This window comes from Quercus robur, chromosome 1, assembly GCF_932294415.1.
Source record: "Quercus robur chromosome 1, dhQueRobu3.1, whole genome shotgun sequence".
Classification (NCBI taxonomy): domain Eukaryota; kingdom Viridiplantae; phylum Streptophyta; class Magnoliopsida; order Fagales; family Fagaceae; genus Quercus; species Quercus robur.
The window spans coordinates 7,666,428-7,738,516 of record NC_065534.1 but is presented as its reverse complement, the minus strand read 5'-3'; the positions used below and the strand labels follow the sequence as shown (position 1 = coordinate 7,738,516).

Sequence of the window (72,089 nt, the reverse complement as noted above, 5' to 3'; positions counted from 1 at the left end):
ATTTTAGAAAAAAAAGAAGTTATGTTTGAGAGTTTTAATTAGAAATCGTGGGTTTTGGAAAGTGAAGGATTCGTCATTTATTTATTTGATTGAGTTAATGGATAAGAAAAATGGTCTACGTCCACCAAGGACGAATTCGGTGGTCAAATTTAGCCATGGAAAAGTGTGAGACACGCACGTCTGGTATGTTTACCAATCTTAACAAAGTAAGGGATATTTTTGATATTCAATTAATTAATCAATGGACACAATATAATTAACCAAATTCATTACATCAATTCAAACAAATAGTAAATTTTATGATAAGGTGACCTAAAGCTAAATCATGTGGCAAAATAAGTGATAATAATAAAATTAGCATGATAATGATAGAAACAAGGTAATAACAATGAAATTAACAACAAGATCAAGCAACTGAAATAACAATTATATTATATAAACCAAGTCTAAACTTAACTCCTATGTTCAATTTTTATTGGGGAATAGAAAATTTAAATTTATTTTCGCCTTGGAATTTATTCTAGAGAAAATATACTTTAAAAGAGATCGAACTTGTTTGTTAAAAAACGGATCAGCCCATGAACTAGTTTCGTTTTTCATTTTCTTTGCAATGCACGTGCTCTTTTGTTTTACCTAAACTCTTACTTCAATCGTGGCCTAAACTACGAGACTAGCTTTAAAAAAACCCAACCCGTTGACAAGTCTATAATTAAGAATATTGAAGACACCGAACTCTCCCTGCTTTTTCTACTCTTAGGACTTTCTTTAAAATTTGTTCAATGGAGCCTAATGATCAGAGATTCTCTTGAGACTCTCTCCCTTAAAGATTTTCCTCTTCAAAACTGGAGAGCCTCCCCAGTCCCCTTACTAGCATCACTCATTTTTGTATTATTGTCTTTTTATTTTTCTTTCATTTTTAAACACAAGAATCAAATGTTGGACAAAAGAGTGAAAAAATGATTTGTGATTAAACTTTGAAATAAAACAAAGTTAGTTTAAATTAAAAAAAAAGTTGGATTTTCTTTATCAGAAATAAAATTTGAACATTTCTATATTTTGAAATTGAGAATTTGATAAAATGGAGGTCAAGAATTATATTTATATGAGTAAAAGTAAAATTAAGGGCAAAGTTAACACAACAAGTGAGAGCGTTGTGATAGAAGAGTGCAATGGGATCTCCATCGGTCTAGAGGTGTGTATGACATACATAATATTGATATGAATCCTAAAATGGTAACAAAAGTTTGATGCAATTTTTTTTTTTTCAGTTTTGTTTTTTTCTTGCCCGTCTACCTTGGTATTTTAATCTTCACATAACTTAAAGATCAAATATATATATATATATATATATATATATATATTTGAGATCTTGTCGCTCGTTGTCAAATTCTCCTCATGACTGTAAGCATCATGTACTTGAATGCCCTGGAGGGGAAAAAGTATATACAAAAACTGGGCTTACTTAAATAAGTGCTACTTTGTCTTTCTGTTTTTTTGTTTATTTCTTTGTTTTTTGTTAAATGAAGACAATAGATGAGTGGATGATAGATTATACCTTTTAATCCCATTTTTATCTTAATAGTGATGAAGAGAGAACTAATTATAAAAATTGATATTTTAATCAAATAGAGTTTAAAATAGATAATTTGATTTTGTTGTTTTGAAAACGTGGTTAAATAAAATAGAAAAAAAAAAGGGTTTATATGATAAAATATATCGATTTTTTCAAGAGCTGATGTAAATGGTCAAAGTTTATAACCTAGAGGATATTTATAATTCTACATGGTACATACAATGTCAAAAATCAGTTGAAGGACAGCTAGGATGACTAAAATATTGCTTGTCCTTTTCTATGGTTTTTTTTTTATTATTATTATCTTTCATCTCTATTTTAATATTTTCTAAATAAGTAAGATTATGTAGTACTCCTTTTTAAAAAACCGGCAGATTCTATCTAGTGCTACACAAATAAACCCAAAATCAATATGACATTTCAAGGCTATCCAGGCTTAGGCCTCCTAGTTCTTCTTGGCTTATTGACTAATGTCATTGCTGTTTCAGCAAGCCATGACACTGCTTCATTCAACCGTACCAGTTTTCCCAAAGGCTTTATTTTTGGGACAGCATCAGCGTCTTATCAGGTAACTAAGTCACAATTATCTCTATGTTAATTTGTATCATAGTTTTTTTTTTTTTCACATGTCTTGGGGATGTCAAGCATATGTCAATATTTTATGTGCGAGTGTTATTTCAAATTTCTATTATGAAGGTGCAGCAAAAGAAGATGGCAAAGGACCAAGTATATGGGACACTTACACTCATGAACATCCAGGTCACTTTCTCTCTCTCTCTCTCTCTCTCTCCAGCAATATGAAACCTGAAAGTATGAATTTCCAATGAAATAGTATGCATTATTAAGATGAAATTTAATTCTGGAAAATTTTATTTCAAGGCCTCTCAATTTCGTTCATTTCATGATTAATTTTTTTTTTTAGAGATTTATTAATGTATAGAAGAATTTCGTTTTATTTAAACTTTTGTGTAACATGATAGTCTATGACTTCATACACTTTTGAGTAACATGAATCGATAAAATTAAAGGAATACAAAATAAGGAGATTATTAAGCTATGAACACAATAATTTCACAATAATGTGAGAGACCGCGCCCCTAGCCCTTTTTTTTATAGGACGTTGGGCCAAACCTATGTGAATGAGTGGAGTCGTGTTATTGTCTCTCAAAATGGAGGTTCGACTAGTTATATTTTCTTCTTTAAATTAAGGGTTTTACAATGGAGCCACCACTTATTTAATTATTGGAATAAATAAAAAAACCAAAATTGAAAAAATTCCTCATTTTATTTATTTGAAATTGAATTTACATTGATCATAGGAAATTACATGGCTTTGGTCCTAGATACAATCTAAGATAAAATACGTTGCTTTGTTTCCTAGTTACAATCTGAAAATTGAAAAGTACATAGATAAGCATTTGATCTACTAACCCTTAATCTAAGCTTGGAGGCTATGTTACAAGGAGGGAAGGTGTTAGGCACCCACCTTGCCCGGTGAAACCGATCTAGCTTCTAGACTATGGTGGCCAACATTCATATTACATCATCCAATATGTTATCAATCAATTTGCATGTTGAATTTAAAGTGTGCGCATATGATAAACTCTAATTCAATTTATTAAGCATTCCATTTGAATTGAAAAATAAATTCTAATAAATGTGTGTGGATGGTGATATCCTAGATTCAAGAATTTAAAATAATTATTAAACAAACATCTTTTTCATATTTTTGATGTGGATTTAAGATCAAAACTAGTGTTATGCATGAATATGTGATGAACAACCAAGAACATATGAAGAACACATAAGAACATTTAAGAACATTCAAACATATTCAAGAAAAATTAAATAGTTAATATCATGCTTTAATCTTAAATTCTCATCATGACAACACAAAAAGTAAGTTAGGGAAAGGGATTACCTTCATGCAAGATCCATATGGTGGAGGAGGAGACTCTTGATAGAGGTCCTAAGGTTGGAGGAAAAGAAGAACTAGGAGAGGGAAAGTGAGTCTCACTCAATGCCTTGAGTTTCAAGAAAACCAAGATATGACAAGATTACTCAACTTTACTAGAACTCAAGAGAAGAGAAGAGAGGGGTTTTTTTTTTTATGTGTCTTGGAATAAAGGAGAAGGGGTTTATATAGTAGTGGTGAAGGAAATATGAATGGAAGACCATTTAATGAGGGTTGACAAAGAATCATGAATCTAGACCTCATTTTAGCCTTTGGGGAAATATGGTGCATTAAATGTGGAGATTGATGAGAGTGAGGAGCAAGCAAAGTTTGGTTTTCCAGTAGCTGCTGTAATAGCCTATAAAGTCAATTTCGAAAAATCATATCTAACTCAATTCTGATCGGAATTGTCTCATTCTTATACTCAAATTGAAGCCCCAGATGTCTAGTTTCTGGAAAAACTAACCTCATTCATAGATTCAAAATATTCTGAGAGATATCGATGAAATGGTGAGCAGAGGTCATTTGTTAAAAAATGGTTTCAGCACAATTAACATTAATAGGTCCCAAATTAGCTCCCAATTAACATTAAATGGCTCCAATCACTCCCATTTTAGACTTAATTGGTTCCAAATTTACTCTAATTAAAAGATAATTGCACAAATTACTCATTGAATAATTAATATTTAATTGTCTAATTAATTAGATGTATGCAACCTCACCATAAAATGTAGTCCTAACCAATCAAATTATGACACATCATTGATTTCAAATTGATTACACTTATAACCACATATAGTTTGACTCAATTTGTGATAGTGCATCTCAGCCATTAAAATTTGATTTGATGATAACTTTCAATTTGGTGGTCCGACTAGGGCTTATAACAAGTCGATTTGATCGTTACAACATCAAGATCATTTTGATGAAATGAGATTAAGGATCTAATGACCAGAATCAAGATGCATATTTTCAAGGTGAAATTACCCTTTTACCCTCCACGTGAGGTTAAATGCGGGTTGCAAAATAGGGTGTCAACAAAATGCCCCTCTCATTGGCAGAGCTTGAAAAGCGAATGTCAATGTATGAAAGAGACACCTAACTTTGCAATCAATATTTAACCATGGTGAATGTATGATGCATGCAGATAAAAATGTAGAGGGTCATATTCTGGATCAAAATGTGGACCGAATCTCGAGGGAGATTGCTTACATACCTCTTAGTGGGAGGATCAGGTCTAAACGTAGTTCATGGATGCAACCTTTTTTTTTTTTTTTTTTGGAAAAAAAATTAGTACAAGACATGCTTACTAGTGGTCTGATGGATTTGAAGTTTTGGATGTGCTTCCCAGAGGTTCATGGATTTGAAATTTGGATGTGCTTCCCAGAGGTCCAATGGTTTGATTTTGGACTTGCTTCCTAGAGGTTCGATGGATTTGAAATTTGGACGTGCTTCCCAGAGGTCCGATGGTTTGATTTTGGACGTGCTTCCCAGAGGTCCATTGAAATTGAATTTGGACGTGCTTCCCAAAGGTCCATTGAAATTGAATTTTGGACGTGCTTCCCAGAGGTCCGATGGTTTGAAGTTTGGACGTGCTTCCCAGAGGTCTGATGAATTGAAGTTTGGATGTGCTTCCCAAAGATCCGATGGATTGAAGTTGGACATACTTCCCAGAGGTCCAATGGATTGAAGTTTGGACGTGCTTCCCAGATTTCCGATGGAATTGAATTTGGATGTGCTTCCTAGAGGTCCAATGGATTGAAGTTTGGACGTGCTTCCTAGAGGTCCAAGGATTTGAATTTTGGACATGCTTCCCAGAGATCCATGGATTTGAATTTGGATGTGCTTCCCAGAGGTCCATGGATTTGAATTTAGACGTGCTTCCCAGAGGTCTGATGGATTTAAGAGGCATTATTCATGCCGATGTTGGTGGGCCTTTTACCCTAGTACCTGCAAAATAAATATTTTCAATTAGTAACGGAGTTATTCATTGAAAAGACTATACCTGGCGAATGCCCCTAGTTTGGGACATCTTACATGTTTTGATGAATGTTGAGTGTGGATAGCAAACTTGCTGTTGCGACCATTGGAGAATATGGAAGGAGATCGCAATTTGCCATTTGTTTTGGAGATCTTTCATTTGGAGCTATGCTTAAGAGATTTATCCTTTAAAGCTTTGACTTTGGAGATTTTTCCATTGAAGTTTTCAAAATTTTTAATGAAGATTTGTTCATTGGAGATTTTTCCTATGAAGATTTATTCATTGGAGATTTTTCCTTGAAAAATTGAGATTTTTTTTTTTTTTTTGAAGAGTTATCTTGAAGATTTATCCTTTAAACATTTGAAATTAAAAAAAAAAAAAATATTTGTGGAGGTTTTTCCTTCGAAATATGGAGATTTTTCCATTGCAATTTTGAAAAACTTTAATGAAGATTTGTTCATAGGAGATTTTTCCTTGAAAAATAGTTTTGGAGATTTTTCCTTTGATGATTTGAAAATTTTTAATGAAGATTTACTCATTGGAGATTTTTCCTTTTGAAGATTTGTTCTTGGAGACTTTTTCCTGAAGATTTATTTTGGAGATTTTTCCATTGGATTTTTGAAAATTTTTTAAGAAGATTTGTTCATGGAGATTTTTCCTTTGGAATACGGTTTTGGAGATTTTTTCTTTGAAAAATGGAGATTTTTCCTTTTGAAGATTTGTTCGTGGAGATTTTTCCTTGAAGATATATTCTGGAGATTGAACTTTTGAAAAAATTTTAATGAAGATTTGTTCATGGAGATTTTTCCTTTGGAATATGGTTTTGGAGATTTTTCCATTGAAAAATGGAGATTTTTCCTTGAAGATTTATTCTAGAGATTGAACTTTTGAAAAAAATTTAATGAAGATTTGTTCATGGAGATTTTTCCTTTGAATATGGTTTTGGAGATTTTTCCTTTGAAAAATGGAGATTTTTCCTTTTGAAGATTTGTTTGTGGAGATTTTTTCTTGAAGATTAAAAGCTTGCTTGACACCTCCTCGACACCTGGCTATCTGTCAAGCTTCCAAGCTTTTTTCTTATCGCAATCTCGACATCTCCTCGACACCTGGTGGATCAATCGAGAAAGTTCCTGTCTCCTTGATAGCTTCTCGACGGCTAGGTCGATCGATCGAGCTTCTGTTCTTGATATGGTGGTTTGTTCCTTGACATATGCTCGACACCTACATCTGTCGACGGCCTTTTTCTCGACACCTACCTCAATAGATTTCTCGATACCTCTCGACACCTTCATCTATCGAGATTTACTGTTGGCCTATGTATTCTCCTCATGCGATCTGCAGCTCATTTCTGTCGATCTCTCTCTCGATATCTCTATCTTTTTGTTTCCCAATCTTCTCTCACTCACTCCAATCTTCTTTCTCAAGGTTTCTTCAAGTTTTTTCAAGTTTTTCTTCACTTGGTAAGCTTCTAATCTCTCATATTCATGCATGTCATGTTTTGAAACCTAGGATTTTGGGTTTTTGAAAAATTTTGGGGTTTTCCAAATTGTTGAGTTTTTGTTGAAAATTTGGGATGGTTTTTGAAGATTTGATCTTAAAAACTTCATGCATTGCATCACATTTGCATTATAACAGTATTATCATGCATTTTAGATGTGTGTAATTGATTGTATCTTGGTAGGATTGGATTGGGCTGAGCCCATGATGCAATTTCTTTTGCATGCCACATGTTCATGCATTTCTTTTGTTTTGGAGCTTTTCTGATTGTTTCTTTCTTCCCCCTCTTTATTCTGTTTACGTTAGTTGTGTCTATGGCACCTAAGCATAAGTCAACTCTGGCCCGGAACCCTCTTCATTCTGGTGCCTCTTCATCTTCTGATTTTTCTCCTCTCTTTCTTTGGTTTCGTGATGATGATGCCCATAAGGCATTCTCAGAGAACTTTTCTAGATGCGGCATTCATTCTGAACGCCAAGTCATTCTAGCGGACTTCGCCGATACCGATCTTCCCACTGTCATTCACAGTCGGGGATGGGATTCATTGTGTGACGTCCTGGTCACATGTCCTCTCGTGATTATCCAGGAGTTTTACTCCAACATGCATGGGATTGATCATTTAGTACCTCTTTTCTTTACTTGCATTCGAGGTACGCACATTATTGTCACACCACAGCTTGTTGCGGATGTGCTTAGGGTTCCTAGGGTAGAGTTTCCTGACTATCCTAGTTGTGAGCGACTACGGACTATGTCCAAGGATGAGCTCAAATAAGCTTTTTGTGAGCATCCTTCCAAGTGGGGTGAGTGCCAGTTCACTTACTGTTCGACCTTTGCAAAAGGCTCGCGGTTTTTGAACATGGTGATGACCTTTGTACTCCATCCTCTCTCTCATTATTACTCTATCACCGAGCCTTGTGCTTGATTTCTGTTGTCCCTTCTTGAGCATCTTACGATTGATTTCCCTTCTCATTTTATTCTTTCCATCATAAATGTTCATCTAGATTCGGCGTCTTGTGATAAGCTCATCTTTCCTTTTGCTATCGCGAGGATCTTACACCATTTTTCCATCCCTCTTCCAGCGTTCAACCCTTTCACCTTCATGTGTGTCATAGATTACGCTATCATTAAATGTAATGAGGCTCAGTTTAGGTCGCAACAGAAGGATTCAGCACCTTCCACCCGTCCGACTCCATCTCGATTTGCTCATTCCACATCCGCTCCCACCACTTTTATGAGCGATGCGTCACTAGGAGATATCATGGTGTAGCTTCAGCGCATGGATGCTCACCTTGATACTCTCTCTACGGAGTTGTATCAGGTGAACGTTCGTGTCGGTCGTATTGCACGGCAACAGGTGTCCATGGGTGGTTATGCTTTGAGGCTTCTCCTCCACCACCTCCTTTCGTGGCTTTCGATTTTGAGGATGAGGATGATGATGATGGTGATGACGATGATGCTTCGGATGAGGATGATGGAAATGCTAGCTATACCAATGAGATATCTACTTGACACTCTTAACCTTTGCCACTCATGACAAAAAGGGGGAGTAATTTTGATATGAGAGTAGTTATACTTAAGGGGAGAGTTAGTAGAGGACATTTTGTTAGTGGGAGTGTTGATATGAGGGATGTAGTGAGGATTTTATGTATCTTTTCTTTTCTTTCTTTTATAGATACATTGTTCTTGTACTTTAGGTCTTGTGACCATTTTTTTGACATACATTGTACTTATCTTCTTTATATATGTTGATATATGTTTTTCTTTCATCTACCCCTTACATGTGTTGTTTTTTTTCTCTCTTTACACACATGCTTCGTATTACGTGTATGCAATCTATTATTTCTGTTTCACACAAAGATGCCTTGATGAGTTTTGTTTAAAGTGTTTTAGAAATACAGGTTGTTAAAGTCTACTTGCAATAAACTCTCTTCTTGCAAAATTTTTCAAGAGTTTGTGTTAGGATAGATTTTATTGTATTCAACAAGTGAATATGAGTTGAGTGATTTATGACTTCTCTCATATATTCATTTGTTTGTTGTGGTTTTGTCACGGATTGCTAAAGGAGGAGATTGTTAGGACATATGTGATTCACTTGTTAGGAACATATGTCACTATTTTATGTAATTGACTTATCATTTGACAAAATGCACTTTACTTGTATTTGGGTAGATTTAGGATGTGTTTAAATACTTTAAGAAACCATGTTTCAAGATCAAGTTTTGAAGCCTTTAAGTCCGTCCAAGAAAACAAGCTGAAAGTGCAGAGTTACTAAAACTCGACAGCTAGCATGTGTCGAGGTTTAAGAAGCTATTTTAGCCCCGTGGCTCGACAGCTAGCTCGACAGCTTCTATCTGTCGAGGTTTACAAAAATAGAATTTTTGATCTGTTTTTCTTGGGATCCGTAGATGTGTCTTTGAGCCTTCTTTTCTCCTAACCCTAGACATATAAAAGTATTATTTTAAGGGTCGTCAAATAGTTCACAAGTTGTACAAGCATTGAGCAAACTCTGTTCAAGCAAATTGTGACCGGAGACGAAGTTCTTGCCCTAGTTCATCTCTTTCTCTTGAAGAAGTTGTTGTATATGTGCACTGTAGGGTTTTGTGACCAAACATCTTCTTGATCTTCATTGTGTGGATGAACTAAAGAACTTTGCAGCCAACAACCTTCTTAGTTAATGATTGAAGTCGCGTACTGGGATTCGTGCAATTGGTTAGTCACGTACTTGGGAGCCGTGCATTGAAAGGAGGAACTATCACTACAAAACAAGTCCAATTGGATATTGGGGTAAGGGTTCAACTGTAGGTTGGTAAGGTACTTTGGATTCCTTTACTTGTAACCGCTAGTTGTGATAATAGTGGAGTTTTGGGAGTGGTGACCTGAAAATCACCCGGTGGGGTTTTTGTCGTTAGGTTTTCCCCATTTGTAAACAAATCACCGTGTTATTTATTTTCTGCTGCATAATTAGTTTGTTGGTGATTTGTTTGTGCTATCACTCATTTGCATGTTAATTTGATTAATTAATAAACTTGGCTAATTAATCAATTAATTCATCACAAGGGGTCAATACGTTTTTGGCCTATCAAAAAAGAAAAGATAAAGATAAATCACTTCACAGTCCACATTCTATACATTAAAAACTAATTACTATCTTAAATATTTATAATCCACTTAATAATATAAAATTTACAAAAGAAAAAAAAGTGATTTTTTTAACCTTGTACTTGATTTCTTGAAAGTAAAGTACCATACAAAAAGAAAAAGAAAAAGAAAAAAAATGATAAATCACTCCACAGTCTAAACTCTAAATACTAATAACTATCTTAAATATTTATTATCCACTTAATAATATAAAATTTACAAAAGAAAAAAAAATTACCCAGTACTTTATTTATTAAAAATAAGGTACCATACAAAAAGAAACAAAAAAGAGATAAAGATAAATTACTCCATAGAACATACTCTAAATACTAATTACTATCTTAAATATTTATAATCCACTTAATAATATAAAAGTTACAAAAGAAAAAAATAATTGAAAAAAATAATTTACCTTGTACTTGATTTCTCGAAAATAAAGTACCATACCAAAAAAAAAAACAATGATAAAGATAAATCACTCCACAATCCACACTCTAAATACTAATTACTATCTTAAATATTTATAATCCACTTAATAATATAAAATTTACAAAAGAAAAAAAAAAGTGAAAAAAAAGTTTACCCACTACTTGATTTCTTCAAAGTAAAGTACCATACCAAAAAAAAAAAAAAAAAAAAACCGATAAAGATAAATCATTCCACAGTCCACACTCTAAATACTAATAACTATCTTAAATATTTATAATCCACTTAACAATATAAAATTTACAGAAGAAAAAAAAAATTCCCAGTATTTTATTTCTTTAAAGTAAAGTATCATAAAAAAAAAAAAATAAAGAAAAGTCACTCCACAGTCCACAATCTAAATACTAATTACTATCTTAAATATTTATAATCTACTTAATAATATAAATTTTACATAAGAAAAAAGAGAGTAGAAAAAAATAATTTACGTAGTACTTGATTTCTTGAAAGTAAAGTACCATACAAAAAGAAAAAAAAAAAAAAAGATAAAGATATTTCACTCCACAGTCCACATTCTAAATACTAATTACTATCTTAAATATTTATAATCGAGTTAATAAAAAAAAATTACAAAAGAAAAAAAAAAGTGAAAAAAAAAAAAATTACCTAGTATTTGAGTTCTTCAAAGTAAAGTACCATATAAAAAGAGAAAGAAAGAAGAAAAAAAAGAAGAAGATAAAGATAAATCATTCCACAGTGCACACTCTAAATATTAATTACTATCTTAAATATTCATAATCCACTTAATAATATAAAATTTACAAAAAAAAAAATTAAAAAAATTTACCCAGTACTTGATTTTTTGAAATTAAAGTACCATACAAAAAGAAAGAAAAAAAAGATAAAGATAAATCGCTCCACAGTCCACACTTTAAATACTAATTACTATCTTAAATATTTATAATCTACTTAATAATATAAAATTTACAAAAGAAAAAAAATGTGAAAAACAAAAATTTACCTAGTATTTTATTTCTTGAAAGTAAAGTACCATACAAAAAGAAAAAAAAATAAAAAATAAAGATAAATCACTCCATAGTCTACACTCTAAATACTAATTATTATCTTAAATTTTTATAATCCACTTAATAATACAAAATTTAGCTGCACAGAGCTTTAACCTTTTTTGAGGATAAACGGCAGATACAATTTAACTTTTGATGTACACAATTGTGGGGATGGGTTAGACCTTGTAGGTTTTGAGCTACAAGTGGGTGGAGAGTTTAGACATGTGTCATAAATCATAGTGGTTGGGCTTGGGCTTTTTGTCTACTTTGAGAAGGTAGTCATTTGTTTTTAGAGGATTACATTTGTTTGGTCTAATTGTCAACCTCAACCCATATAAATAACTAATAGTAAAAATAAGTTACTATAAGTTATTGGGTAATAGTTTAAAAACTTAATAAAAAAGGTTTAAAAAATTAAATGGAAGTTTAGAGCGTCATATGGCAGGACCTCATGCATTCTCACATGAGGTCTCTACTTTTATATATATATATATGTATTGATTATAGATGGATATCACCCTTTTGGACTGCATTCCAAGCACAACTCAGGTAGCTACAGTGGACCAATTATTGCATGATAGATTGGATCTCATTACACTGTTGATACAGAATTTGGTCTTAGCTTAGGCCAGAATGAAAGTGCAGGCTGATCAACATAGATCTGATTAATCTTTTGCAGTTGGTGATTGGTTTTACCACAAACTCCAACCTTATAGGCAACATTCTTTACGAGTCAAAGGCTTTACTAAGCTCTCTCCGTGATTCTATGGTCCATTTAAGATTCTCCAAAAGATTGGAGCTGTGGCATATAAATTGGACCTTCTTGCTGCTTGTCTGTTCCACCCAGTGTTTCATTTTTCTTCCTTGAGACGGATGCAGTTACAATTCTGTAGCACAAATCCAGGCAACTTCAAAATAAGTTCATTACTGAGGTACTAGTGCAATGGTAAGACCAATTTGTGGACAATGCCACCTAGGAGTCCCTTTACAAGTGGCAACATCAGTTCCCCCACCCACAAGGAGGGGGGGTGTTACTGTAACCTTGAGAACAAGGTTTTTTAAGGGGGAAGGAACGGATAGGAGTTGTGACTGATAAATGCAGTAATTGTGATAAGCAGCAACTGTGTAAATGTATAGCTGTGACAGTTTGGTATTTATTTTAGTTGCTGACAAGGTACTTGGGGGTGAGAAGGGTAGTTAATTAGTTACTTGTAACAGAATTTGTACAGTACTTCCTATAAGAAGGCAGCACTCAATTATAAAAGGGTATGGAAATAGTTAATGCAAACACTCTCTCTCTCTCTCTCTCTCTGATCCACTATTAATATTGTTTTATTAATACCAATCACAAAATGCCATATTAATAACTGTGAAAAAATAGAAATTGATGTCGCTAAAGTCTAATTGATCCATTTTTTATGCAGGGATTGTGCTAATGCGAAAGGATTCTTTGCGTTTTAGTTGTTGTACAAGTTTGAAGGGGATGTTGGCTACACTGTTCAGTTCAGCATCAATGATTAAACTACAAAAATGGGTTGAAAAGACATCTCAAACTCTATGCCCATTGGTTTAAGAATTTCCTCAAGAAATAGCCATGACAAATTATTGATGAACTCATGTTGAACTATCTAATAGCATCGAACCATCTCCAAACTACAAACTTTAAGATCATTTATTGTCTATTTTATAATTTATCTAGTTCTCGGAATAATGTTTGTATTCAATAAAATAAAAAATAATAATATCGTCACTCTCTAAGAACTCAAATAATATTTCTTAAATTATATTATATTATATTATATATATATATATATATATATATTGTTAACGTGTATTATGTTATGGCCTTTAGGCCCAATTAGATTACTTGTATAGCAGACTTGTACTTGTACTACACTCTACTTGTACTGCACACATATGCCTCCTATATAAAGGCAGTGATGTATATTCTTTCATTCAAGAAATACAATACAATTATTCTGTATTTTTAACATGGTATCAGAGCCACTGCTCTAACCTTTTCTTAGCAGTCTTGTCTTCATTAGTGTGACTTCCTTTCTTTACTAACGCTTCCGCCATCACAACTCCCGCCACAGCCTCTCACCGTTGAACCTCCGACGTCATCCAGCCGTCGTCCTTGGGTTCTAGACCTGCAGCCGCCGTCATTAAGGAGTTTCACACTGCACAGACCACTGCCCTTTGCATCACCGCTGCGAATATTGCTCCGATTTCATTTTTGAAGGTACCACTGAGATCGTCCTGCGCCGATCTACACATTCGTGGAAGCCTCGCCTCCATCGGAGACCGCACGCACCCCCACGCGCCTCTCAAAGCTTCTGCGACGCTGATCACGCACTACACATGCCACCACGCGCCGCTATTTCCTTGCACGCGCCGTCCACGCGCTGCCACGCGCTCTCACGCGCCGGAACCTGGTATGCTGGCGTCATCCCCTCTGCCACGTCAGCTCTAACTACGTCAGCATCCACTGTTCTGCTGACGTCATCGCCACGTCATCCTGTGACATCATCTGCTGGCCGTTGATCGTTGACCGACCGTTGATCGTTGACCAGTCGTTGACCGTTGACTTTGACCGTTGACTTTTTCGGGGTTGACTTTTTCTGTCCAGGTTCTCCTTACCCAGTTTTTCGCGTAGATTTCATTTGTGCAGTCTATTTTTGCATATTTTGCTTCAAAATGAAGAATAAGGACAAGTCTTCTTCCTCTTGCAACAATCGTCGCCGACAATCCAACAAACGTCTTTGCAATTTTTGCAAACGTTTTGGCCATAATATTGAGACTTGCTATCAACGCAACAAATCAGCTGTTTCCATATCTGCTGCTACTGTTGCTAACACTGAGAGTGTCCAACCTATGGCTCCCGTCTCTGCAAAGCCTCAGTCTTCTGGATCCACTTTCACCATTTCTAGAGATGACCTTATAAATATCATCGCCAATGTCATTCATACGGTTGGTAATGCATCTTATTCCTCTTCTCTCTCAGCTTTATCTGGTATGTCTCCTACCTCTTGGCTTATGGATTCTGCTTGTTGCAATCACATGACACCTCACTCGTCCTTATTTACTGACCTTAAACCTGCACCGCACCCTCTTAATATTCGCACAGCAAATGGTTCCACAATGTCTGGTCGTAATATAGGTTCCGTTGCGACCTCCAATCTCTCGGTTCCTGGAGTCTTTAATGTTCCTGACCTTTCTTATAATTTATTTTCTGTTGGACAATTAGCTGAGTTGGGTTATCGCATTATCTTTGATTATTCTGGGTGTATTGTGCAGGATCCGAGGACGGGACAGGAGCTTGGGACTGGTCCCAGAGTTGGGCGTATGTTTCCCGTGGACAACCTTCGTCTTCCACTTGTTGCTCCAGTTTCTGTTGCTGCAGCTGCTACAGCTTCTTCAATTCCTTCCCTTGCACTTTGGCATGCTCGACTTGGTCATGCATCTTCCTCTCGGGTACAACAATTAGCTTCTAGAGGTTTGTTAGGTTCAGTGTCTACAAAAAAATTTTGATTGTGTTTCGTGCCAATTAGGAAAACAACCAGCTTTGCCTTTCAATACTAGTGAATCAATATCCACTGATATCTTTGACCTTATTCATTCTGATGTTTGGGGCCCTTCTTCTGTCTCTAGTATTGGTGAGTCTCGATATTTTGTTGTCTTTGTTGATGATTACTCTCGCTATAGCTGGATTTTTAATATGAAACATCGTTCTGAATTATTGCAAGTATATTCTAATTTTGCAAAAATGGTTGAAACTCAGTTTTCCGAACGCATCAAAATTTTTCGATCTGATAATGCTCTTGAATATATTCAATATGCTTTCCAAGCTGTTTTGCATTCCTATGGCACTGTTCATCAACTAACTTGTCCAGGTACCTCTCAGCAAAATGGTAGAGCTGAATGGAAACTTCGTCATATTCTTGACATTGTTCGTGCTCTTCTTCTCTCTGCCAAAGTTCTTGCTCCTTTTTGGGGCGAAACTGCTCTTCATGCTGTTCATACTATTAATCGCATTCCGAGTCCGGTTATCCAAAATCAAACTCCATATGAGTGCCTTTTTGGGTCATGTCCAGACTATAACCACCTTCGCTCCTTTGGTTCTGCTTGTTTCGTTCTTCTTCAGCCACATGAGCATAACAAACTTGAGCCTCGGTCAAGGCTTTGTTGTTTTCTTGGCTATGGCGAAACTCAAAAGGGGTATTGGTGTTATAACCCTGTCTCTCATCGTCTTCGTATTTCTCGCAATGTTGTCTTTTGGGAACATCGCCTCTTTGTCGAGCTCTCTCACTTTCGTGCCTCCCTATCTTCCTCTTCTGTTTTAGATCTTTTTCCAGATGAGGCACATATTCCTTCTGTAGCTGCTCCTGATCCTCCTGTAGTTGCTCTTGATTCTCTTGTAGACTTCTCTGTCCAACCACCAGATATCACTGATCCCTTTCCTAGTTCACCCTTTAATGAACAGGTGGAAGATGAACAGGTTGAAGATGAGCTACCCAACCCCAACCCTGAGCTTGGGTCCCCTGCTCCTGCTCCTGCTCCGCCTGAAGATCTTGCACAAGACATTCCACCTCGTCACTCAACTCGAGTAAGATCTATTCCTACACATTTACTTAACTATCATTGTTACACTTCTCTTGTTACATTACATGAGCCTCACACCTATCGTGAGGCTTCCACTGACCCTTTATGGCAGATTGCAATGAAAGAGGAACTTGATGCATTATCTAAAAACCATACTTGGGATTTGGTGACACTCCCTCCCGGGAAATCTGTGGTTGGTTGTAAGTGGATTTACAAGATTAAGACTCGCTCTGATGGGTCCATTGAGCGCTACAAAGCTCGTCTTGTTTCAAAAGGTTTTACACAAGAGTATGGGATTGATTATGAAGAGACCTTTGCTCCGGTTGCTCGTATCTCATCTGTCCGTGCCCTCTTAGCTGTTGCTGCTGCCCGTAAATGGGACATTTTTCAGATGGATGTCAAAAATGCATTCCTTAATGGGGATTTACATGAAGAAGTTTATATGCAACCTCCTCCTGGTCTCTCTGTTGACTCAAACAAGGTTTGTTACCTTCGACGTGCACTTTATGGCCTTAAACAAGCTCCACGAGCTTGGTTTGCCAAATTCAGCTCTACCATCTCTCATTTGGGTTACATGGCCAGTCATTATGATTCTGCCTTATTTCTTCGTCGCACTGACAAAGGCACTATTTTACTTCTCCTATATGTGGATGATATGATCATAACTGGTGATGACCTCAGTGGCATTCAAGAACTCAAGGATTTTCTCAGTCAGCAATTTGAGATGAAAGATCTTGGACATCTCAGCTACTTCTTGGGTCTTGAAATCACTCATTCTACTGATGGACTTTATCTTACTCAAGCTAAGTATGCTTCTGAACTCTTGTCTCGAGCTGGACTCACTGATAGCAAAACTGTTGACACTCCAGTTGAGCTTAATGCGCATCTGACTCCCTCAGGGGGGAAACCATTGTCTAATCCATCTCTTTACAGACGATTGGTTGGTAGCCTAGTTTATCTCACAGTTACTCGTCCAGACATCTCCTATGCTGTTCATCAGGTGAGCCAGTATCTGTCTGCTCCACGATCAACTCACTATGCTGCTATTCTGCGCATTCTACGATACTTGAAGGGCACCCTCGTTCATGGCCTTTTCTACTCAGCTCAGTCTCGTCTTGTACTCCGTGCATTCTCTGATGCTGATTGGGCAGGAGATCCTACTGATCGCAGGTCTACTACAGGTTACTGTTTTCTCCTTGGTTCTTCTTTGATTTCTTGGCGAAGCAAGAAACAAACTTTTGTGGCCCGCTCCAGTACTGAAGCAGAATATCGTGCTCTTGCTAATACCACATCTGAGCTCTTTTGGCTACGATGGCTCCTTAAGGATTTGGGAGTGTCCACCTCCTCAGCTACTCCTTTTTATTGTGACAACCAGAGTGCCATTCATATTGCTCATAATGATGTCTTTCATGAACGGACTAAACACATCGAGATTGATTGTCATTTTATCCGTTATCATCTTGTCCATGGTGCTCTCAAGCTTTTCTCCGTCTCCTCTAAAGATCAACTTGCAGATATCTTCACCAAGTCACTTCCTAAGGGACGCACTTGTGATTTGGTTAACAACCTCAAGTTGGTCTCACATCCACCTTGAGTTTGAGGGGGGCTGTTAACGTGTATTATGTTATGGGCTTTAGGCCCAATTAGGTTATTTGTATAGCACACTTGTACTTGTACTACACTCTACTTGTACTGCACACATATGCCTCCTATATAAAGGCAATGATGTATATTCTTTCATTCAAGAAATACAATACAATTATTCTGTATTTCTAACATATATCACATGCATGAGAAGGCTCTCCGACTTATTTTGGCAATCTTACCCGACAATTTCGAGATCTTGTCGCTTGTTGTCAAATTTTCCTCGTTACTGTAAGCATCATGTACTTAAATGCCCTGCAGGGGAAAAAATATATACAAAAACTAGTCTTATTTAAATAAGTGTTAGAAACTTAGAGCATCTGCAATAGTCTCTTTAAATTTTTGTACTGTTTGGAGAGTAAACGATTCATTTTACCTTTTACCTACTTACTTTTTTAAATACACTTTCCAACAGACTCTCTATCATTTCTCTATCCCATTTAAATATTATTTCTTCATTCTTTTTTTAATATTTCTTTTTCAATCTTCCTTCATTCATCTGATTTTAATGAGAAGTGCTACGTTCTCAATATTTTACAATATTTTCACAACAAAATCATATGTAGTAAGTTGTTACTGATTTTAATTTGAACACATCACTTAAATTATTTTTTTCTCTTCAGTATTTGTAAGAACCAAGTACAAGAACTCTGGGCCTTAGATCCCTTGGGCTCACAATTTATTTGTAGTGGGTTTAGGGATTTCCTACAATGGGTCGTTCTCGGCAGAGAGACTCAAAGCAGCATTCAGTTGAAAAGCTCTCTCCTTGACTATTTTCTCTCCATTTTTCTGAACCCCCTCTTCTCCTAACTTTCTTCTATTTATAGTCAAGGCTAGTGGGGAGACCATGATTACAATCACCGTTAGTGCTACTAAGGGTCCAGTATCATCTGGTTAAAGTGGCCGTTTAGGTGGAAGGGCGGTGCAGCATTTATGATCTTGGAACTTGTTTCCACTTGCGCCGATTATGTTCGGCAACTCGCGTCCCCGTTCATATCGTGTCCTTCCCGGGCATGACTCAAGCGCTCTTCCGGGAAGGAATAACCGGAAAAACTCCGGGAACATTGTGCTCAAAACCTGTTTTTACCTTAAGGCAGTTTCAAGAAGGGTCCGGGCCCAAGGACAGTACGGGCTTTGGAAGCTCGGCGCCGGGCCTGCATCCAGGGCCGGTATGGGCTTGGGCCCGGGGCCCAGACGGATCTGGGCCCAAGGGAAGTATGGACTTTGGGAGCTCGGTGCCGTACAATAGCCCCCCCTTGATTCATACTCGGTTGCCGAGGAGAATCAAGGTGCTGTTTAGGGCCTTTTGATCCCAGGAGTCTTCTAGCCTTGGGCTTCTGGCTGTCACTTCTAATTAACATTCATCTCAAAAGACGCGCCGTTTCGCGGTGCCAGGCTCAGTCATCATTATTGCCTGACGGTTCGCAAACCGAAGCGGCGCGCACATCAGTTACGCTTGGCATTCGTTGGGTCGCTCGTAGGCTGTGCCCATTTATTGCTTGATAAAGCGTTTCCTCTCCCCCCGTTTCTTTTGGCTCTATAAATAGTCCTTCTCCACACATCATTCCATTTTTCCTTCGCCTCTGATCTTTAGCGTTTACTCTCTGCCGACCATAGTTCTGTGTGCTTGCTCGCTCAGCGCTCTTTTCCTCCTTAGAACCCACAGTAAGTCTTCCTTCCCCTTCCTTTTCCTTCAGCTTTGCTTCTTTGAGTTTATTCTTATAGTTTTAGGCTTTATAGATGGGTTATTCTTACCTCCTAGATACCCCGGCTGCGTTGGCCACCTTTAGGAGTAAATTTAGCATTCCCAGTGACGTGGACGTGGCCTACTGTCACGAGAGTGATATGGAATTCCACCGAGGGCAGGGTACAGCCTTCTTTCCTTTGATGTCCATCTTAGAAGGTGGGGTTAGGTTCCCGGTAGATCCCCTCCTGATAAACACACTCATCTACTATGGGTTGTGCCCCGACCAGCTTCCCCCCAATTTTTACCGGGTAGTTAGTTGTGTTAGCCAATTGAACCGAACCTTTAACTTACAATTAGACCAACATGATATTAACCAAATGTACAGCCTCTGTGGGAGCAAGTCCACAAATTATTATTTAAAGACGAGGGATGCTCGGGTACGGCTGATATCTTGCCTACCCGATTCGAACAGGAACTCCGCCGGGGAGTTCGTCAGGGTGCGCGGCAATTGGTTTGCCGGGGAGATCCCTTGCCCTCTCACACGCCGTGAAGTGGGTTCGTACCCTCCCCTTCTTATAGTTGTTTGAGTAAAAGAAAAAAAAAATTTTGTTTGTTAAAGGCTAACGCGTTATCTGTTCTTTCGCAGACGGCAAAGTTTTTGCTCAGGATCTCAGAGCAGTCCACGTCAGGGACCTAAACTTCGTCCTTCGTTCCGAGATCTTTGTGCATTGGGACGGGCAACTCCGGGCCTCCCACCTGATCCTCGGCGTGGAACCGGTTTACTCTACCTGGCAGCCTTTCAAGCAGGCGTTGATAGTAGACAGCCCCCTGCTATCGTACATAGACGTCCGGTACGTGAACTTCTTGCCGCCGAAGCTTACAACCGGGGAAGCGAGGGAATTTGGTCGGCAGTTCACTACCGCGGACGAACTAGCCCCCCTACGAGACGATTCCGCGGAACGGGTATCCCGGCGCCTTAGAGAGAGAGCTCACGAAGCCATACAACAAGGGGACCAAGCCCAAGAGCAGCCCCATCCCGAGGATCGACCTGCCGAGCACCAACAGCAAGTGACAGACGCGGCTAACCTGCTAGCTGAAGCGATCCAGCCCGGAGTAAGAATGGTGGCAAGGAGAGCAATGACCCTTGACAGGTTCGTGCCTGGCGCCCGGCCGACCAACCAGCCCCCGCCTACTCAGGGTCGGGGTCCAGTTTCTCAACCTCCTCCCCCCTCGCAGTCCGGACGTGCCCGGAAGAAACAGAAAGTTACCGAGCAACATTCCACGGGTCCGGGGGACGCCGTAGTTCAGACTCCTCCCCGTCCAACCGGCGGGATCGTTATCCGCGAGCCGCCAACCGAGGCTGGCACGGGGGGCGCGTCTTCCTCCCAAGTGGCTCCAGCGTGGGAGCCTAAGTTCCTTTTGGACGGCAAGCCATTGCCCTCAACCGCCTCCATCCGGATGTGGGATAAGGGCGAGGGCGGTCGTATCGCCCAGACTTTGGCTGGAGCTCTCCAACTCCCCGAGGACGTGCATGCTTTCGAGGATGGGTCCGAGGAGTCTGTGGGGCGCCGGTTAGAGTGGCACGCCATTGCGGTAATTCTTTTATCTCTTCACTTTCGCATATATATATATAGATTTCCCCGGATTCCCTTGTTAACCCCCGTGCTTGCTAGGCCGCTCAACTGGCTCATATCGTGGCTGCCCGGGCTCGGGAGCTTGATGAGGAGAATGAGCGCGAGAAGGAGGCGCGGGAGGCAGCAATGAAAACTGCTAAGGAAAAGGCGAAGATTGCTGATTCTGCCGAGAAGAAGGCTGCAGCCGCGGAGAAGTTCCGAGCATCGGCTGAAAAAAGGTGTGCCGAACTCCTGGCCCGGCAAAATGAGACAGAACTTAAGCTGGCCGAAGCCCTCAGCCTCAACACTTCTCATGCTGACGAGATAGCCGATCTCAGGGCCGGCTTGGCGGCCGCGGAGCAGAAGTGGTACGATGTAGGTTTCGCAGATGCCGAGAACTCTGCAGAGCCGGTGGTTACTGGGGCTCGGCGTATGGGTTTTGAGGCCGGATGGTTTGCTGCTCTTCAGGCAATGGGAGTTCCTGAGGATTCACCGCTGAGGGACCCCAGCCAAGTCCCATTCCCGAACCCTGAACCTGCCGGCCAGGACGCCCCGGCCGCTCTTGACGAGGAGGAGACGGCTAGTATGAGGGAGTTGGTTGAACAAATCGACTCCCATGCTGAGCCCGAGGAACTGGAGGCGACGAGCATACCTACCGTGCAGGAACTTCTTGACGAGGCCCAGCCTCTCACCCTGACCGTCCAGCAGGAAGTGCCCCCGCCGACTCAACCCCCTAGTTGACTTTATTTTCTTTTTATTTCATTTTTATTTGCCTATGTCACCGGGATGTGGTGACTGAACCGTTGCACTATTTTATTGGTTTTATTTGCCCATGTCACCGGGATGTGGTGATTGAACAATTTGTTTTTACTTGTTTAATTGGTAGTCCGTTCCCTTTTCCTGTTTCAATTTGTTGAGTGAAATTACTTCCGTTTGTGCTTTGCTTGAATTATACCTGTGCTATGGCCTTTTGACAGAATGTTACCCCGGAGAACCTGTAGTTTTGAGAGCGCTATTTGGACTTAATTTTTGTAAAAAGGCATAGGTTTTTATTAGGTTTTGGTTTGACCGAGAATGGAGTTTTCGTTATCCGAGCATTTGTTTTCAAGGTCTTCATTTGTCCGAGTATTCGATTTTAACCGGGAACTAGTTTCGTATATTTAATTTGCAAGTTTCACACATGCTCGGTGATTTTGACTGGGCCGAGGGTCAGGTGTATGCCCTTAAGATTTATTCGTCAGGTTTTCACATGCTCGGCGATATTGATCTAGCCGAGAGTCAGGTTTCTGTTCTTAGGATCTTGTTCGTAAGGTTTTCAACTGCTCGGCGATATTGACCGAGCCGAGAGTCAGGTTTCTGTCCTTAGGATTTTGTTTGCAAGGTTTTCACCTGCTCGGCGATATTGATCGAGCCGAGTGTCAGGTTTCTGTCCTTAGGATTTTGTTTGTAAGGTTTTCACCTGCTCGGCGATATTGATCGAGCCGAGTGTCAGGTTTCTGTCCTTAGTATCTTGTTTGTAAGGTTTTCACCTGCTCGGCGATATTGATCGAGCCGAGTGTCAGGTTTCTGTCCTTAGGATTTTGTTTGTAAGGTTTTCACCTGCTCGGCGATATTGATCGAGTCGAGTGTCAGGTTTCTGTCCTTAGGATTTTGTTTGTAAGGTTTTCACCTGCTCGGCGATATTGATCGAGCCGAGTGTCAGGTTTCTGTCCTTAGGATCTTGTTCGGTTTTCACATGCTCGGCGATTCTCTTAATGCGCGGCTACTGGTTCAAAAACAGCAATGACAAAAAGGTTCATCATACTCTTAATCTTCACAAAATACAAGTTTTGACTTACATCGAGGGTTACGCGTAGAATTTCTTCAGGTTGTTGGCGTTCCATGGTCGGGGGAGCGGCCTCTCGTCCAGGTCCTCCAAGTAGTAAGCTCCTGCCCCTGCGATGGCTGTGACTCTGTATGGTCCCTCCCAACTCTGAGCAAGCTTCCCTGCAGCCACGTCCCGCATGTTCCCTACTACCCTTCTTAACACCAATTCCCCAGCGCTGAATTCCCTGGTCCTCACATTTCGGTTGTACCTTTGCGCCAGCTTCTGTTGATACTCGGCAAGACGTACGGTCGCGGCCTCCCTGCATTCTTCTAGCCAATCCAACTGCTCCATCATAAGGTCGGCGTTCTGCACGGGGTCGAACCCGGCAACCCGCGCGCTGCACAAGCTCACCTCGGTTGGTATTACCGCTTCTGCTCCGTATGCCAGAGAAAATGGGGTTTCCCCCGTGGATCTCCTGGGGGTCGTTCGGTAGGCCCACAAAACACTGGGTAGCTCTTCTGCCCACCTTCCTTTCGCTCCATCCAACCTTCTCTTGAGCCCGTTCAAAATAGTCTTGTTCACTGCTTCAGCTTGGCCGTTGCTCTGGGGGTATGCCGGGGTCGAATACTTGTTCTTGATGCCGAGCTCGCTGCAAAATGTCCGAAAAGCGTTGCTGTCGAACTGTAGCCCGTTGTCTGTCACTAGGGAATTCGGCACCCCAAACCTTGTAACTATGTTTTTCCACACAAATTTTCTCACGTCGGTATCCCGGATATTGGCTAAGGCTTCAGCTTCAGCCCACTTTGTGAAGTAATCCACGGCCACCAGAACGAAACGGCGGTTCCCCGTTGCTCGGGGGAATGGCCCGAGGATGTCGAGCCCCCATTGTGCAAATGGCCACGGACTGCTGACAGGGTTTAGATGTCCGGCAGGCTGATGGATCATTGGGGCGTGCCTTTGACATTGTTCGCAACTTCGAACATATTCGGCGGCGTCCTTCTGCATCTGTGGCCACCAAAACCCCTGCGTCATTGCTCTGTGTGCTAAAGATCGTCCCCCGGCATGCCCGCCGCATACTCCTTTATGCAGCTCGGTTAGAAGTTCCTGGATTTTTTCAGGATGCAGGCACAAGAGGTAAGGGCCAGCGAAGGACCTTCTGTACAACTTTCGGTCCGAAGACAACCAATACCTGGGAGCCATTCGTCGAATCTTATTGGCCTCGGCCTCATCCTCTGGAACTTTATCTTCGGAAAGAAAGTCTATGATTGGGTTCATCCAGCATGATCCGGGCACCGCCACTTGCGCAACCTCTACCCCAGCCCGGTCGAGGGCAGTCTTCACACAGATGCTTGGTTCCCTTACCAGTTCAATCGTGATAAGCCTTGGTGTGTCCTCGGTAGCCGATGAGGCTAACGTGGCAAGAGAGTCGGCATGCTTGTTTTGCGACCGGGCTACCTGGGATATTTTTACCGTTCCAAACTGACCGATAATCTGCTTTGCCGTACTCAGATAAGCTTTCATCCGGGGATCCCGAGCCTCGAAGTCACCAGTGATCTGATAAACAACCAGCCGAGAGTCCGAGTAGACTTCCACGTCCCTGGCGCCCAGATGCAATACTGCCCTTAGTCCGGCCAACAAGGCCTCATATTCGGCTTCATTGTTCGAGGCTTTGAACCCCAATCTGAAGGAATGTTCCAGTCGCATACCCTCAGGGGTGATTATGACAATACCGGCCCCGGCCCCCATAGCGTTTGCTGCGCCGTCCACAAATAACCTCCATGGGCGAATCTCCGCACTACAGATTACCTGGCCTTCGTTCTTAGGTGTAAATTCCGCGATGAAATCAGCGAGAATCTGCCCTTTCACCGAGCTTCTAGGTCGGTATCTTATGTCGAACGATCCCAACCGAGTTCCCCATTTAGCAATTCGTCCTGTGAAATCAGACCTCTTCAACAGTGATTGTAATGGATACTCGGTGAGGACGAACACTGTGTGTGCCTGGAAGTAGTGTGGTAACTTCCTCGTGGCGTGTACCAAGGCCAAAACCAACTTTTCAAGCGGCAGGTACCTTGTCTCGGCATCGACCAAAGTTTTGCTTACGTAATACACCGGTATTTGCACTCCCCGGTCCCTTAGTAATACAGCGCTTACGGCATGATTGGTTACTGCAAGGTACATAAACAGATCCTCCCCGGGCTCTGGGGCCGTCAACCTCGGCGCCTTTGCCAAATACTCCTTTAGTTCTCGAAAAGCTTCATTGCAGCTCTCGTCCCACTGAAACCCCTTCCACTTCTTCAAAAGTTGATAGAATGGCCGGCAGCGATCGGCAAATTTGGAGATGAACCGGTTCAGGGCGGCCAACATCCCGGTGAGCACCTGCACCTCCTTAGGGTTGCTCGGGGGTTTCAGGCGATTGATTGCCTCTATTTGATCGGGGTTAGCCTCTATTCCCCGAGTGGAGATCAGATAGCCCAGGAACTTGCCAGCCCCCACGCCGAAAGTGCACTTTTCGGCATTGAGGCGCAGCCTGTGTCGTCGTAGTATCTCGAATATTCCCCGAAGGTCTTCAGTATGCTGCGACTCTTTTCTGCTCTTTACTACCATGTCGTCGATATAAACCTCAACCGTGCAGCCAATTTTTTCCCGGAACATCCTTGTCATCATACGCTGGTAGGTGGCCCCGGCATTCTTCAATCCAAACGGCATGACCTCATAGTGATAGTTCGCGTTCGGAGATATAAATGCTGTCTTCTCTCGGTCCTCGGGTGCTAAGGCAATCTGGTGATACCCTTGAAAGGCGTCCAGGAAACTCATTCTCGGGTGCCCGTACGTGGCATCCACCAACTGATCAATCTTGGGCATCGGGAACGGATCCTTGGGACATGCTCTGTTTAAATCGGTGAAGTCCACACAGACTCTCCATTTACCGCTCTTCTTCTTTACTACGACAGTGTTTGCTAGCCATCTTGGGAAGAATATTTCTTTTATGACCCCGGCTTCTTTCAGTCGCTGGACCTCCAGGTTTACTGCATCGACGTGCTCCTTTGATGCTCTTCTCGGCTTCTGCTTTTTCGGAGGAAATGATGGGTCCACATTGAGTTTGTGAACAATGAACTCGGGGTCTACGCCGGGAACTTCATACGGGTTCCACGCGAAGACATCTATGTTCTGCAACAGGAACAACAACACCTCTACCCTTTCCCGGTCACCCATGCTTGTACCTATCTGGAAGAATTTGTCACTATCTGGGAGAATTCTTACCTTCAGCACCTCCTCGGCAACGTCCGCCCCCTTTTCCTGGGGTATCTGTAATTGCTATGCTGTCTCCTTCTCGGCGTGCTCAGCTTGGCCGAGCTGTTCCTTTTCCCACTGGACCGCGGCTACGAGGCATTGCTTCGCCACCTTCTGACTCCCCCTTACCTCCGCAACCCCGTACTCAGTAGGAAATTTTACTTTTACGTGAAGGGTGGACGGAACAGCCCCCATGGCGTGAATCCACGGCCTCCCCAGGATCGCGGTGTAGGGTGCGAATGATCGGACTACTATGAACGTAACTACAACTTCCTTGCCCTCCATGTCCACTGGGAGTGAGATTTGCCCCTCGGGAATCACAATTCTCCCGTCAAACGAGACCAATGGCGTGTTATACGTCGCCAAATCCTGGGTTTTTAACCCGAGCCCTTCGAAGAGGTCCGGGTACATGACGTCAGCCCCGCTACCCTGATCAATCATCACCCTCTTCACCAAGAATCCGCTTATCCGGGCTGTGACCACCAAAGCGTCGTCGTGAGGTTGGATGGTTCCTTCGAAATCATCTTCTCCGAACGAGATGTCCGGTCGTCCAACTCTCTTTTGCTTCTTGGATGATTCTCCCCCCGCGCAAGCCACTGTCATCACCATCTTCGCCGCTGCTGTCCCTCTCGGTGCGGCATGAATGACGTTGATCACTCCCCGGGGTGGTGGAGGGGGATTCCTTCTCTGTGGGACGCCCTGCTCGGTCTCCCGGTCAGTGGAATCTGCTACAAACTCTTTCAGGTGCCCTGCCTTCACTAACTGCCCGAGATGATCTCTCAATACCCTACACTGCTCGGTGGTGTGCCCCTTGTCTCTGTGATAAGTGCAGTACAGGCTTTGGTTCCTCCGAGATGGATCGCCCCCCATTTTGTTCGGCCATCTGAAGAATGGCTCGTTCCTTATCCGTTCCAGTATCTTGTGCACGGGCTCTTTAAATAACACATTAACCCCTTCGAACTGCACCTCTGGTTCCTGCATTCTGAAGTCCCTTTTCGTCTTTGGCGGCAAGATGTTTTGCCGAGATCTCCCCGAAAAAGGAGCTTTCCCCCTGCTTTGCAGCCGGTCATCCTCCAAGCGTTTGTACTCCTCTATGCGTCTCATCAGTTGCCTCATGTTCTCCGGGGGTCTTCTTGTCAACGACTCCCGTAGTTCAGAATCCTCGGGGAGCCCCATCCTGAAGGTGCTAGCCGCAATCTTCTCGTTTCCCCCACCAATCTCATTGTAGAGTTCCCAGTATCGGCTGGCATAACTCCGAAGGGTTTCCCCGACCCTCATTTTCATGGAAAGCAACGCGTCGACCGGTTGTTGCACTCGGCTGCATGTTACGAACCTGCTGCCGAACTCCTGAATCAGTTCGGCGAAGTTGTGTATAGAACCTTTCCGCAACCCATTGAACCACCTCAGTGCGGTAGAGCCGAGACTGGAAGGGAATACTTTACACATCAATGCGTCGTTGTGCGCATGCAACGACATCATGTGGATGTAATGACTGACATGCTCCACGGGGTCTGTCCTCCCCTCATAGGAATTGAATGGTGGGCGCGCGAATCTGCTCGGCATGGGTGCCCGTTCAATCTCATCCGAGAATGGAGACCGGGCCGCCATCCGCAAGGCCCTGCTCATGGCATCCATTGCGACGTTGTGGTGCTGCTGCTCCTCTGGCGACTCTGACCCTTGGTTATCATACCCATGTGACCGGGAACGGTCCCGTCTACGACGAATATCCCGGGGGTGACGACGTGACTCTTGAGAATGGGATCGGTCTCGGCGTTGTTGCGTGACAGGTCGGCTGGAACCTTCCTCGCCACGGTTCCTCCTATGTTGGGGGTTGTGGTACCTTTCCTGGCGCCGACCCCTTGCCTCCAACTCCAAGTCCATTACCAATCTGCGCAACCGCTCCAGCTCCCGGTCTCTATCATCAGGTTGCCGATGTGCTGAGACGTTTGAAATCGTCCGGTGCGTTTGGTCCGATCCTTCTCCCAGTCCGGACCCTTCCTCTCCTCTTGAATGCTCCCTATCCTCCAGCCGCTTCTGCCTTCTCTCCCTCCACGTCGATCCCCGGGAAGATCCTGCGGAATTGCTCGGAACGTGCCCTCTTGAACGCTCCTCAGACATCTTCTTTGCTTGAGTCTCACTCGAACCACAGCTTCGTAGGATGGCCCCACGGTGGGCGCCAATTGTAAGAACCAAGTACAAGAACTCTGGGCCTTAGATCCCTTGGGCTCACAATTTATTTGTAGTGGGTTTAGGGATTTCCTACAATGGGTCGTTCTCGGCAGAGAGACTCAAAGCAGCATTCAGTTGAAAAGCTCTCTCCTTGACTATTTTCTCTCCATTTTTCTGAACCCCCTCTTCTCCCAACTTTCTTCTATTTATAGTCAAGGCTAGTGGGGAGACCATGATTACAATCACCGTTAGTGCTACTAAGGGTCCAGTATCATCTGGTTAAAGTGGCCGTTTAGGTGGAAGGGCGGTGCAGCATTTATGATCTTGGAACTTGTTTCCACTTGCGCCGATTATGTTCGGCAACTCGCGTCCCCGTTCATATCGTGTCCTTCCCGGGCATGACTCAAGCGCTCTTCCGGGAAGGAATAACCGGAAAAACTCCGGGAACATTGTGCTCAAAACCTGTTTTTACCTTAAGGCAGTTTCAAGAAGGGTCCGGGCCCAAGGACAGTACGGGCTTTGGAAGCTCGGCGCCGGGCCTGCATCCAGGGCCGGTATGGGCTTGGGCCCGGGGCCCAGACGGATCTGGGCCCAAGGGAAGTATGGACTTTGGGAGCTCGGTGCCGTACAGTATTAGTTACTAACAACCCATGACTTAAGATTTATTATGAAAATATTGTGGTAGCATTTCTCAATTTTAATTTCTTATTCTTTATTTTATTTTTCCCTTGTCTCTTCTTTTTTCATCCACACGTTTCTTTTTTTCTCCTCCACACATGCATTATTTCCCTTATCTCTATCTTCACTTTTCTTTTTTCTTTTCTTCTGATCTTCTCTACCACTTCTTCTACTCCAAAGCATTCAAGAAGCTCTTTCTCTTTCTTTCTCTCTCTCAAACACAAAGATCGACGGCGGATGTCAAAGGCTAGAGAGAACAACCTTTTAAATCGGCGTTTACGCATGCTTGTCCTCTGCTAGTCCTCCTCCCACCACTGCATGTCCTCCTTCCCACCGAGGCTCAGATGGGTTAGCTTTGCTTTTTTTTTTTTCCCCTAATTTGATTAGTTTTAAAATTGTGATTTGAGTTTGTATTTTGATTGAGACTGAGTTTAGGGATGTTTGAGAGAAAAGATCAAGAATAGTTCTGTTGTTACCGTTGTGATTATTGAGTAAAAATTAAAAATTTTAATTGTTAGTTGAATATTTTATTCAAATTAATTCTTTTGCTCATGAACAGTAGGTCATCAAACTTAGAGAGATATTGTTCATTAGCAACCAATTTTTTGCTAATGAATAGTGAATTAGAGAGACTGCTAGAGCACTTTTTTGTGAGTTTGCTCTCCAAATTTTGGGTTTAGAGTGCTTGTTGGTGAGGCACTTAGTTTTTTTGTTTTTTATTTATTTCTTTGTTTTTTGTTAAATGAAAACAATACATGAGTGTATGATAGATTGTACGTATCTTTTAATCCCATTCTTATCTTATCTTAACAGTGATGAAGAGAGAAATAATTATTAAAATTGATATTTTAATTAAATAGATTTTAAAATAGATAATTTGATTTGGTTGTTTTGAAAATGTGGTTAAATGAAATAGAAAAAAGAAGAAGAAGAGGTTTTTATGTAAAAATATATCAATTTTTCCTGGAGCTGATGTAAATGGTCAAAGTTACATAGAATGCCAAACAATCCGTTGAAGGACAGCTATGATACCTAACATATTGCTTGTCCTTTTCCACGTTTTCTTTTTCTTTTTTTAATCTTTCATCTCTATTTTTATCTTTTTTAAATAAATAAGATTATGTAGTGCTCCTCTTTAAAAAAAAACTGGCAGATTCTACCTAGTGCTACACAAAAAAAGCCAAAATCAATATGGCATTTCAAGGCTATCCAGGCTTAGGCCTCCTAGCTCTTCTTGGCTTATTGACTAATGTCATTGCTGTTTCATCAAGCCATGACATTGCTTCATTCAACCGTACCAGTTTTCCCAAAGGCTTTATTTTTGGGACAGCATCATCGTCCTATCAGGTAACTAAATCACACTTCTCTCTATGTTAATTTGTATCATATAAATATATATATATATATTTTTTTTTCAAATGTCTTGGGGATGTCAAGCATATGTCAATATTATTATATGCACATGTGTGTTATTTCAAACTTCTAGTATGAAGGTGCAGCAAAAGAAGATGGTAGAGGACCAAGTATATGGGACACTTACACTCATGAACATCCAGGTCACTTTTTCTTTCTCTCTCCAACAATATGAAACCCGAAAGTATGAATTTCCAATGAAATATTATGCATTATCAAGATGAAATTTAATTCTGGAAAATTTTATTTCAAGGCCTCTCAATTTCATTCATTTCATGATTAAATTTCTTTAAAGATTTATTAACGTGTATTAAGCTATGAACACAATATTTTCACACCTAGGTGGGTAGCTATTAATGGTTGGTAATAAAGTGTTGTAAGTGGTGGACCGAGATGAGAACTAGTAATAACTTCATTGTAAAACTATTGTGTGCATGTACTTGAACCCTCTAAGCTCGAGTTAGTAACGGATTGCTCCGAGTCCCTTCTTTTTCTCTCACTCACAAGGTTTGTGTTTATGGGTGAGGAATGTGTTTACAATATCTCAATCAAAACAATGTAGGAGATGGAAAACAGAGGTTGGATTGGTTTTTCTCAAAGCAAAATGGCTCTCTCTCTTCATACATTATGATAGGCCTCTCTCTTGGATTTCTCTTCTATAGATTCTAGGGTTTATGACACCCTTATATGAAGCCCTTGCCATGCCTCACAACTATGTGTGTGTGCTAGTAGATGTGTATTGGACAGGTGCAGTCTAGAATGCAGAGTACAAAGATCATGCAATTTGTGACCTTGTGAACCCCTAAGGTCGCGTGGGGGTCGCGAGATGCACGTTTGCATTCTCATCCAGACCACCTGCCATGTGGAGCTCGCGGGCCACCTAGGTCACCTCTTGCTCGCCTCTAGATTGTGAGATCTCTAATTGAAGCAGCTTTCCAAGGTTGAGGGAGGGGCTCAAGTACATTTACCCCAAATTACATTAAAACTTAGGAAAAATATATCAAATATAAAATGCAATACCAACAACTTTTGTCACTAAATAAAGCCAACTAAAAAAATACTTCTCACAAATCTACTAAACTCAAGGAATGTACAACTATTACAAATTAAATCATTGATTTGTAATGGATGCAAGACTACAACAAACAATGCCTATAGTGACGAAATTTTTCATCACTGTATGTACTATATCGTCTCCTAAGACATACCAAACCGGGTCGACAAATGTCTTGACGATGAAAATATTCATCACTAAATTGTTTAATAATTTTAAAAAGATATATCAAAATAATATAACAATAAGTTATTTAGATTTTGCTCCATTATTAGTAAGTTAAAAAAAATCAAGATAATATTTATTTCAATATTGATGACCCAACAATATTTACACCATTTATTTATTTTAACTAGATCTATGAGACTATGATGGATACTTATCCTGGATTGATTAAAAAAAAGGGAAGAAGAAGAAGAACAACAACAACAACGACAATGACGTAAAACGTAAAACTTCACATTTCTACCTTTTGGTATTTATTTTTCTTCATTTTCCTCGCTCTGCCTATGTTTCCTTCAAAACTAGTTCCATTTTTCTTATGGCTCTAATTACTAGTTCTTAAATAGTAAAAGAAAAAAAAATATATTCCCTAAATGCAGTATTAACTTACAATGAAATTGCAGATTGGATAAAGGATGGAAGCAGTGGAGATGTTGCTAACGATCAATATCATTACTATAGGGTATATATGCTGTTTCGTGTGAAAACTTTATACAAGTAGATTAGACTTTTGCTTTGAATGATTTTTTTTTTAAAAAAAAAACCTTCTTTTGCTTGATTTTTAGCAATTACGAATTGGTTATGATAGGCCAAAAATGTATTGATCCCTTGTGATAAATTAATTGATTAATTAGCCAAATCAAATTAACATGCAATGTATGTGGTAACACAAACAAATCACCAATTGAACTAAGTATGCAGCGGAAATTAAATTGACACGGTGATTTGTTTACGAATAGGGAAAACCTACAAGGCAAAAACCCCATCGGTTGATTTTAAGGTCATCACTCCTGAGAATCCACTATTATCAAAACAAGCAGTTACAAGTAAATAAATCTTGGTACCTTATACCGACCTATAGTTGAACCCTTATCCCAATACCTAATTGGACTTGTTCTATAATGATGATCTCTCATTTCAATGCATGACTCCCAGTACGTGACTAACCAATTGCACGAATCTCAGTATGCGACTTCAATCACCAACTAGAGAAGGATGTTGGCTGCAAAGTTCTTTTGTTCATCACTCGATGAAGATCTTAAAGTTGCTTGGTCACAAAACCCTACAGTGTACAAAACACAGCAGCTCTTGAAGAGAATGAAGAACTAGGGCAAACTAGGTTTTCAGTTACATTCTTCTTCACACTTGTGCAATTTTCTCTTGTGCAATTGTGCGTAACTTTTTACTGCCCTTAAAAATAATCCTTATATATGTTTAGGGTTGTAAGAAAAGAAAGCCTAAACACATACTCACAGATTGGATGAAAAATAGTCCTGAAAAATTGAGTTTCATAAACCTCAACAGATACCTATTTGTCGAGCAGCTGTCGAGCCACGGGATTCAGACAGCTCTCTAAGTCTCGATAGATGCTAGCTGTCGAGATAGTTGTTGAGTTTTAATGAGCAGCACTTTCACACTTGATTCTTGGACAGACTTGCATGACTTTAACACTTGACTTGAAACCTTGTTTCTTGAAACATTAAACACATCCTAGATCTACCCAATTACAAGTAAAGTACACTTTATCAAAGGATTAGCCAATTACATAAAATAGTGACATATGTTCCTAACATTGAATCACATATGTCCTAACAGGTTATTTTTGTTTCTTTATTTTTGTGAAATTAAATACATATATGTAGTTAATTAAAATTATGAAGAATTAATCATGAGCATAATAATGAGTCCAAATTGAATTCTAAACTAGTTTGTATCGAGGTAGATTTGACAAATCTTTCTACAATCCCTCTGTCAGAAGAAAACTTTCAAAAAATTTGAAAAAAGATTGATAGCCATTGCGAAAATTAAACTAGGTAAGAAAATTATAATTGTTTTTTTTTTTTTTTTTTTTGGTTGTTGTTGTAATATTGATATTTTTTAGGTTATATTTTAAAATATTTTATTTAAAACTTGCGCCCGACTTGAAATCTTGGCTTCACTAATAAATTATATTATATATTTGTTAGATCCGAATTAGCCCCCCCCCCCCCCCCTTTTTTTTTTTTTTTGAGGAACAGATCCTAATTAGCTTTTAATTTTTGTGTCTTGACTTTTCTACATTTTTAGGGCCAAATTATGTTTGCCAAATGCTTTTTTTTTTTTTTTTTTTTTTTTTTTTTTTTTTTTTCTAATTATTGAGCATATCTAACCAAATAAAAGATAATCACAATATAAGAAATTTTTTTTTCAAAATTTTCTAACAATTTATATATGTTGTGATTATACATTGCAGAAAGATATTCGGATTATGAAAAAGATGAATTTAGATGCATACAGATTCTCAATCTCATGGTCTCGAGTACTGCCAAGTAAGATTATCTTTTTCATGATCTCATAAAAGGTTAGATCCATACGCTGAAAAAGACGTAAAAATGGGTACCATCAAATACACATCTTAAGTTGGAGTGGATTGACTGTTGTTTTGTGACTACATTATGTTCCTAACAATCTCATTTTTGGGACTAGTTTTAGAAGGAAAACTAAGTGGCGGCGTGAATCAGGAAGGAATCGAGTATTACAACAAGCTCATCAATAGGCTTCTGGGCAAAGGTCAAGAATCAATATTAAAATTCCAAAATGTCATCAACTTATTTAACTTTTTATAATGCACACTTTATTTTTCTATTACTGAATGCAGGTATAAAGCCCTTTGTAACAATGTTCCATTGGGATCTTCCCCAAGCCTTAGAAGATGATTATGGTGGTTTCCTAAGTCCACAAATTGTGTAAGTGAATGATTCACCAACAAATTACCCCAAAAAAAAAAAATCACGAAATAATCCAACTTCTCCATCCAATTATAGACGTTTTACATATATTAACCACATAATATGTAATTATGATTTTAAACAACTCCAATTTTAGGGTTAAAAATAAAAGGAAAGATTGAGGACATCGATATTAAAGTGAGAACCTACCATTTGTGTCAAAACATTAAAGTTTTAAAATTTTCCATTATTTTGACATTTCATGTATGGATTTCAAATCTCCCTAATAAATGGGGCCCATTCTTCGGTGGTGCCTAATATGCGCGTCTAATATTCAGTGATGATTTCCGGGACTATGCGGAACTTCTCTTCAAGGAATTTGGCGATCGGGTAAAGCATTGGATCACACTAAATGAGCCATGGAGCTATAGCTATGGTGGTTATGCAGCAAAAGCGTTAGCGCCAGGTCGATGCTCTGCTTGGCAAAATCTAAATTGCACTGGTGGGGATTCAGGGACAGAGCCATATTTGGTGTCACACCATGAGCTGCTTTCTCATTCAGCTGCTGTTGAATTGTGCAAGAAAAAATATCAGGTTCGACTTACAAAACTTTAACATATTAAAACCAATTTTTTTTTTTCAAGTTATACTAAATGGTATTAAATGCATGTCAAAAGCCTTGTACCTCAATTTATATCGCCTTGTGTCTTAGTTGGAGACATTTAGGATTTAAATCACCCTCTCCATTGTAACTATATCAAAATTATAATTTTTTTTTTTTTAAATAACTCCTAAATGTTTGGTTAAACTTGCTTTACAAATGATACAAGAACATATGAATAGCAATTTCTGAGACTGCTTTGAACAATTGTAATGAAGTTTAACTTTGATAAATATACAAAATCTCATGCATGATCTTTGAGTGTAAAAAATGTTCACCATGCAGGCAGCACAGAAAGGAGTGATACGGATAACGATTGTGAGTCACTGGTTTGTGCCATTCTCTAATGCAAAGAGAGACCAGAAGGCTGCGGAACGTGCTGTGGATTTCATGTTGGGATGGTAAGTTATGCTTTATGCCTTTATGGTTTTTGTTTTACATTTTCTAATTCAGCACTTGCCATTTGAAGGACGTAATTAGTGTGTAAAATTTGTTAATCCTACCCAAATCACAAAATTTCTCAACCCAAATGAAGGGAAAATCAAAAGTAGATCTCCAAATAATTAATTATATACTGAAGTCAGGGGCAAGATCCGGAAATTGTGCTTGGGGATAGGTAGCACCTGTGTATATACATTTTTTTTTTTTTAAGTCCTAATTTTTTTTAAATACTAGAGCATTCATGTCGGAAGAGCTAAAAACTTTAGCATTTACCAACTTAAAAAACTATTTTATCTATTTTAACACACAATTTCAAAACACACCTTGCATCAATTCTCCTATTTTTCCATCATCCAAATACTATTCATTTTTTTTTATTAATTTTTTCTCACTTTCTTTCACTTCCTCTGCCACAAAAACCTAAAAAATATAATAAAATAATATATATTTTTCATTCATTCTTGTTACTATAAACTGCTAGTCTTGGCAGTTCACTATAGCAAGTTGCCAAAAAAAATTTAGCTTTGGCACTTGATGTTGGGCATTTTTTTTTTGGAGTTTGAGGTGTTAAAAATAGCTTTATAGCTTCTTAACACCTCTATTGCTGATTAGTCATCATTCATAATAATAGTGAATATAAAATTTATCAAAATAATTACGTCTACAAAACAACCCTAAAATGAAATTTATATCTTTTTAAATTCTAATAAATGTACAAAATTTATCTAATTTGATATAGATAACTTTTTATTTATTAAAAAGAATAATTCTTTTGGACTTTGGAGGGTCCACTCATTCTTAGTGGTCAAATAATTCTTTTTCAGTGCCTAAGTACTAAAAAGTTTAATTTCCCTTTCCCTTTTCCTTTTCCTTTTCCATGTTGTTTGACCTAAGGGTTCATTTGGCAAAGTCCCAAAAAATAAAATAAAATAAAAAGGACTTTTTAGGACTTTTGAGCTTAATTTGATGGACTACGCCCTAAAAAAGTTATTTTTACCCCCTTGTTTTTTAATTATACTTTTAGCAAATAAGCAATCACCCAATTATGCATCCAAACGCACAATATTTCTTTTAATTTTCTTTTTTGGCCATTAAGATGAAGCTGTTGCTTTCCAATCGAATCACACCACCTTTTTGGTTTCTTTCTTTAGAATTTATTCAACTTAAGTATGTACAAATTTAATAAATTAATAATATGCATAAATTTTAAAATTTTCATTGTTGTTGCAGGTTTTTGAACCCATTGATAAATGGTGACTATCCACAAAGCATGAGATCTCTCGTTAAAGATCGATTACCCAAGTTCACCAAAGAGCAATCCAAACTGGTAAAAGGGTCGTTTGATTTTATAGGATTAAACTACTATACTACTAATTATGCAGCTTATGCCCCTCAACCAAATGGTGATAGAGCAAGTTTCTTGACAGATTCAAGTGCTAATCTTACTAGTACATACAAATTCAACACCCGAAGCCATGCTTATGAGTTTCTTATGTATCTAATATGGTAATAATAACATGACCATTTTTTTTCTTCTTGTTTTTGCAGCTTCACGGAACGGGATCCCCATTGGTCCACCGGTATGTACAAGTTAGCAAAATACATATCAACATTTTTGTTCTAGTAGTTAGAGGGAAAAGACAAACCACATTTTTGTTTCAGTATATTGATGTTACTCAATGGCCTAGCCTTCTAGAAATTTCATTAAGAAAATAGTAAAGCTACAATCAAATATATAGGAAAAAAAAATCATTTTAAATTGACGCGGTAATAAATATGGTTGATGTCATATCATTGACATAATGAATATCTTAATTTTTTTAACTTTTATCTTGTAATTAAAGATAAACACATTCTGTTTTACCCTGTAAGAACCAAGTACAAGAACTCTGGGCCTTAGATCCCTTGGGCTCACAATTTATTTGTAGTGGGTTTATGGATTTCCTACAATGGGTCGTTCTCGGTAGAGAGACTCAAAGCAACATTCAGTTGAAAAGCTCTCTCCTTGACTATTTTCTCTCTATCTTTCTGAACCCCTTCTTCTCCCAACTTTCCTCTATTTATAGCCAATGTTAGTGGGGAGACCATGATTATGTTCATCGTTAGTGCTATTGAAGGTCCAGTATTATCTGGTTAAAGTGGCTGTTTTAGGTGAGAGGGCGGTGCAGCATTTATGATCTTGGAACTTGGCTCCCTTTTCACCGATTGTGTTCGGCGACTCACGTTCCCGTGCATATCATGACCTTCCCGGGTATTGACTCACGCGCTATACCGGGAAATGTTAACCGGTCAACCCCGAGAGCCTGATAACCAAAACTTGTTTTTTGGCCCTAAGGCAGTTTTAAGAAGGGCATAAGGTAACGGGAACTATCTGCCGGGCCTGCGTCCAAGGCTGGTATGGGCTTGGGCCCGGGGCCTAGATGGGTCTGGGCCCAAGGCCTGTATGGGCTTTGGAAGCTCGGTGCCGTACAATAGCCCCCCCTTGATTCATACTCGGTTGCCGAGGAGAATCAAGGAGCTGCCTGGGCTTCTTGACCTCGGGAATCTTTTAGTCTGGGACTTCTGGCTGTCATTTCTCATTAATAGCCATCTCAAAAGACGCGCCGTTCCGCGGCGCCAGGCGCAGACGTCATTATTGCCTGACGGTTCGTGAACCGAAGCGGTGCGCAAATCAGTTACGCCTGGCATTTGCTGGGTCGCTCGCTTGCTGTGCCCATTTATTGTTTGATCAAGCGTTTCTTCTCTCCTCATTTCTTCTGGCTCTATAAATAGTTCTTCTCCAAACGTCACTCCACTTTTCCTTTGCCTCTGATTTTTAGCGCCTACTCTCTGCCGACCACATTTCTGTGTGCTTGCTTGCTCAACGCTCTTTTCCTCCTTAGAACCCAACGTAAGTCTCTTTTTCCCTTCCTGTTCCTTCAGCTTTGTTTCTTTGATTTTATTCTCGTAGTTTTAGGCTTTATAAATGGGTTATTCTTACCTTCTAGATACCCCGGTTGCTTTGGCCAACTTTAGGAATAAGTTTAGTATCCTCAGTGACGTGGACGTGGCTTACTGCCATGAGAGTGATATGGAACTCCACCGAGGGCATGGTACGGCCTTCTTCCCTTTGATGTCCATCTTAGAAGGTGGGGTTAGGTTCCCGGTAGATCCCCTCCTGATAAGCACACTTACCTACTATGGGCTGTGCCCCGACCAGCTTCCCCCCAATTTTTACCGGGTAGTTAGTTGTGTCGGCCAGTTGAACCATACCTTTAACTTACAACTAGACCACCATGATATTAACCAAATGTACAGCCTTTGTGGGAGCAAATCCACAAATTACTACTTAAAGACAAGGGATGCTCGGGTACGGCTGATATCGTGCCTACCCGATTCGAACAGGAACTCCGCCGGGGAGTTTGTCAGGGTGCGCGGCAATTGGTTTGCCGGGGAGATCCCTTGCCCCCTCACACGGCGTGAAGTGGGTTCGTACCTTCCCCTTCTTATAGTTGTTTGAGTAAAAGAAAATCTTTTATTGTTAAAAGCTAACGTGTTACTTGTTCTTCTGCAGACGGCAAAGTGTTTACTCAGGACCTCAGAGCCGTCCACGTCAACGACTTAAACTTCGTCCTTCGTTCCGAGATCTACGTGCACTGGGACGGGCAACTCCGGGCCTCACACCTGATCCTCGGCGTGGAACCAGTTTACTCCACTTGGCAATCATTCAAGCAGGCGTTGATAGTTGACAGCCCCCTGCTCTCGTACATAGACGTCCGGTACGTGAACTTCTTGCCGCCGAAGCTTACAACCGGGGAAGCGAGGGAATTTGGTAGGCGGTTCACTGCCGCGGACGAACGAGTTCCCCTTCGAGACGATTCCGCGGAGCAAGTATCCCGGCGCCTTAGAGAGAGAGCCCACGAAGCTATACAACAAGGGGACCAAGCCCAAGAGCAGACCCATCACGAGGATCCACCCGCCGAGCATCAACAGCAAGTGACAGACGCGGCTAACCTGCTAGCTGAAGCGATCCAGCCCGGTGTAAGCATGGTGGCAAGGCGAACAATGACCCTAGACAGGTTCGTGCCTGGTGCCCGGCCGACCAACCAGCCCCCGCCTACCCAGGGTCGGGGTCCAGTTTCTCAACCTCAACCAACCTCGCAGTCCGGACGTGCCCGGAAAAAACAGAAAGTGGCCGAGCCACATTCCACGGCCCCGGGGGACGCCTCTGCCCGGACTCCTCCCCGACCAACAGGGGGGATTGTCATCCGCGAGCCGCAGACCGAAGCCGGCACGGGGGGCGCATCCTCCTCCCAAGTGGCTCCGGCGTGGGAGCCAAAGTTCCTTCTGGATGGCAAACCATTGCCATCAACGGCCTCTGTTCGGATATGGGATAAGGGCGAGGGCGGCCGCATTGCCCAAACCTTGGCCGGAGCTCTCCAACTTCCCGAGGACGTGCACGCCTTTGAGGACGGGTCCGAGGAGTCCGTGGGGCGCCGGTTAGAGTGGCACGCCATTGCGGTAATTCTTTTGTCTATTTACTCCATGTGAATTTCCTTTTGCCACTTTGCTAACCTTCACGCTTGCTAGGCCGCTCAACTAGCTCACATTGTGGCTGCCCGGGCACGGGAGCTTGACGAGGAAAATGAGCGCGAGAAGGCGGCGCGGGAGGCAGCAGTAAAAACGGCAAAGGAAAAGGCCAAGATTGCTGAGTCTGCCGAGAATAAGGCTACTGCCGCGGAGAAGTTCCGAGCATCTGCCGAAAAGAGGTGTGCTGACCTCCTGGCCAGGCAAAATGAGACTGAACTTAAACTGGCCCAAGCCCTCAGTCTCAACACTTCTCATGCCGAGGAGATAGCTGATCTCAGGGCGGGCTTGGCGGCCGCGGAGCAGAAGTGGTACGACGTGGGCTTCGCCGACGCCGAGAACTCCGCAGAGCCGGTGGTGGCTCGGGCTCGGCATATGGGTTTCGAGGCCGGGTGGTATGCTGCTCTTCAAGCAATGGGAGTTCCTGAAGATTCGCCGCTGAGAGACCCCGGCCAGATTCCATTTCCGAGTCCTGTACCAGCCATCCAGAACGTCCCGGCTGCTCCAGATGAGGAGGAGACGGCCAGTATGAGGGAGTTGGTCGAGCAAATAGACTCTCATGCCGAGCCCGAGGAACTGGAGGCTACGAGCACACCGACCGTGCAGGAACTTCTTGACGAGGCCCAGCCTTTCTCCCTGATCGTCCAACAGGAAGTGCCACCACCGACTCAACCCCCTAGTTGATTTTATTTTTAGCTTATTTTTATTTCGTTTTTATTTGCCTATGTCACCGGGATGTGGTGATTGAACCTTTGTTTTAATTTATTGGTTTTATTTGCCTATGTCACCGGGATGTGGTGATTGAACCTTTGTTTTAATTTATTGGTTTTATTTGCCTATGTCACCGGGCTGTGGTGACTGAACAATTTGCTTTTACTCTTTTAATTGGAAGTCCGCTTTCTTTTCAATTTGGTTGAATGAAATTATATCCGTTTGTGCCCTGTTTGAATCACACCAATGCTATGGCCGCTCAATAGAATGTACCCCCGAGAACCTGTTGTGCGGAGCTGTGAGTAGTTTTGAGAGCGCTATTTGGACTTTGTTTTTGTAAAAAAAAGGTCAGGTTTTTATCAGGTTTTGGTTTAACCGAGAATTGAGTTTCCGTCCTTCGAGCATTTGTTTGCAAAGTTTCCGTTTGTCCGGACGTTTGATTTTAACCGAGAATCAATTTTTTCGCCCTCATTGATTTAATTGCAGGGTTCACACATGCTCGGTGATTTTGTCCGAACCGAAAGTCAGGTTTCCCTCCTTATGATTTTGTTTGTAAGGTTTTCACCTGCTCGGTGATATTGATCGAGCCGAGGGTCAGGTTTCTGTCCTTAGGCTTTTGTTTGTAAGGTTTTCACCTGCTCGGCGATATTGATCGAGCCGAGGGTCAGGTTTCTGTCCTTAGGCTTTATTCGTAAGGTTTTCACCTGCTCGGCGATATTGATCGAGCCGAGGGTCAGGTTTCTGTCCTTAGGATTTTGTTTGTAAGGTTTTCACCTGCTCGGCGATATTATCTAGCCGAGGGTCAGGTTTCTGTCCTTAGGATTTATTCGTAAGGTTTTCACCTGCTCGGCGATATTGATCGAGCCGAGGGTCAGGTTTCTGTCCTTAGGCTTTTGTTTGTAAGGTTTTCACCTGCTCGGCGATATTGATTGAGCCGAGGGTCAGGTTTCTGTCCTTAGGCTTTTGTTTGTAAGGTTTGCACCTGCTCGGAGATTCTCTTGGTGTGTGGCTACAGGGTCAAAAGAAAAAGCAGCAAAGACAAAAAAGTTCATCATACTCTTAATCTTCATAGAATACAAGTTTAGGCTTACATCGATGGTTACGCGTAGAACTTCTTCAGGTTGTTGGCGTTCCATGGTCGGGGGAGCGGCCTTTCGTCCAGGTCCTCCAAGTAGTAAGCCCCTGCCCCTGCGACGGCTGTGACTCTGTATGGTCCCTCCCAACTCTGAGCAAGCTTCCCTGCAGTTACGTCCCGCATGTTCCCTACTACCCTTCTTAACACCAATTCCCCGGCACTGAATTCCCTGGTCCTTACGTTTCGGTTGTACCTTTGCGCTAGCTTCTGTTGATACTCGGCAAGACGCACAGTCGCCGCCTCCCTGCATTCTTCTAGCCAATCCAACTGCTCCATCATAAGGTCGGCGTTTTGTACAGGGTCAAACCCAACAACCCGCGCACTGCATAGGCTTACCTCGGTCGGTATCACTGCTTCTGCTCCGTATGCCAGAGAAAATGGGGTTTCCCCCGTGGATCTCCTGGGGGTTGTGCGGTAGGCCCACAAGACGCTGGGTAGTTCTTCTGCCCACCTTCCTTTAGCTCCATCCAACCTTCTCTTGAGCCCATTCAATATAGTCTTGTTTACTGCTTCGGCTTGGCCGTTACTCTGGGGGTACGCCGGGGTTGAATACTTGTTCTTGACGCCGAGCTCGCCGCAAAAGGTCCGAAAAGCGTTGCTGTCGAACTGTAGCCCGTTGTCTGTCACTAGTGAATTCGGCACCCCAAACCTTGTAACTATGTTTTTCCACACAAACTTTTTCACGTCGGTATCCCGGATATTGGCCAAGGCTTCAGCTTCAGCCCACTTTGTGAAGTAATCCACGGCCACCAATACAAAACGGCGGTTCCCCGTTGCTCGGCGGAATGGACCGAGGATGTCAAGCCCCCATTGTGCAAATGGCCACGGGCTGCTGACAGGATTTAGATGTCCGGCAGGCTGATGGATCATCGGGGCGTGCCTTTGACATTGTTCGCAATTCCGAACGTACTCGGCGGCGTCCTTCTGCATCTGTGGCCACCAAAACCCCTGCGTCATCGCTCTGTGTGCTAGAGATCGTCCCCCGGCATGCCCGCTGCATACTCCTCCATGAAGCTCGGTTAGAAGCTCCTTAACTTTTTCAGGATGCAGGCACAAGAGGTAAGGGCCCGCGAAGGACCTCCTGTACAACTTTCGGTCCGAAGACAACCAGTACCTGGGAGCCATTCGTCGAATCTTATTAGCCTCGGCCTCATCCTCTGGAACTTTATCTTCAGAAAGAAAGTCTATGATCGGGTTCATCCAGCTTGGTCCGGCCACCGCCACCTGCGCCACTTCTACTCCGGCCCGGTTGAGGGCAGTCTGTACAGAGATGCTTGGTTCCCTAACAAGTTCAATCGTGATAAGCCTCGGGGTGTCCTCGGTAGCCGATGAGGCTAACGTAGCAAGAGAGTCTGCATGCTTGTTCTGCGACCGGGACACCTGTGATATCTTTACCTTTTCAAACTGACCGATAATCTGCTTTGACGTACTCAGATAAGCTTTCATTCGAGGATCCCGAGCTTCGAAGTCCCCAGTGATCTGATAAACGACCAGCCGTGAGTCTGAGTAGATTTCTACGTCCCTGGCGCCCAGATGCAATACTGCCCTTAGTTCGGCCAACAGGGCCTCATATTCGGCTTCATTGTTTGAGGCTTTGAACCCCAATCTGAAGGAATGTTCTAGTCGCATACCATCAGGGGTAATTATGACAATACCAGCCCCGGCCCCCATAGCGTTCGATGCGCCGTCCACAAATAACCTCCACGGGCGAATCTCCGCACTACAGATTATCTGGCCTTCATTCTTAGGTGTGAATTCTGCGATGAAATCAGCGAGAATCTGCCCTTTCACCGAGCTTCTAGGTCGGTATCTTATGTCAAACGATCCCAACCGAGTCCCCCATTTAGCAATCCGTCCTGTGAAGTCGGATCTCTTCAACAGTGATTGTAATGGATACTCGGTGAGGACGAACACTGTGTGTGCCTGGAAGTAGTGTGGTAACTTCCTCGTGGCGTGTACCAAGGCCAGAACCAGCTTTTCAAGAGGCAGGTACCTTGTCTCGGCATCGACCAAGGTCTTGCTTACGTAATACACTGGTATTTGCACTCCCCGGTCCCTTAGTAATACAGCACTTACGGCATGCTTGGTCACTGCTAGGTACATAAACAGATCCTCCCCGGGTTCCGGGGCCGTCAACCTCGGCGCCTTTGCCAAATACTCCTTTAGTTCTCGAAAAGCTTCATCGCAGCTCTCGTCCCACTGAAACCCCTTCCACTTCTTTAGAAGCTGATAGAATGGCCGGCAGCGATCGGCAAACTTGGAGATGAATCGGTTCAGGGCGGCCAGCATTCCGGTGAGCACCTGCACCTCCTTAGGGTTGCTCGGTGGTTTTAGGCGATTGATTGCCTCTATTTGGTCGGGATTAGCCTCTATTCCCCGAGTGGAGATCAGATAACCCAGGAACTTGCCAGCCCCCACTCCGAAAGCGCACTTTTCGGCATTGAGGCGCAACCTGTGTCGCCGTAGTATCTCGAATACTCCCCGAAGGTCTTCAGTATGCAGCGACTCTTTTCTGCTCTTTACTACCATGTCGTCGATATAAACCTCAACCGTGCAACCAATTTTCTCCCGGAACATCCTTGTCATCATACGCTGGTAGGTAGCCCCGGCATTCTTCAGTCCAAACGGCATGACTTCGTAGTGGTAGTTTGCATTCGGGGATATAAACGCTGTTTTCTCTCGGTCCTCGGGTGCTAAGGCAATCTGGTGGTAGCCTTGGAAGGCGTCTAGGAAACTCATTCTCGGGTGCCCGTACGTGGCATCCACCAATTGATCAATCTTGGGCATGGGGAACGGATCCTTGGGACACGCTCTGTTTAAATCGGTGAAGTCCACGCAAACTCTCCATTTACCGCTTTTCTTCTTTACTACGACAGTGTTTGCTAGCCATCTCGGGAAGAATATTTCTTTTATGGCCCCAGCTTCCTTCAGCCGCTGGACCTCCAGGTTTACTGCATCGACGTGCTCCTTTGACGCTCTTCTCGGCTTCTGCTTTTTCGGAGGAAATGATGGGTCCACATTGAGTTTGTGAACAATGAACTCGGGGTCTACGCCGGGCACTTCATACGGGTTCCACGCGAAGACATCTATGTTCTGCAATAGGAACAGCAACATCTCTGCCCTTTCCTGGTCATTCATGCTTGTACCTATCTGGAAGTATTTGTCACTATCTGGGAGAATTCTTACCTTCAGTACCTCCTCGGCAACGTCCGCCCCCTTTTCCTGGGGTATCTGTAATTGCTATGCAGTCTCTTTCTCGGCGTGCTCAGCTTGGCCGAGCTGTTCCTTTTCCCACTGGACCGCGGCTACGAGGCATTGCTTCGCCACCTGCTGATTCCCCCTTACCTCTACAACTCCGTACTCAGTAGGAAACTTTACTTTCACGTGAAGGGTGGACGGAACAGCCCCCATGGTGTGAATCCATGGCCTCCCCAGGATTGCAGTGTAAGGTGCGAACGATCGGACTACTATGAACGTAACTGCAACCTCCTTGCCCTCCATGTCCACTGGGAGTGAGATTTGCCCCTCGGGAATCACAATTCTCCCGTCAAACGAGACCAATGGCGTGTTATACTTCGCCAAATCCTGGGTTCTTAACCCGAGCCCTTCGAAGAGGTCCGGGTACATGACGTCAGCCCCACTGCCCTGATCAATCATCACCCTCTTCACCAGGAATCCGCCTATCCGGGCTGTCACCACCAAAGCGTCGTCGTGTGGTTGGATGGTTCCTTCGAAATCATCTTCTCCGAACGAGATGTCTAGCCGTCCAGCCCTCTTCTGCTTCTTGGATGATTCTCCCTCCGTGCAAGCCACTGTCATCACCATCCTAGCCGCCGCTGCCCCTCTCGGTGCGGCATGAATGACGTTGATTACTCCCCGGGGTGGTGGAAGGGGATTCCTTCTCTGTGGGGTGCTTTGCTCGGTCTCCCGGTCAGTGGAATCTGCTACAAACTCTTTCAGGTGCCCTGCCTTCACTAACTGCCCGAGATGATCTTTCAATACCCTACACTGCTCGGTGGTGTGCCCCTTGTCTCTGTGATAAGTGCAGTATAGGCTTTGGTTCCTCCGAGATGGGTCGCCCCCCATCTTGTTCGGCCATCTGAAGAATGGCTCGTTCCTTATCCGTTCCAGTATCTTGTGTACGGGCTCTTTAAACAACACATTAACCCCTTCGAACTGCACCTCGGGTTCCTGCATTCTGAAGTCCCTTTTCGGCTTTGGCGGCAAGATGTTTTGCCGAGATCTCCCCGAAAAAGGGGCTTTCCCCCTGCTCTGCAGCCGGTCATCCTCCAAGCGTTTGTACTCCTCTATGCGTCTCATCAGTTGCCTCATGTTCTCCGGGGGTCTTCTTGTCAACGACTCCCGTAGTTCAGAATCCTCGGGGAGCCCCATCCTGAAGGTGCTAGCCGCAATCTTCTCGTTTCCCCCACCAATCTCATTGTAGAGTTCCCAGTATCGGCTGGCATAACTCCGAAGGGTTTCCCCGACCCTCATTTTCATGGAAAGCAACGCGTCGACCGGTTGCTGCACTCGGCTGCATGTTACGAACCTGCTGCCGAACTCCTGAATCAGTTCGGCGAAGCTGTGTATAGAACCTTTCCGCAACCCATTGAACCACCTCAGTGCGGTAGAGCCGAGACTAGAGGGGAATACTTTACACATCAATGCGTCGTTGTGCGCATGCAACGACATCATGTGGATGTAATGACTGACATGCTCCACGGGGTCTGTCCTCCCCTCATAGGAATTGAATGGTGGGCGCGCGAATCTGCTCGGCATGGGTGCCCGTTCAATCTCATCCGAGAATGGAGACCGGGCCGCCATCCGCAAGGCCCTGCTCATGGCATCCATTGCGGCGTTGTGGTGCTGCTGCTCCTCTGGCGACTCTGACCCTTGGTTATCATACCCATGTGACCGGGAACGGTCCCGTCTACGACGAATATCCCGGGGGTGACGACGTGACTCTTGAGAATGGGATCGGTCTCGGCGTTGTTGCGTGACAGGTCGGCTGGAACCTTCCTCGCCACGGTTCCTCCTGGGTTGGGGGTTGTGGTCCCTTTCGTGGCGCCGACCCCTTGCCTCCAGCTCCAAGTCCATTACCAATCTGCGCAACCGCTCCAGCTCCCGGTCTCTATCATCAGGTTGCCGATGTGCTGAGACGTTTGAAATCGTCCGGTGCGTTTGGTCCGATCCTTCTCCCAGTCCGGACCCTTCCTCTCCTCTTGAATGCTCCCTATCCTCCAGCCGCTTCTGCCTTCTCTCCCTCCACGTCGATCCCCGGGAAGATCCTGCGGAATTGCTCGGAACGTGCCCTCTTGAACGCTCCTCAGACATCTTCTTTGCTTGAGGCTCACTCGAACCACAGCTTCGTAGGATGGCCCCACGGTGGGCGCCAATTGTAAGAACCAAGTACAAGAACTCTGGGCCTTAGATCCCTTGGGCTCACAATTTATTTGTAGTGGGTTTATGGATTTCCTACAATGGGTCGTTCTCGGCAGAGAGACTCAAAGCAACATTCAGTTGAAAAGCTCTCTCCTTGACTATTTTCTCTCTATCTTTCTGAACCCCTTCTTCTCCCAACTTTCCTCTATTTATAGCCAATGTTAGTGGGGAGACCATGATTATGTTCATCGTTAGTTCTATTGAAGGTCCAGTATTATCTGGTTAAAGTGGCTGTTTTAGGTGAGAGGGCGGTGCAGCATTTATGATCTTGGAACTTGGCTCCCTTTTCATCGATTGTGTTCGGCGACTCACGTTCCCGTGCATATCATGACCTTCCCGGGTATTGACTCACGCGCTATACCGGGAAATGTTAACCGGTCAACCCCGAGAGCCTGATAACCAAAACTTGTTTTTTGGCCCTAAGGCAGTTTTAAGAAGGGCATAAGGTAACGGGAACTATCTGCCGGGCCTGCGTCCAAGGCTGGTATGGGCTTGGGCCCGGGGCCTAGATGGGTCTGGGCCCAAGGCCTGTATGGGCTTTGGGAGCTCGGTGCCATACATACCCTTACGTTAGTATCCGTAAAAAATCTCAGGCTGCTTCAAGTTGGCTCTTTGTTTATCCTAGAGGATTTTGAGACCTTTTGCTCTACATAAAGAAGAAGTACCACAATGCACTAATTTACATCACTGAGAATGGTGATTTCCCCTAACTTCTTTTTTCTTTTATTATCCCATAAATTCATGAAAATCGGTATGTTATTGGTAGTTATTAGATTTCCATTTGAGGCTAAATTCCCCCAACTATATTTATAGGAATTGATGAGTTCAATAATGCCACCTTGTCGCTCAAGGAAGACCTCGTTGACCCCCAAAGAATTGACTATTACCATAAACATCTTTTGTATCTTCATAGGGCTATCAAGTAAGTGCAATAGCTCTCTCTCTCTCTCTCTCTCTCTCTCTCTCTCTCTCTCTCTCTCTCTCTCTCTCTCTCTCTCTCTCTCTCTCTCTCTCTCTCTCTCTCTCACACACACACACACACACACACACACACAATTATAGAATTCTAACTAGATTTCACTTCTTTCTTTGGTATATATAGGGATGGTGTAAATGTTAAGGGATACTTTGCATGGTCATTGTTGGACAATTTTGAGTGGTCCTCAGGTTACACTGTTCGATTCGGAACCAACTTTGTAGACTACAAAAATGGGAATAAAAGATACCCTAAACATTCTGCCCGTTGGTTCAAGAATTTCCTCAAGAAGTAGACAAGAACTATGCTCAAATTATGAATTATATATTAGCATTGGACAGTCTCCAAACAATAAATTGAAGATTATTTCTTCTCCATTTTTATGCTCTTTAAATTATGTAACTTGTATGGAGTACAAGACTTTAATGCAGAAATGCTTCTTAAATAGTATATTATTATATGAGTTTTATACAAAAGATTTTTTGTTTTTGTTTTTATCTCTCACTAATGACCGACTAGTGTGTAGTCTTGTGCATATGTACGGGTACAATTAAAAATAATCACAATTATATGGTTCAAATTATACATGGCATGCATTAGCTTACAGTTTTTTTTTTTTTAATCATACAGTTCTAAAATATGTAATGGTTTCTCATATATATGATTTATAATTTAATTGATTTTAGATTTTTTGGTTTTTGTACTCAATAATTCACTTGCCACAAAAATTAAAAACTTAGATGGACATGTGATGGAAAATTGGACTCCAATTAAAATCCAATTTAGAATCTAATTTGATTTGGACTCTTTGATTTTTACACTCAATAATTTGGCACAAAATTAAAAATTGAATGGGACATGTGGTGCAAAATTGAGAATTCTATTAAAATCTAATTAGTTTTTCTCGGATATATATATATATATATATATACATATTACCCAAGTTAACCCAAAAAAAAAAAAAAAATCCAAACTAGTAAATGGGTTATTTGATTTTCTAGGGCTAAAAATGCATGCTACATATCAAATTCAGAAGCTAATTGTGTACAACCGCCACGTGACAACACCCCTCCAAAAGGGATTCTAGAAAAAAGAAGAAGTTATGTTTGAGAGTTTTAATTAGAAATTGTGGGTTTTGATAAGTGAAGGATTCGTCATTTATTTATTATTATTTTAAAGGGAAAATAGAATAAGAAATACAAATATTTTTTTATTTGATTGAGTCAATGGATATGAAAAATGGTCTACGTCCACCAAGGATGAATTCGGAGGTCAAATTTAGCCATGGAAAAGTGTGAGACACTTACGCACGCCTGATATGTTTACCAGTCTCAACAAAGTAAGTAAGGGATATTTTGATATTCAATTAATTAATCGATGGACACAATATTATTAACTAAATTCATTACATCAATTCAAACAAATGGTAAATTTTATGATAAGGTGGCCTAAAGCTAAATCATGTGACAAAATAAGCGATAATAATAAAATTAGCATGATAATGATAGAAACAAGGTAATAACAATGAAATTAACAACAAGATCAAGCAACTGAAATAACAATTATATTATATAAACCAAGTCTAAACTTAACTCTTATTTTCAATTTTTATTTGGGAATAGAAAATTTAAATTTATTTTCACCTTGGAATTTATTCTAGAGAAAATATACTTTAAAAGAGATCAAACTTGTTTGTTAAAAAACGGATCAGCCCATGAACTAGTTTCGTTTTTCATTTTCTTTGCAATGCACGTGCTCTTTTGTTTTACCTAAACTCTTACTTCAATCATGGCCTAAACTACGAGACTAGCTTCAAGAGAACCCAACCCGTTGACAAGTCTATAATTAAGACTATTGAAGACTCCGAAATCTCCTTGTTTTTTCTACTCTTAGGACTTTCTTTAAAAAATTTTCAGTGGAGCCTAATGATCAGAGATTCTCTTAAGACTCTCTCCCTTAAAGATTTTCCTCTTCAAAACTGGAGAGCCTCCCCAGTCCCCTCACTAGCATCACTCATTTCACTACAAAATGCGGGGGCATTAGGCCACGGCTATAAAAAACGTGGCCCCAGATGGACTAAAGCCGCGTTTTTCAAAAATGCGGCTTAAAGGAAAAACAAAAGTCGCGTTTTAAACGCAGGGCCATAGAAGGGTTCTGAAGCCGCATTTTTTTGAGCTTCAGCCGCATTTTTTAGGGTGGAGATATGGCCGCATTTAAAACACGCGGCTACAGCACCTAAGTATTTCTTTCTCTTTTTTATTTTTTATTTTTTTTATTTTTTTTAATCTTAACTATGGCCGTGTGCAGAAATCGCGGCTCTAGCTTTCCTAAAGCCGCATTTTTTAGCCGCAGCTTTAATTTTAGTCTGAAGCCGCGTTTTATAGACGCGGCTTTAAATTTAGTCTGAAGCCGCGTGTTTAAAACGCAACTCTAGTTCGGGATTGGGCCACGTTTTTTAAATGTGGCTTCAGATTTTCCCTATAGCCGCATGTTAAAAATGTGGCTTTAGGGCAAGTATAAATATTAAGGTTAGAAATTTCCAACCCTCTCCCTTCGTGCATCATCAGCCTCCATCTCTAAGGCCAGCCATCCGATCTCAACCCTTCGCAGAGCTACCCTCCATCCGATCTCAACCCTCACCCTCCATTCGATCTCAAGCCTCCATCTCTCAAGCCCTCACCCTCCATTCGATCTCAAGCCTCCATCTCTCAAGCCCTCACCCTCCATCCGATCAAAACCTTAGGCTACATTTTAAACATGGCTATAGCTTTTACCTTAGGCCACATTTAAAATGCGGCTAAAATTTGTCTCAGAGGCCCTCACCAAGGGAGCTATGGCCGCACTTTTTAAGCGCGGCCTAAGAGCAGGACCTATAGTCGCATTTTAAACGCGGCCTAAGGTGAAAGCTATAGCCACGTTTAAAACACAGCCTAAGGTTTTGATCTTAGGCCGCGTTTTAAACGTAGCCTAAGGTTAAATTTGTAGCCGCGTTTTAAACGTGACCACAACCTTAGGCCGCATTTTAAATGTGGCTATAGGTCCTGGTCTTGGGCTGCGTTTGAAAAAGTGCAGCCATAGGCCCATCAGTCCTATAGTCACACATTTTAGGCCAAATTAGAAAATGCGGCCTAAAAAAGCGCGGCTATAGGCTATAGCCATGTTTTTTTGACATATAGCCGCATTTTAAAAACGTGGTCATAGAACCTTTTTTTTTGTAGTGTTTTTGTATTATTGTCTTTTTAATTTTCTTTCATTTTTAAACACTAAAATCAAATGTTGGAAAAACGAGTGAAAAAATGATTTGTGATTAAACTTTGAAATAAAAAACAGTTAATTTAAATTAAAAAAAAGTGGGATTTTTTTCATTAGAAATAAAATTTGAACATTTCTATATTTTGAAATTGAGAATTTGATAAAATAGAGGTCAAGAATTATATTTATATGAGTAAAAATAAAATTAAGGGCAAAGTTAACACAACAAGTGAGAGTGTTGTGGTAGCAGAGCGCAATGGGATCCCCATCGGTCTAGAGGTGTATACACAATATTGATATGGATCCTAAAATGGTTACAAAAGTTTGATGCAATTGTTTTTTTTTTTTTTTTCAGTTTTGTTTTTTTCTTGCCCATCTACCTTGATATTTTAATCTTCACATAACTTAAAGATCAAATATGTGAGATGCACATTATTTATTTGTATAGTTTACAATTTTGAGATCTTGTCGCTCATTGTCAAATTCTCCTCAGGACTGTAAGCAGCATGTACTTGAATGCCCTGGAGGGGAAAAAATATATACAAAAACTGGGCTTACTTAAATAAGTGCTACTTAGTCTTTCTGTTTTTTTGTTAAATGAAGACAATAGATGAGTGGATGATAGATTATACCTTTTAATCCCATTCTTATCTTAATAGTGATGAAGGGAGAACTAATTATAAAAATTTATATTTTAATCAAATAGAGTTTAAAATAGATAATTTGATTTTGTTGTTTTGAAAATGTGGTTAAATAAAATAGAAAAAAAGGGTTTATATGATAAAATATATCGATTTTTCGAGAGCTGATGTAAATGGTCAAAGTTTATAACCTAGAGGATATTTATAATTCTACATGGTTCATACAATGTCAAAAATCAGTTGGACAGCTAGGATGACTAAAATATTTCTTGTCCTTTTCTTTTCTTTTCTATTTTATTTTTTTATTTTTTATTTTTATTTTTATTTTTTTATTATCTTTCATCTCTATTTTAATCTTTTCTAAATAGATTCTCAAAAAAAAAAAAAAAAATTTCTAAATAAGTAAGATTATGTAGTACTCCTTTTTAAAAAATCGGCAAGATTCTACCTAGTGCTATACATAAAAACCAAAAGTCAATATGGCATTTCAAGGCTATCCAGGCTTAGGCCTCCTAGTTCTTCTTGGCTTATTTACTAATGTCATTGCTGTTTCATCAAGCCATGACACTGCTTCATTCAACCGTACCAGTTTTCCCAAAGGCTTTATTTATGGGACAGCATCAGCGTCTTATCAGGTAACTAAGTCAAAATTATCTCTATGTTAATTTGTATCATAGTTTTTATTTCGCATGTCTTGGGGATGTCAAGCATATGTCAATATTATTATGTGCACGAGTGTTATTTCAAATTTCTATTATGAAGGTGCAGCAAAAGAAGATGGCAGAGGACCAAGTATACGGGACACATACACTCATGAACATCCAGGTCACTTTTTCTCTCTCTCTCTCTCCAACAATATGAAACCTGAAAGTATAAATTTCCAATGAAATAGTATGCATTATTAAGATGAAATTTAATTCTAGAAAAATTTTATTTCAAGGCCTCTCAATTTCGTTCATTTCATGATTAATTTTTTTAAAATTTATTAATATTTAGAATTTCGTTTTATTTAAACTTTTGAGTAACATGATAGTCTATGACTCCATACACTTTTGAGTTACACGAATCAATAAAATTAAAGGAATACAAAATAAGGAGATTATTAAGCTATGAACACAATAATTTCACAACAAAACCTAAGTGGATAGCTAATAATGGTTGGTAATAAAGCAATATAAATGGTGGATCGAGATGAAAACTAGTATTAACTTTGTTGTAAAACTATTTTGTGCATTACTCGTATATATAGTAAAGATTACACACAATTCCATAAATTGTAGGGATTTACAATTAGAACTGTTAGGTTCTAAAGACTTAGGAACTAATGTATTTAGAACTCTAATGTGTATTGTTGGCAAACTATGATCAAAATAGGTTGTTTAGTCTTGTTTAGACTTACTCAAAGTTGTGTCTTTTATGTTAAGTTGGAATCGAGCTGTTGCAGAAGTATTAGTGCATTTCAGCTTGGCTCGATTGATCGAAGAACAGGCTCGATCGATCGAATCTCAAGTAGAATGTTTTCTTTGTAGATTTCTCCAACTTAGCCCTAACCTATTAAAATGTGTAGGGTTTTATGTTTTGCCCTAAGTATAAAAGGAAAACCCTAGCCATGTTTTTTTGTAACTCTATTTGCTGTGTGTGTGAATCTCTTGTGAGATCTAGAGGTAGTTGCCTTCACACATGCTTAGGATTATCAAGAAGGATATTTCATTGAGAGCTTGATGATCATTTAGTTGCTACACTAAAAAGCTTAAAGAAACACAAGCGGGTGTGCTAGTACTTGTTGGAGAATTCAAGAAAGAAGGAGTCCGTGGTCTCGAAGTTTGCATGTGGTCGTGTCAGTAAGTTTCTACTGGTGGGTAGCAATAGGATGTTAGTGGTCTAAGTCCTATTGAAAAATTTCGATTCTTTTATAGTGGATTCAGGTTTACCTTGAGGATAGTTAGGTTAAATCCTCCCCAGGTTTTTACCGGTTTGGTTTCCTGGGTCATCATATCATTGTGTTATTTTTATTTCCGCTACTATGCATGATATGATTGTTTGATTGTGATAACCTCGATCTGGAATTTGGATTAAGTAATAACGTGGCTAATTAACTAGGTTAATCCAATTGTGTTTTAAGGGGTCTAAAAACTCACAAGTGGTATCAGAGCGGGTAGCTCTCTTGTTGTTGATCTTTTGATCACTGAGCTGATCCTTGACCCTTGTTGTCATGGAACACGGACATTCTCTTGTTATTCCTCCTCACTTTGATAGGAATAATTATGCTTATTGGAAAGTAAGGATGAAAGCATTCCTGAAATCAATTGATGTGAGAGTCTGGAACTCCGTCAAATACGGATGGGAGAAGCCCACTACTCCTATTAGTGAGTGGCAAACTTCTCAAAAAGAAGCAGCCGCATTCAATAGCAAAGTTATGAATGCTATTTTTAACATTGTTTCTATGGAGGAATTTAAGAGAATCTCTAATGTTGAGGTTGCTCATACTGTTTGGAATATCCTCTAGATTGTGCATGAAGGCACAAAAGCAGTTAAAATCAATAAATTGCAACAATTAACTTCTAAATTTGAAAGCATTATGATGTCTGATGATGAATCTTTTAATGAATTCTATGCTAAACTTAATGATATTGTTAATTCTGCATATAACTTGGGTGAAATCTATGATCAACCTAAAATTGTTAGGAAGATTCTTAGATCTTTGACTGAAGATTTTAGACCCAAAGTGACTGCTATCACTGAGAGCAAGGATGTGGACTCCATCTCTATTGATGAACTTGTAGGATCTCTTCAATTCTATGAGTTGGACCTATCTAAGACTAGCAAATCCAAATCAATGGCTCTTAAGTCAGTTGATGATGTTGATGTTGGTGGATTTGATGATGAGCTCTCTGCTACAGAGATTGCTTACTTTGCCAAGAACTTTAGGAATTTCCTTAGAAACAACAACAGAAGGGCAAGAGATAAGAACACTGTTGAACCTAGAAACTTTAGGAAGAATGATCCCACTAAGGTTAACAACATTGATAAACCTAGAGAAAATTAGGTCAATCTTCAAATAGTTCTATGGGTCCTCAATGTTTTGGATGTCAAGGGTATGAAACATGAAATCTGAATGTCCTACTTACTTGAAGTCTAAGGGTAAGGTTATGGCTGTAACCCTTAGTGATGGTGAAGTTTCTGATGATGAGTCTGGTTGTGACGAGAATGGAAACTTCATTACTTTCACTGCTACAGCTGCAGTCAATGAAAGTGTACCTGCTGAAGAGAACCCTTCTGATGGGGAACTCTCTAAGGATGCAAATCTTCAAGAAACCTACAATAAACTTTGCAAAGTTGCTGCAAAGGATGCTATGAATGTTGAATTAGGCTTAAAGAAAATTGGATCTCTTGAGCTTGATAAGAAAAATTTGCTTGTTAAATTGTTTGATGCTACTGAACTTTTGAATAATGTGAAGACTGGGAACATGCTTTTGCTTGATAAAGTTAAGAATTTGGAACATGAGCTTTCTGTTGCTAGAGAACAATCTAATAGGTCTACTAGTTCCAAACTTGATCATATGCTTATTGTTCAAAAGTCTCTTTCTGACAAAACTGGGTTAGGTTTTATAGAAAGCATCAATGTGTCTGCATCCAATTCCACTATCTTTGTTGCTTCATCTTCTTCTGAACCCCCTATAAGTGAGGTTGTCAAACCCTTAGAAGTTACACCTCCTAGAAAGATTAGGATTGAACTGAAAGAGTCTAAACCTAAGCAGCCTACCCTTTCTAAGGATAAGTCACATGATAAGCCTACATGGGTTTGTCATTTTTGTGGAAAGTCTGGGCATATTCGTCCAAACTGTTACAAGCTGCAAGCTGTTAAGAGAGCAAACAAACCAAAAGTACATGTGCCTTAAGTACAAGATCCTATGGTACTCATTGGTGAATTGGTAAAGGCTCTAAACCTTTATTCCACTCCTGGAGTTGGAAATCATTCCCATGTGAATAAGAACTCCAATGCTCATGGTGCATCTAAAAAGTTTTGGATGCAAAAGGCTCAATCTAATTGAGTCCTTCTGACATGGTCCTTGTGCTTCATTGCTATATTCTTTGTGACCATTGTTTTTTGTTTTGTTTTGTTTTTTTTTTTTTTTTTCTTTGTTTCTAGGAATTGCATTGCATAACATTCATCCATTTCATTCTAAGTTGTTTTTGTTTATTTATTTTTTATTTTTTTTAAAAGGAAGCAAATTGTGTTTTGCACTATTTTCTTGGTTTTGAAAACAAAGTTGGTCAATTTATTTTCACATAATATGTTTTTTGTACTTTGTTTAGCTTTGATAAGCTTACTTATTACACTTTACTAGTTGAAGATTTGTAGTGCATGTTGTGTGAGATAGATGTTTATGGTTTTGATCACTTTGTATTGATCTTGAAGTCACATGTCTTTGACTGTTAGACTTGAACCTTTTGAGAAAGGCATAAATAACCATTTCACCACTGTTCACTAGCCAATCATGAACACTTTAGTGCATATCGTAAGATTTTGTGCTCGAGAAAGTGTAGCACATGCACAAAAAGATCATAAGGTGTAGCCTCGGTTTATATGCTGAAATTGGTGTGTACATTATTGGACTTAAAGTTAAATCAAATAAAAAATGCTAAAATTGGTGTGTACAATATGAGGTAAAATCAAGAAACTTACATAATTGCAAGCTTATGATCTAGGAGATGTGGGGGTTATGTAAGGTTGAATTTAGTCAACTATCTTGTTGGCTTTATTCCGTGCCAAATTTGCTTGTATTTCAGCAATTAGTAACCCTGTATTTAGGTGGGTTTGATGTAAGGGTAGTGAGTGAGATAGAATGTTAAATGCTCAAGAGTGTGCAATAAAACAAAGTCTCACGACTGGATCTCGCGGGTGACTCGTGGCTGTAAGCCGCCAGAAGCAGCATACGTGCTAAGCATGCCAGAAGTTGAAGCGTCATGCTAGCTGGAGCACTACATGACAAAATAGGACAACTGGCCGTTTTGTTATCGCAGTTGGATCTCGCGACTCAATCAAGTCGTGAGGCCAAGCCGCGAGCCAGCCCTGTTTTGAAAAACCTGACGTTTCACATTCCATTCTTATCCCAGTATAAATACCCCTTATACCCACAAAAGAAAGAGAGCTTCCAGAGAGAATTTTGAGAGAGAAACCCTAGAGTAAAACAAGATTGATTCATTAACAATCTTTACATAAGAGACTCTTCAAATTTCTCAACTCTCTTCCTCTCCATTGTTAAATCCTTGAGAGGCATTTTATCAAAACCTTTTCTCACCATATCCATTACTGTGAGAGGGCTGTTTGGTGTTCTGGGAAGCAGTTAGGAAGGAACCAATTTACATTGGTTGATGCTATGGTCAAGTAGCGGAATCCGGGAAGTTAGAAAAGAAATAGGTTTGGCGCAACCTCGTTGGAGTAAGAAGCTTGGAGGGCTTAGGTACACTGAGTAGATTAGGCTTGGAGGGTTTATTGTTGTTCATGTATCCCAACTACATTTTCTAGTGGATTGTTTACCGCTTGGAGGGCAGCAGAGAGGTTTTACGTCGAGGGCTTCAGTTTCCTCTTCGATAACACATTGTGTGTTGTCCTTGTGTTTGCATCTCTCTTCCCTTTATCTTTGCCTTTTATTTTTTGCTATAGATGTGATTTTAATTGGCATAGATTGTTTACCAATTCTGTATTAAGCTTTTGTTCATGTTCCGCACATTAATTGTTTGATATAAAGTTTGAATTGGTAATTTGTAAATTGGGGGTCTAAACGTTCAAAGGTGTTTTTACACTATTTGAACTTTCAAGTTATATGATGTAACTCTTTAGGTGATAGTCTCTTTCAAACTCTATGTGATGAATTTTGTAAACCTTGTGGTTGATTACTATTCACATATCACCTCACATGTATCTCAAGCTTTTGCTAGTTGCACACACCACACAAGTTACTCGTTGCTAAACATTGTACATGTTATTGTGTGTGTTTTTTGTCTAACCAACCGAGTTTGCAAATACTTTGAGTTTTTATGCAAAACAGATTTGATGCTTGAGAACTTATGGAAAATGTTTGAAAATCCTAATTTTGGAAAACTGGGTTTAAAATTGTTGTTTTTGAAAAACATTTCATCACATACTCATGCATTTTGTTCATCAATTTCATTGCCTTGAGGTGTTTTCTAAAATGTGTTTTGTTTTTTTTTCAAAATTGTTTTTTTCTCAAAATTTTGTGAGCCTCTGTCTGTTTCGATTGATTGAGTCTGTTTTTCGATCAATTGAAATTGTTTTTAAAAATTTAAGGGAGCCTCTGTCTATTTCGATCAATAGAAACTCATGAATCAGGTTTTTTAAAAACTGGGTTTAACTTGTTCAAACTCACTTTTCAAAAGTTTTTCAAACTTTTCTCTCTCTCTCCAATTTGGACAAGGCTCATCATCAATTTTTTGTTGTTTTCCTCCGGTCTTTTTGTAAGGTTTTCCTCTCTCTAAGCTGGTAAGTCCATTATACCCTTCCTTTTGCATTTATTTTCATGTTTTTATGCATTTATTCATGCCTTTTGTTGGGATTTTCGGACCTATTCAAATTTGGGGTTTTTGATGATTCAAGTCTTCTTTTCTGAAATTGATCATTGGGTTTTGTTCCTATAATGTTATAAACATGATCTATGATGTTTAATTTGATCAATTTGGTGTTTTGTGAGAAATTGAAAATTCTAGGGCTTGTATTTATCCAAATTGGGGAGTTTGTTCAATTAGGTCCAAATTGATAAAATTGGCTTGTTGGATTGATGTATTTGACCATTATAAACTGTATTATATCTTATATGATGATCAATTGATCAATTTGTTTTTTTTCAAATTGAACAAGTGGTTTTCTAAAATTTTTGGGGTTTTTGTTAGAAACTCTATGCTTAAGCCAATTTTATGAATTTGAACTTAATTTCACTGTATTAGAGCATGCATTATGACATTTAACTGTTCATGCATCATATAGATTTTTGTTCTATATGTTTTTTGTGCTAACTTGCAGTTTGCCCTTGGTTTTTCTTTCTGTTTTTTTGTGTTTTGTTCTACTTTGTGTCTTTGTCCTTATCCTAGCACCATGTCTAGGAAGACTAGAGCCCATAGGACACCCTTCACTTCCTCTGAGTCTCCCTCTAGGAGTGAGTTGTTTCAGAATGACAAAAGCATAGAGGTTTATGAGAAGCTGAACAGTAAGAGAAAGATTTGGGCTGAGCGTTCTGTTGTATTAGATGAGTTTGATCCTGCCATTAGGGCAAACTTTGAGAGTAGAGGTTGGTTGTCTTTGTTGGAGGCAGATCATCCACCCCCGACCGCCCTGATTAGAGAGTTCTTCTCGAGTCTCTCTTGCCACGTCTATGATTCCAACACCCTTGTTAGGAGTTGGATACGAGGTGTTGAGTTCACCATTACCCCTAGGATAGTGGCTAAAGCTCTTGGGGTTTCGGCCATCAGGGAGCCTGTCTATCCTTATGAGGAGTCTCCACCCCTTGATGACGTTATGTCATACATCACTGGGTTTTCTATCCAGTGGGGTTCTGATCCTTGGATCACGTCCGTTGAGCTTACTGAGACTACATATCTTTTCTTTAGGATAGCGTGTCATTTTTTGTGGCCTATTTCTCATCTCCACACCATCCCTTTTGAGCGATGTGTGTTTTTATACGCCTTTGTTTCTAGGGCGTCTATTAGTTTTCCTCATCTATTTCTTCGTTCTTTGAATGAAGTTCATAGGAGTTCTTCCGTCGCTCACGCTCTTATTCATCCAATTTTTATTCATATGATTTTGTTGTTTCTCGGTTTAGTTGACTTCCCTATTGGTGAGCCCGTACATGTTATAGCCCCCATAGGTACTACCTTTCTTAGGCAGAGGGCTAATCACTTGAGAGTTGGCTCTTCGCGTCCTAAAGGAGAGTCTTCTGGTGTTGTACCCCCTCCTTCCTCTTCTACAGGTGCTGCTACGACTGAGGCGTCTGGTGGTGCTGCTGCTGATGCTGATGTTCCTCCACCGACTACTTCGGATGATTCAGACATTCGACGTACGTTGGATCATGTCTTGACCGTTCAGGCGGCTCATGGACAGATTTTGGTGGACGTGCTCAATGAGATCCGTGCCTTGCAAGCAGAGTTGGCATAGTTTCAATGATCCTCACCGCCACCTCCTTTTGATGATGAATTTTGATTGCCCTTTGGCATTCCGTCACAAAAAAGAGGGAGTATTTTTAGGACACTTGTAGAGGTTTTTCTTCTCAAGGGGAGAGTTTTTTGTTTGTTGGAGCTTGTGGAGATTAGATTGTATCTAGGTGCTTCATTTTGTATTTGTTTTGCCTCTTGATGTATTTTTGTTGGGCTATTCATGATATGGGGAGTTACATTTATTATTTTATATGTTTCTTGTTTCACTGCTTATTGATTTATATTTATGAGTTATTCATTGATATATGTCTTTATTTTGTGCTGAGTAAAATCAAGAATTTATTTTGTTTACTTGTATTTTCCACACATGCGGTTATGCGTTTTGTTTAAGTGTTTCAGGAAATATACAGGTTGATTCAATTGAGCTGTTGTCTACACTTGCAACTGATGGATAGTAGTTAGGATTGGATTTGTTATATTGAGCAATTTTTTGTAAAGGGCTTTTCTTTGTAAACTTTGAGCTTTTAGTTGTGTTTTGTCACGGATTGCCAAAGGGAGAGTTTGTTAGGTTCTAAAGACTTAGGAACTAATGTATTTAGAACTCTTATGTGTATTGTTGGCAAACCATGATCAAAACAGGTTGTTTAGACTTGCTCAAAGTTGTGTCTTTTATGTAAAGTTGGAATTGAGTTATTGCAGAAGTATTAGTGCATTTCGGCTTGGCTCGATCGATCGAAGAACAAGCTCGATCGATCGAATCTAGGGTAGAATGTTTTTTCTGTAGATTTCTCCAACTCAGCCCTAGCCTATTAAAATGTGTAGGGTTTTATGTTTTGCCCTAAGTATAAAAGGAAAACCCTAGCCACGTTTTTCTGTAGCTCTATTTGCTGTGTGTGAATCTCTTGTGAGATCTAGAGGTGGTTGCCTTCACACATGCTTAGGTTTATCAAGAAGGAGATTTCATTGAGAGTTTGATGATCATTCAGTTGCTACACTAAAAAGCTTAAAGAAACACAAACGGGTGTGCTTGTACTTGCTGGAGAATCCAAGAAAGAAGGAGTCCGTGGTCTCGGAGCTTGCACGTGGTCGTGTCAGTAAGTTTCTACTGGTGGGTAGCAATAGGATGTTAGTGGTCTAAGTCCTATTGTAAAACTTTGATTCTTTCATAGTGGATTCAGATTTACCTTGAGGATAGTGAGGTTAAATCCTCCCTAGGTTTTTACTGGTTTGGTTTCCTGGGTCATCATATCATTGTGTTATTTATATTTCCGCTGCTATGCATAATATGATTGTTTGATTTTGATAACCTAGATCTAGAATTTGGACTAAGTAATAACTTGGCTAATTAACTAGGTTAATCCAATTGTGTTTTAAAGGGTCTAAAAACTCACAAGAACAAATCAAATAAACTCAAAGAATGTACAACTATTACAAATTAAATCATTGATTTGTAATGGATGCACTACAACAAACAATGCCTATAATGACAATTTTTCGTCACTATACATACTACGTCATCTCCTAAGACATACCAAACTAGGTCACCAAATGTCTTAGCGATGAATTTATTCATAACCAAATTGTTTAATAATTTAAAAAAAATTATATATATCAAGATAATATAACAATAAGTTATTTAGATTTTGTTCCATTATTAGTAAGTTAAAAAATATCAAGATAATATTAATAATTTTTATTTAAATATTGGTTACCCAACAATATCTACACCATTTTTTTTTCCAGCTAGATCTATGAGACTATTGAAAGTTCAAATAGTGTATAAAACACTATGAACGTTTAGACCCCCAATTAACAAATTACCAATTCAAGCTTAATATCAAACAATCTAAACATAAGCTTAATACAGAATTGATAAACAATCTAAATCAAATAAAATCACATTCACAACAGAAATTAAATGGCAAAGATTAAGGGAAGAGAAATGCAAACACAAGGACAACACAACGATGTGTTATCGAAAAGGAAATCGAAGCCCTCGTCGTAAAACCTCACCACTGCCCTCTAAGCGGTAAATAATCCACTAAAGAATGTAGTTGGGATATATGAACAGCAGAAAACCCTCTAAGCCAAATCTACCCAATGTACCTAAGCCCTCAAAACTCCTACTCCAATGAGGTTACGCCGAACCTATTTCTTCTTTAACTTACCAGATTCCACTACTTGACCATAGCATCAACCAATATGAAATTGTTCCTTTCTTAACTGCTTCCCAAAACACCAAACAGCTTTCTCACAGATATGGGTATGGTGAGAAAATGTTTTGGTAATGTATCTCTCAAGGATATAACAATGGAAAGGAAGAAAGTAGACGAATTTGAAGAGTCTCTATGTGAAGATTGTGGATGAGTCAATCTTGTTTGTCTCTAGGGTTTCTCTCTCAAAATTCTCTCTAGAAGCTCTTTACATTTCGTGGGTATAAGGGGTATTTATACTAGGGTGAGAGTGGAATGCGAACAGTCAGGTTTTTCAAAACAGAGCTGGCTGGCGGCTTGGCCTCGCGACTTGACTGAGTCGCGAGTTAACAAAATGGCCAGGCTGGACTTTTTGTCCTGTAGTGTGCTCCAGCTAGCGTGACTGTTCATCCTTTCTGTACGCTTCACTCGTGTGTTACAGTTGGCGGCTTGCTAGTCGCGAGTCACCTACGAGTCCCAGCCGCGAGTCTCTACATCCTTGCACAATTTTGAGCATTTCTTCACACTCTCTCACTCACTTCCCTTACATCACCTAAGTACAGGGTTACTAATTGCTAAAATACAAGCAAATTTGGTATGGAATAAAACCAACAAGATGGTTGATAAAATTTCAACCTTACAATCTCCCCATTTGGCTATTCCATGATAAAACCCTAAAACAAACTCTAGATTTAACATGTGAGTTGGGAACAGTTGAACAAAACTCACTCACACCTAACTCTAGAATCTGTGTAGCTCTTGAATCATATGAACAAGAATCTCCTGAAACACAATAACACAATATGATCATTGTATGTAGAAAAACTTGTAATGCATATGAGGCAAGCACAATGCAATCAAGCAAAATGGAATAAAGTAATAAACCATGGCTTGACCATACAAGCAATCACTATAAAATAGTGAGCACAATGCTTATTCACACTTGGAATGAACATCCAGACATATAAGCTAACAAGCTCAATGCAAATTACTTGCATGTCCAACACTCAACCAATGCACAATACAGAAAGTATATGCATCTAGGAACAAGATCCTACTAGGGCACAAAAGTGAGAGTACTTAAAGAAAATGCATAACATTTAGCTAGAAGTACTAGGCAACAAAACATAAATGCTACATAAGTATAGTACAAACCATAAAAGCCTATAGAACATGTGGAAACAAACCCTAAAAGCTTACAAAAACAACATGGGTACAAACCAAAATACTAAATATAAACTAAGACCTATGATAATAATAAGCAAAACATTAAACATAGGTAGCTCCTACTCTTCAACATCAATACTCCCTCTTTGATGAGTCATAGGAGCTGTAATGAACTTGGAACATATATACCTGTAACCTGAAACACTTGCACAAAACACATTAGACCCTCAAAGGTAAAGCAAGTAATAAAAGGGCAAGTATAATGTAACAAGTAAATTGCGATCAAGTAAACATGATGTGAAACAAGTGAGCAACTTGATCATACACCAAAACAGTCATATAGAAATGACTACAATGATCACATAGCAAAGCAAATAATCATCCGAACATGCATTCAATGAAGCACAATAGCATAGGGATATATGCAGGTCCAAAACACAAACATGATGCGAAGAGAACAACAAAGCATAACTCAAAGCACCATAAAGCCAACAAGAAAACAAACAGAACAAAGTTTTCTAATTAACACAATGTCTTCTCCCCCTTGGTATATGCATCTCCCCTACGAAATATCTCTCCCCCTACAAATGTGCACGAGAAATAGAATTTCTCCCCCTGAGGATGTGCACAAGAGTCATATAGAAATGACAAAACTCTCAGGTATACTACTCTAGAATATAATCTCCTCATTTTTGACACGAATAGACAAAGGGGTCAAGGAGAAAAGAGGGCAAAAGATGAAGGTATGAACAATGATAATGATCCATGAGGAGTGCAAGATGAATGAGAAAATGAAGCTCAAACCTAAGACAAAGTAAAATGCTACAAAGTATAAGGTAAACATGACATGCTAGGATGAAGAAGCAAGGTATAGACCAATGCATGACAAGGGTAGCAAATGTGTGTGCAAAAGGTGGCTATGTGCAATGCATGACCAATGCATGGAAAAAGCACTTGTGGGGCAATGTGTGATAAATACATAACCAATGAACCAAACATGTTCCTAATGAGGAAACATGAGAAACCCCAAAGTTTGGTACTCATTGGAGTCTAAACAAGTGAGAAAATGCCTAAAAGACATTTTATCAAATACTTAACGTGCACACTATGAACAAAAAAGTAAGACAATGCATGAACATCATGAAATTCACTTTTAATACATGTTCTTTTTGTCTCAAGGGGCCAACATCCAATGCAAATCAACAAAAGAAACCAATCCCATGCAAAAATTTGACAAAAATTAAGTTTTCCCAACCCCTAAGATGAAAATCCCAATCAAGAGCACAAAACTCTCCAAAACATATTCTAAGGATCAAAAACAATGAAAAGAGTTTAGAATTACCTTAGAGATGTTAATGGAATGAAAAACCATTCAAATTGATTGGGTTTTAATGTAAAAATATTGAAAGAGAGGTTTAAGAGAGGATGTGAGAGGTTTAAAACAGGTTTCCCATGAAAAGCTCTTTAAAAAGCTGTTTTTAGGCGTTTTGCGATTGGGCGAGTTGTGAGGTTCAGTTGGGAAAATTTTCGCGAGTTGCAAGTGAGTCGCGAGTGAGTCGCCAAAGCTTCTGGATGAACTTGCGACTAGGGTTTCGCGACTAGCGAGTTGCCAGCTGAGTCGTGAAAAACTCTGACACCTGTTTTTCAACACAGAACATGTTTAAACAATGAAAAACAAAGTAAACACTAAACATGAACACAAGAGTGATAAAAATCACTTCCAAAAACATATAAAATGATCAAAAATATTTTTGGATTAATTCATATATAGTTAAGCAGACACACATCACATTTAGACAAATACAATATAACAAATGAGTAAGACATTTATTGAACATTTGGAATGTGTGTTGTGTGTGTGTATCAAATGTGGAATAGTCCTTAGTCTAAAGTGAAACTTCAATGATCAATTCAATTAAGTTATACACAACGAGTACTAAGTCAAGTAGTCTATCTCAATTATAGAAATGAACATATATGACCTCCCACAGGAAAAATGATTACATACGATGAAGCTTTTCATATGGCTTCTTTACAATTCATAACATTTGATAATTTTGAATCAATACATCTCATTTTGAGATCGATACCTGAAATTTTTAATATTTCAATTTGATGAACAAACCTTTGGCTTTTTGGGCATCATACATTTTCATAAAAGTCATTTTCTCTTTTTCCTAGTTGAATACTAGTATGTGCGACGATTTTTGCAGCTCATTATCTCTTTTCATTTTGAGATTTACATTGGTTGAGCTCTTTAAGCAAAAACATAAAATAAAAGAGTGGGAAGATATATAGGCACAAGTCTACACATGTATCAAAACCAACATGACTATTGACTAATCATTCATGACAAGCTTAAAAATCGATTTACAACAATCACACATAGATGTTAAGAATTTTCCCACAAAGATATAAGTGCATAAAGAACAAGCTAAGCTTGTAAATGCATAAAGCCATTTGTATGAAGCTACAAGGCAAAACTCACATGTGATATGTGCTCAAACATATACGATCAAACTTTTTGAATTTTTCACTTTTTATGTGATTTTGGATTTTTACTCACACAAAACAAAAACATAAAAGTAAGATCAAAACAAAAACAATGCATATAAAGAAATGCAAGATGCATAAAATGCATGAAGATATGACATTTAATGCATGAAAGGTCCTACAAAGATCGAAAGAATTAGATCAAGGATCAAAAGAGCAAAAACTCAATCATAGGAACCCTTCCTCATCCAAACGGATTGATTGTTTGGAATAAGTATCTTATGAGAAGTGAGATAACGGTTGGAAGAATGAGAACTGGAGATGTACATAGACAAGGAGTTAAGAGCATTAAACACTTTCTTTAACAACATGTTATTTTCACTCAAAACCGGTTTACTCTTTTTAGCACAACTTCCAAGAAAGTCAAGTTTCTCTTTTCTTTTAATTCTTTTAAGAGCATGAAACTTAGAGCAATGAGGTTTTAGATGACCAAAAGCACCACAATGGTGACAAACAATGTGTTTATGTCCACTAGGCTTTTTGGAAAGGGATCTAGCAACATGATTTTGTCCTCTCTTCAACTTATGACATTAAGGTATTATATAACTAATCACACCACAATGGTGGCAAGTTGGAACAAATTTAGATCCATCCAAAGCCTTAGGTTGAGACCTAAATGGAGGCTTTGACTTAATAGTCTTTCTCTCCACCTTTTGATTTCTTTTATGTGGAGAAATGTACACCGATTTGTCATTTGAGGTAGAACACACAATAGGCACAAAATCGGGTACCACAACATGATTACAACAAATACTTTCATCCTTTTTAACAATAAGTTCAGCAATCAAACACTTGGCATGCATCTTAAGAGATTCATTTTCACATTTTAACTCATCAACAAGTTTGTTAGATAAAACAAGTTTAACATCCAAGTCCATATTCAAACATTCAAACTCTTTCAGCTTTTCAATAGAATTTTCAACAAGTTTCTTATATTTGTCAACCAATTTGTTGGATTCATTGGCCTTAGCAATCAAATCATCATTTTTACAAAATAACTTGCTCAAATCCTTATTAAACTTCTTAATCTTTTTCTTCAAGAGTTTAATGTTAGGAATATCAACAACATTCAAAGATTCATGTAACATAGCATCACAATAATGAGGATTATCACTCATAGAGACATTTTCACAAGCACATGGCATGTTACATTCATCATTAACCAAATCATACAAAGAGGCATATAAAGTACTATCCATGGTAAATAAACACAATGTGTCAAGGATCACACTTAGGTATTTAAATCACAACAAGTGCACCCATTCTGATACCAATTGAAAGTTCAAATAGCATATAAAACACTATGAACGTTTAAACCCCCAATTAACAAATTACCAATTCAAGCTTAATATCAAATAATTAATGTACGGAATATGAACATAAGCTTAATACAGAATTGATAAACAATCTAAACCAAATAAAATCACATCCACAGTAGAAATTAAATGGTAAAGATTAAGGGAAGAGAGATGCAAACACAAGGACAACACAACGATGTGTTATCGAAAAGAAAACCGAAGCCTTCGGCGTAAAACCTCTCCACCGCCCTCCAAGCGGTAAATAATCCACTAAAGAATGTAGTTGGGATACATGAACAGCAGAAGACCCTCCAAGCCTAATCTACCCAATGTACCTAATCCCTCCAAGCTCCTACTCCAAATAGGTTATGCTGAACCTATTTCTTCTTTAGCTTACCGAATTCCGCTACTTGACCATAGCATCAACCAATATGAAATTGGTCCCTCCTTAACTACTTCCCAAAGCACCAAACAGCTTTCTCACATATATGGGTATGGTGAGAAAATATTTTGGTAATGTACCTCTCAAGGATATAACAATGGAGAGGAAGAGAGTAGAGGAATTTGAAGAGTCTCTATGTGAAGATTTTGGATGAGTTAATCTTGTTTTTCTCTAGGGTTTCTCTCTCAAAATTCTCTCTGGAAACTCTTTACATTTTGTGGGTATAAGGGGTATTTATACTAGGGTGAGAGTGGAATGCGAAGAGTCAGGTTTTTCAAAATAGAGCTGGCTGGCGGCTTGGCCTCGCGGCTTGACTGAGTTGCGAGTTCAAGCTGCAAGTTAACAGAACAGCCAGGCTGGACATTTTGTCCTGTAGTGCTCCAGCTGGCGTGACTGTTCATCTTCTCTGCACGCTTCACTTGTGTGCTGCAGATGGCAGCTTGCCAGTCGCGAGGCACCTACAAGTCCCAGTCGCGAGTCTCTGCGTCCTTGCACAATCTTAAGCATTTCTTCACATTCTTTCACTCACTACCCTTACATGATTCCCACCTAAATACAGGGTTACTAATTGCTAAAATACAAGCAAATTTGGCATGGAATAAAGCCAACAAGATGGTTGATAAAATTTCAACCTTACAACTATGACGGTGTTTGAGCCTTTGAGAATACTTATACAGAGAATTGATTTTTTAAAAAGAAAAAAAAAAAAAGAAAGAACAACAACGTAAAAAGTACAACTTTACATTCCTATATCTTTTGATATTTATTTTTCTTCCTAAGACATACCAACTGGGGGCGCCAAATGACTTGGCGATGAAAATATTCATCAGCAAATTGTTTAATAATTTTTAAAAAATATATCAAAATAATATAACAGTAAGTTATTTAAATTTTGTTCCATTATTAGCAAGTTAAAAAATATTAAGATAATGTCAAGATAAGTGTATATGTATATGAAACTCTATTCTAGAGACTTGAATTTAGGCTCTTACCACTTCTATACTCCCCAAGCACTTATACTTGTGGAGTGATTATCATGCCAATAATACGCAGTGGTCTAATTACTAGTTCTTAAATAGTAAAAGAACAAAAAAATCCTTTGATGTTCTCTAAATACAATATTAACTTACAATGAAATTGCAGATTGGATAAAGGATGGAAGTAGTGGAGATGTAGCTAATGATCAATATCATTACTACAAGGTATATATGCTGTTTCGTGTTCATACTTTATAATAAAAATTGGAAAGAAAACCACTCATATTAATTAGCAACTAATTACCAAGAGTCTTGCAGCACAATTGCATAGTTTATTTTTTATTTTTTTTTAATGGGGAAATTGCATAGTTTGGTTTCCAAGTATTAGTTTTTGTATATGGAACCCCTCATAAATGCTTTGTCCTTATGAAGGATTTGAAAAATTGTAAGACCACATAAAATGACACAACTTGTACCACAATTGTCCATGTAGCAGATTGTTAGTGGTGAAAAAAATGTAGTGAGACCATATGAAATATACAGGCAGTTAGTCACAATTTAACACATAAGATAGTTGTGGTAAAAGTTGTAGGAAAAATAAAAAAGATCTCCCAAAAAAATAGCTTTGACAACAAGAAAAGGGGGAAATAGTTACACAGTAATATGACACAATTTTTACTTTTCTACATTTTTAAGGCCCATTTATATTTTCCACATGGTTTTTACTAATAGTTGAGCATGTGTAACCATATACAAGATAATCACAATATAAGAAATTTTCATTTCAGATTTTTCCAACAATTTATATATGTTGTGATTATACATTACAGAAAGATGTTCGGATTATGAAAAAGATGAATTTAGATGCATACAGATTCTCCATCTCATGGTCTTGAGTATTGTCAAGTAAGATTATCCTTTTCATAATCACATAAAAGGTTAGATCCATACATTGAAAAGGACATAAAAATGGGTACCATCATGTACACATCTTAGGTTGGAAATTGGAATGCATTGGCTATTGTTTTGTGACCACATTATGTTCCTAACAATCCCATATATTGAAAAGGACATAAAAATGGGTACCATCATGTACACATCTTAGGTTGGAAATTGGAATGCATTGGTTATTGTTTTGTGACCACATTATGTTCCTAACAATCTCATTTTTGGGACTAATTTCAGAAGGAAAACTAAGTGGCGGTGTTAATCGGGAAGGAATCGAGTATTACAACAAGCTCATTAATAGGCTTTTGGGCAAAGGACAAGATTCAATATTAAAATTCCAAAATATCATTAACTTATTTTACATTTTATTATTCAAACTTTATTTTTCTATTACCGAATGCAGGTATAGAGCCCTTTGTAACAATATTCCATTGGGATCTTCTCCAAGCCTTAGAAGATGAGTATGGTGGTTTCCTAAGTCCACAAATTGTGTAAGTGAATTATTCACCAACAAATTAACCCCCCCCCCCCCCCCCCCAAAAAAAAAAAAAAAAGAAAAAGAAAAGAATAATTCACCAACTAATCCAACCGCTCCATTCGATTATAGATGTTAACCATGTAATATATAATTATGATTTTAAATGACTCCCATTTTAGGGTTAACTCTCCATTCGATTATAGATGTTTTACATATATTAACCATATAATATATAATTATGATTTTAAATGACTCCCATTTTAGGGTTAAATTTTTTTTTTTTAAAGTAAGTCACTATGTGTCCCCAAATGTTATTCTAACATATGCGTCTAATATTTAGTGATGATTTTCAGGACTTTGCCGAACTTCTCTTTTCAAGGAATTTGGTGATCGGGTAAAGCATTGGATCACAGTAAATGAGCCATGGAGCTATAGTAATCTTGGTTATGCAGAAGGATTGTTAGCGCTAGGTCGATGCTCTGCTTGGCAAAATCTAAATTGCACTGGTGGGGATTCAATGACAGAGCCATATTTGGTGTCACACCACCTGTTGCTTGCTCATGCAGCCGCTGTTGAAGTGTACCCAAAAAAAAAATCAGGTTCAACTTACAAAACTATAAAATATTAAAACCAAATATTTTCAAGTTACACTAAATGAAACTAAATGTACACTAAGAGCCTTGTAGCTCAACTTATATCTCCTGGTGTCTCTGTTGGAGACGTCTAGGATTTAAATCCCCTATCCATTGTAACTATATCAAATTTATAATTATTTTTAAAAAACCCCTAAATGTACAAGGTTGGTTAAACTTGGTTTACAAATGATACAAGACCGTATGAATAGCAATTTCTGAAATTGATTTGAACAATTGTAATGAAGTTTAACTTAGATAAATATACGAAATCTCATGCATAAGCTTTGAGCGTAAAAAAATGTTCACCATGCAGGCAGCACAGAAAGAAGTGATAGGGAGTCACTGGTTTGTGCCATTCTCTAACACAGAGAGACCAAATGGCCGCGCAACGTGCCATTGATTTCAGGTTAATTGGGATGGTAAGTTATGCTTTATGGTTTTTATTTTACGGGTAATTCTAGGGCACCCTCTCTGTTTTTTACATGGTACGGTACCTACAAGTAATCAACCTACTATAACAAGTACTAAAATTTCACATTTGATAGTTCTATTTTCACATTAAACAGTACCAATATTACATATTACTGTACTTTTGTCATATTTAGTGGTTCTATTTTTTTTTCTTCACACATGTGATAATTCCATTGTTACATGAGGCCATATCAATATTACATCTGGCCATACTTTCGTTACGTTCGGTGGTTCTCTTATTTTTTTTTCTCACATTTGATGGTTCTATCTTCACATTGGATAGTACCAATATCACATATAATTGTATTTTAGTCACATTTAGTGGTTCTCTTTTTTTTTTTTTTCTCACATTTGATAGTTCCATTGTCACATGAGATAATACAAACATCATATCTAACCATACTTTTGTTAT

General features: G+C 39.9%; 1 pseudogene; it reads left to right on the top strand.

Annotated features, from left to right (window-relative positions):
• The first annotated feature begins 29,255 nt into the window (after positions 1-29,255).
• On the top strand, positions 29,256-48,930 carry LOC126718637 (beta-glucosidase 12-like; annotated as a pseudogene).
• The last annotated feature ends 23,159 nt before the right edge of the window (positions 48,931-72,089 follow it).